Consider the following 60,948-nt stretch of genomic DNA (forward strand, 5'->3'; position numbering starts at 1 on the left):
CAAAAAACCAAAACACAAATATAAACTTTTTGGAAAGAATTTTATGTTAAGAAGAAAATAAAAATCAATTAAAATAAAACTGAACAATATTGCAACCTTGCGAAATGTTCAACTAAAAATTTAGTCGTTTTTTAACGTTTAACTGCATAAAACTTGTACTTAAAATATGAGTTATTTAGTCTGCATAAAGTTTAGACAAGGAATGCAGAAAATTACCCCCGAAAAAACTGAAATGGGAAAACGAGCAAAAAGGAAAAAAATAAATAATAGTCGTGTATAATTAAAATTTGGCAAAGTTTTTGTTCGTTCATAGTGGTTTTTTGCTTTCAAAATTTACTCGCTTATTATTAACGGAAATTCTACATAAATTATTTTATATAATTTTATTATTATTTTTGATTTTTTTTTATTTTCATTTTTTTCGTGGTGGGCAAAGCATAAAAAGTCTATCAGCAGAACCGAAACAAATATAACAAAAATACAATATCTTAATAATCCTAATATATGTACATACATAGTAATATTATTTGTAACTCTGTTTGTTTGTTTATTTGTTTGTTCCCCAATAACGCCAAAGGAGGTAAAATGGATGGAAAACGGGTAAAAGTAGTACTTTTGAGCGTAAATACCGATTAATGTCTTCTTTTTTTAATCACGCCTAAACAGCTGGAACGATTTTTGGAATATATTTATTTATATTTATATCTATACTTGGATGGTTTTATAGGCTATATTGTTTTTCAAAACGTGGAAAAGAAGGGGTAAATGGGTGAAAAAGAGGCAAAATTACTACCTTTGTCTATACTTAAGCAAAAACATTTTCGATTAAGCTTTTTAAAGTTAAAGCAAATCTAAAAAAAATAGGACAAAGGGAGAAAAACGGGCAAAATGAGTACTTCGGTATTTTAAGACTATTTTTTTTTTCTGTACTAAAGTATTTTTGGTACTTTTTAGGCACCTTTTATAAATGTTGTTCTAATTCAATGTAATATTATTTATAGCTCTATAAGATCAATTAACAAAAATTTATTTGTGAAGTATTTTTACCCCTCTGACTGACTAAATGTTATGCTGAAAGTATCCTTTAAAATTATTATTTTTTTTTTTTTTTGAGTATTTGAACTAGTAAAATCAATGGCAACATAGCTTAAAAGATCACTGGTAATAGTATGTAGTCCAATAAAACAGCGTACTGCTGGGATGTTTGCGAACAAATCTATGTATTTGCATATTTTTGTAAAGTAAATTAATTTATAAAATAAATTTATTTGATGTGATAAAAAATTAATACAAACATCGCTGGTAGATACATGTATGAACAATGTCTATGTACATATGTATGTGTATTTCAATTTTAATTTATATTTGCTTTCACATCAAAAGTTTTTAAAATATTTATTTTCAATTATTTGCAAAAACACCATAAGTAAAGACATATTCAAATATATACATACATATTTATGTACCTACATACATATGTAGATAACATTAAGGCGATCCCGTTGATAAAGATTTTTTCAAAGTTCTGCGTGATTAGCTAATAATAATATTTGTTTCAAATATCGACAACTAACTTGGATTTCATTCAAAGAAATTATGCATTTGTATGCATATACATATTTATGTATGTATATATGTAATTTTATATAAATAAAATAATTATATACGTTTGTATAATATATATTTTCCTGCAAATAAAAAGATATTGCTTCTATTCTTAGTAAAGTATTCCCTTTTAGATTTCCTTAAGTATTTGTTTTAAAATTGGTTTATTTGAAATAATATACCACAAACAGATGTGTTTATTTGTACGCTATCTCATTCACTAACTGACTCACTCTCTGCATCACTTACTAACTTATTTGCAATATACGTATGTGTTGTAAATACACACACTAATATATACAATTTATAAATGTAGGGGATTTGTAGTAAAAGTGTTGAATAAGTATGTTTTCAATATCAAAATATTTACTTAAGCAAATTGCATAGAAATCACTTTTAAATACAATCAGATACACACACACAGACACAAACATAGAAAACAATCTTATAAAAGTACAGTCTTATGCAATAAATACCCCCTCACATTCAGAAGATGGGAGAAAACTTTTCTACATTTTATATGATATTGTGGCCTGCGGTAGGTTAGTGTTCTAGTGTGGTAGACCCGAGGTAGCGTGCGCTCCTTAACCAGTGACTCAAACCCAATAGAGGCCTAGGTGTATTTCTTTGAATTTTATGTATATATGTACATCCTCCTTTCAACTAACTAACTAACTAACTAACTAACTAACTAACTAACTAACTAACTACTAACTACTAACTACTAACTAACTAACTAACTAACTAACTAACTAACTAACTAACTAACTAACTAACTACTAACTAACTACTACTAACTAACTAACTAACTAACTAACTAACTAACTAACTACTAACTAACTAACTAACTAACTAACTAACTAACTAACTAACTAACTAACTAACTAACTAACTAACTAACTAACTAACTACTAACTAACTAACTAACTAACTAACTAACTAACTAACTAACTAACTAAACTAACTAACTAACTAACTAACTAACTAACTAACTAACTAACTAACTAACTACTACTAACTAACTACTAACTACTAACTACTAACTAACTAACTAACTAACTACTAACTAACTACTAACTAACTAACTAACTAACTAACTAACTAACTAACTAACTAACTAACTAACTAACTAACTAACTAAACTAACTAACTAACTAACTAACTACTAACTAACTAACTACTAACTACTAACTAACTAACTACTAACTACTAACTAACTAACTAACTAACTACTACTAACTAACTAACTAACTAACTAACTAACTAACTACTAACTAACTAACTACTACTAACTAACTAACTAACTAACTAACTAACTAACTAACTAACTAACTAACTAACTAACTAACTAACTAACTAACTAACTAACTACTAACTAACTACTAACTAACTAACTAACTAACTAACTAACTAACTAACTAACTAACCTACTACTACTAACTAACTAACTACTAACTACTAACTAACTAACTAACTAACTAACTACTACTAACTAACTAACTAACTAACTAACTAAACTAACGACTACTACTAACTACTAACGACGAACTAACTAACTAACTACTAACTAACTAACTAACTACTAGCTACTAACGACTAACTAACTAACTAACACTAACTAACTAACTAACTAACTAACTAACTAACTTAACTAACGAAACTAACTAAACTAACAGAGAGACTGAACTAACTACCTAACTTAACTTAACTACAAACAACTACTAACTAACTAACTAACTACTAACTAACTCACTACTACTAACTAACTAACTAACTAAACTAACTACTACTAACTAACTACTAACTAACTAACTAACTACTAACTAACTAACTAACTACCTAATAACTAACTAACTACTAACTTAACTAACTAACTAACTAACTAACTAACTAACTAACTAACTAACTAACTAACTAACTAACTAACTAACTAACTAACTAACTAACTAACTAACTAACTAACTACTAACTAACTAACTAACTAACTAACTAACTAACTAACTAACTAACTAACTAACTACTAACTAACTAACTAACTAACTAACTAACTAACTAACTAACTAACTAACTAACTAACTAACTAACTAACTAACTAACTAACTAACTAACTAACTAACTAACTAACTAACTAACTAACTAACTAACTAACTAACTAACTAACTAACTAACTAACTAACTAACTAACTAACTAACTAACTAACTAACTAACTAACTAACTAACTACTAACTAACTAACTACTAACTAACTAACTAACTAACTAACTAACTAACTAACTAACTAACTAACTAACTAACTACTAACTAACTAACTAACTAACTAACTAACTAACTAACTAACTAACTAACTAACTAACTAACTAACTAACTAACTAACTAACTAACTAACTAACTAACTAACTAACTAACTAACTAACTAACTAACTAACTAACTAACTAACTAACTAACTAACTAACTAACTAACTAACTAACTAACTAACTAACTAACTAACTAACTAACTAACTAACTAACTAACTACTAACTAACTAACTAACTAACTACTAACTAACTAACTAACTAACTAACTAACTAACTAACTAACTAACTAACTAACTAACTAACTAACTAACTAACTAACTAACTAACTAACTAACTAACTAACTACTACTAACTAACTAACTAACTAACTAACTAACTAACTAACTAACTAACTAACTAACTAACTAACTACTAACTAACTAACTACTAACTAACTAACTAACTAACTAACTAACTAACTAACTAACTAACTAACTAACTACTAACTAACTAACTAACTAACTAACTAACTAACTAACTACTAACTAACTAACTAACTAACTAACTAACTAACTAACTAACTAACTAACTAACTAACTAACTAACTAACTAACTAACTAACTAACTAACTAACTAACTAACTAACTAACTAACTAACTAACTAACTAACTAACTAACTAACTAACTAACTAACTAACTAACTAACTAACTAACTAACTAACTAACTAACTAACTAAGTAACTAACTAACTAACTAACTAACGGCTCTTAGAAAAAACAGAAATTGCATTTACGAGTTGTTGGAGTTACTATATGTTCCTTAAAAACATGCTCGTTAATGAATATTCGTAATGAGTATCAGCATTTTATTATATGAAACTGTATCAAGTCGATTAATACTAGTTATAAAATACCCAAAAACACACATACATAAGTAATAATATCATATATATAATATCCCAGCAGTTCATTCAATGCATCCGAAAAAAATTGTGATTTCCACTAACGTCTAACCACCTGGTTGGCTCTAAATCGTATTTCGCCACGTAAACGAGGATAATCGAAGAAAATCGTCACTTTAGTGTTTCCTTTGTAAGTGAGACAGTGGACACTTAAAAAACAAACTTAAGCTTTTTGTCTGTCGCTTTGTAATCTATGGGGTGACGATTGACTTCATCGATGGACAAGCACATGTTAAAATAGCTAGTCACCTGGGTGGCTAGGAGTAACCCTAAGTGGTAGGTTAAATAGGTAGTTCGGTACTGTCCCACTGAACTGCTGGGATGTATATACCCATATATACCTACAAACTTTTGGGTATACAAAAGCTTAGAAAAATAAAAGCAATAAAAATCTTAAATATATGTAATTTTCTACTGCACGATGAACGAAAGAGTATTTACTTTTTGATGTCGAGAACTTGGAAAAGATAATCAAGAAGATGCGGATGGCGAGAGGGTCAGGAAGAAGAGTTAGAAGACTAGGAGGAAAGGAGGAAAAGGAAGAGCATTTTAATTGCTATTTATCGAATATTTAAAATACTAGAAAAATATTGCACTCAATATATACATAGTTAGTTAGTAGTAGTTCTTAAATAGCTTTGATTTAAATAAAATTTTAAAATTTGTTTCAAAGAAAAAAAATAAACTTTATTAATATTTGTTGCATTTAACAAAAAGTTTTATCCAACCCACACAAACATTCATAAAAAAGTGGCATTCATACATACATATGTATGTATGTAGTACATCTGTATATGGAAACTATTTCAATAAATGTGAATAATATTTTATTTCTTTGATTTTCTTTGGGTTTTTGTAAATAAAAATAAAATTGTCGTAATGTTTTAATTAAAAATTGTTTTTTTTTTTTCTATAGCTGAGTGGTTAAGATTATAACATAGTATATATGAAATTTATATATATTTGTACATACATATGTATGTATAAATGTATGTTTGATTGGACTATATAAACTTTTATACATACAATAAAGAATATATTTTTTTATTATTATTATAATCTCTCTAATGTAAAAGAATCCTTTATTATCTTATACTTGACTGGATTTTTAATATTTATGTCCTGTTTTATTATTATTATTTCTTTTTTTCATCTCTGTGATTGTTTGTGTGTGTTTCAGTATAGTGGTAATAAATATATTACGTAAATTTTTCTTTGTTGTTCACAAACACAAATAAACATTCATAATTTCTTAAAGTTATCTTCGTGCAGGACTTAATAAAAAAGAATCATTTTTGTTTCTTTAACCTCCCGTACAGCCAAACTCACATAAGCAGTTGCTTAACAATAAATTCAACAATTTTACAATTCATTAAATTTGATTAAGAAAATTTTGCCAATAAACTTTTACTCCGCTACAAATGCAAAGAAAGACCTTTAGCTTGGAAACGTTCTTGTCGAGTTAGTTTAAACGCCAAACAACAAATAAAATACGAGTTTCCTTCCAAAAATGAGAAATATTTAGAGTCTAGAAGATAAACTGAAACTGAATGTTGAACCTTATTTAAGAAAGTATTAACAACCATGAGTAACACCAAAATTTATGAATTTTTCATAAAATTAAAAAAATCAAAGAAAAAAGTTAATTTAGAGTTTTTTATGACAAGAATATGATTGGATATGTAGCTGCGTATGTAAGATAGTGTGTGTTACTTATTTGTATATATGTACACACAAACTTACAAATATAGTAGAATGAAATATTCATCGATTTTACTTTTTTTGTGTTTTTTCTGTTTACTGTAGTTTTAAGCCAAGAATCAGCAAATACCAATACCCACAATGAATGTGTGAGCGTTGGTGGTTGTATCTCTGTGTGTATTATAACAAATGACATTGATTGAGTCACATCCTGATTCTCGGTGTTTTTTTTATTATTTTTTCTCTTCGTTACTCCAGAGATTGTCACATTGTTAGACTTCAGAAGTTTGCAAAATAAATATATTCAATAAGTTTTATTTTTACTTTATTTGTTTTTTTTATATTTTTCATAAGTCTCAGGATTTATTGAAGAAGAAACCTGAGGATCGAATTGTGTTAATATATGTAATTATTAAAAAAAAAAAAAAAAATATATATATATATATATACCTATATTTCAATGACTGATTTATATTTCCTATCTGGAAACATAAAAATAATAATAAAATATTCACAGTGTGCCTTTGCATTTTTGTATATGCATAAAATCTATTCCATGCTAGTAATTGACGGAAAATTATTTAAATATTTTCTCAATTGTTATTAAAGTAATTATTAATAAATGCAACCTTTTTGTAGATATTTTTAATATCCTTTATATTGATATTTAGTGGATAATAACATATTCCAAGTCGAAATAAAAACGAAATAATTTAAAAAGATTATTTCATTACCCTTTTGTTGAGTGTTATACCCATATTTATTGGTGTGTTTGCTTTGTCCAATGAGAGGGTTTTCAACAACCCGTCTTAAATTGTTTCTTTATTAAACATCTTCGGCAATAAAGTAATTAATGAAAATAATTTGAAATAATTTCTTATTATTATTGTTTTTAACATTTAACCTGTCCTTCTTCAAATATTATTGTTTTTACCTTTAAGCAATAAATTTTCATTTTATCATGACAGAAAATCGTTATTATTTTGTTGTTCTTATTGCTGTTGCTTTCTTACACAAACAACTAAACGTTATGTTGAAAAGCCAATAAATGTTAATTAAATTTTAAATTTTATAAATTAAACAATGAAATAAAATAAGAAAATGAAAATAAAGTAATCGGATTATGTTTGTAAGTCAATGATAAGCTTCTAAATTGCACGCAAAACATGACTTTTTTGCAGCACAGAATATTATACAATTTTCTATTCACTGAGTAAATAAATATTTAACACAAGTATTTAATTTTTACTACAGACTACTGAGTAAGTTTTCAAGTAAGTTTCTGGTGTTAGAAAAGAAAATGCTTCTAACTTAAAAATCGTTTGGCGGTTTTTGATTTTTTGGTGTTTTGTGCATTGGACAAGAGATAAAGATACACACATCATCATAATCTAGTAGCAGCAAATTGCAAATACATTTAATCACATAAAAGATTTTTCAAGTTGAAATCTAACATTTTACAATTTTAATGGAAAAATGTCTGTACGTATTTGTTTTATGGAAAGTGTGCTAACATGGAAATAAAAAATGTTTAGTAAAAAAACAAAAACTTTTTCATTTCTATCTTTTAAACTCTTTTACGAGTAGTAAAACACTACATAAAATAAAATCGATTTACAGCCGCAACATTATCATTGTAAAACTATCTTTATCATCCTTTGTATGCGAAGGAAGGAACGTGTGCCAAAGAGAAAAAACAAAAAAAAAAAAAAAGAAATGCTTTTGGAAACTGATTTATTGTTGTTATATCACCTTAGTATGTGTTTGCAATACTTCAACACTTTATTACTTACTGCTCTTACCCGTACCGAACTTCCAAACGGTCCAAACATCGAACGAACTATAACTGTAACATTTCAACTATTCGATGTTACATTTGTTGATAGTAATACTTGGATGTTCTTGCAACAACAACAAGAACTGTATCATCGCCACCAACACTAACAACTGCAATCAAAACTAAAGCAAAAATGGTAAAAAGTAGAGGAACAAACATTCATACACACAAAAAACTTTTCACATTTACGTGAATTCATTTCGATTACAGACAACGACTATGAACGAAACCAAATGAAAAAGAGCATTTTTCGATTCATTTTCATTTTCAAAATAAATAAAATAATAAAAAAAAATGTGTAAGATGAAATTGTACCGTTAGCAAGAGTGGCAAGAGCCCAACAAACTTAAAGGCAATGAGTTCAAAAAATAATCCTTTCAGATTTAGGGTAATTAACTGTCTGTTTTTGTAATTCGAACAAACATAACCTATGAAATATTTTATTTTTATTTACTGTATATCTACAACAATAGTTTTTAATACTGTATATTCCGTAGACTAGTCAGCAGATTCGTCCATAGCCTAGCCAATAGTCTATCCAATAGACTTGTAAACTGAACTATGAACTGACCAATCAAAAGAGTCTACTGAATAGACTAGTTAATATAAAATTAAATAGCCTAGTTCCATTGAGTACTCAATTGGATAGTCCATAGACTATTCTATGAATAATAACAAAGTTTACTTACTAGTGGTAAACTTTGTTTTGAAAATTTTGATCCAAGAACCGGCTTGCATATACGTAGTCCAGTCGACCGGTCTATGGAATAATTTATTGACTAGTAAGTTAACTAATCTATAGACTAGTGTAATTATATGTAATATTGATTATACTAGATCATAGTAAATAATTAAGTTAAAGATCTAGAATTTTGGAAAAGATTAGTTGATATGATAGTCTATACAATAGACTTGAAATCTATGCCTAGTCTAAAAAGCGGAGAAAGCTTTTTCTTATGGTAAATTTCAATTCTCCATTTCTATCATATGTTTGTAATGAACATGTTTCATTAGATTTTGTAATTCGAGTTACTTAATATGATTTAGATAGATTATTTAACTTTATATTTCAATGTTTATTGGGATATTTGCACAAACTAGTGAGGCTTTATATGTGTGTTTTTGGTTTCAACAGACATAGGAAATTGTGATAGTTTTGGGTAAATGATGCAACAAATACAGAGATCTATAGTATACAAATAAATATTTTGTATATTGTGTTTGAAGTGGTAAAATTGTATAAAGAATATTGCAAAAGTTTTGCGAAATTATTTCGAATGCAATGAATAATGGCAGCTTGATGATGGTCCCTTCTGTACGACCAGGATAATCAAATTGAAATCATTCTCAAACGTGTCTTTTGGTTTATTTCAATATTTGATTGAATATGATATTTAGACCAAAAGGATATTGAACTTATTAGAAAGATTATTTGTTGTAAACAATGTAAAAACAAAAACATTAGCTTCAAAATCATGTTATGTAAGAAAAAATCACACACGTTCAAAAATTTATCTTTATATGAAAAAAGTGAACGCATATTTTCGATCCATATGACTCTAGAGATATTAAGCAGTTTGCAAGAAAATGGAAGTTTATGATTTCCATAAAAAAATATTCTTGGTAGGAAGTAAAAGTGTTCAGAAATTTATATCGCCTATATTTGTTTTGTTTTTCCTAAAACTGAGACAAAATATCCAATTTTTGTAGACAAGTCTTTTAACTATTGATTAGTCTAAGGACAATCGACTATGGGATAGTCTACCAACTATTTATTCTGTACAAGTCCATGCACCATTTTTTTGCCTGTAAACTACTATGTAAACTGGTCTAAGCACAAGACTATTCATGCACTATTCAACGGACTAGTCATAAGACTATTGCATGGACTAGTATATTAATTAAATCTTCCGTGAACTACTTTTAGGACTAGTGTATTTTCTAGTCAACCGAATAGTCTATTGGTCAATCAATGGACTACTTTTCAAAAGATTATAATTTAGAAAGAGTTCTTTATATGTACATATGTCGTGGGGTTTATTTATCAATATCAAAAAGTATAATTTAATTCTAATTTTACATCTCTGTGGTGAGTAATAAATATAAAATGAATTAATATTTTAACCCGTTCCATGGTAATGTATGTGCTTAGATTATAACTAAATTGATAAAACAGCTTTTGTTTTTATCAATTTACGAAACAAAATATTTATTATTCTGGTCCCAAATGTTGTATGTTATTAATATATTTATTTTTGCGTATCGCTCATTTATCGCATTAGTGACATAACTCAAACTGATAAATTTCGATTGTTATAATTTCTTAAAAGTCTTTTAGTTAATTTTGGTTCTCATTGCACTTGTATTTTACGCCAGTATTATACTAATATATGGTGAAGAATTTAAATATAGCGGATCCACGTTTCATTTTCTGAAGAGAAGATTATATAAGCGTGGGGTACGAACCTCATTTAATTTTAATGAAAGATTTCGGCTCCAACAAAAAAACTTGAAAAATTTCGCAAACGTGTTTTACGTACCCAGAATATACATATATGTATATTCTTGTGTGGGTCTTAAGCCAATATTTTGATTTGTTACAAACGGAATAAGAAAAAACTTTTTCTTTTTGAATGGTGGGTATAAAAAACCATAATGATATTATTCAAATATTGTTTCTATTATAATTTCACCAAAACCTGAATTTCGACTTAAGTCACTTGAGTAATAAATGAAAAAATATGTAAGTATACATATTAATTAATTTTATTTTCTATACATATTTATGCTGTCTTTGTAATTGAATACATAAATACTTATCAACATTATTTAAAACTGTACATATACATATGTATGTACATATAAAATGTAGTAGAAATATACATATTCATGTAAAATATTACAAAACATAATGAAATTGACATCTCAATCATATACAAATACAACGAATATAAATTTAAAATAATAATAACAATAAAACGAGATGCAATAACAAAAATAAAAATAATAAAATTACGCATGCAAATTAAATACGATCCAACATGAAGTATGAATGATTGATTGAATGAATGAGTGAATGAATGAAAGAATAAATGCGAATGAATGGGGGAAATGGAGAAATTAAATAAAATTACATACAGTGTCATATGTTTCATATTCAGTTTAATATGTATTTACATTATTCAATATTTTTATGGGGAAAGTTCATAAAGACACGAGCCACTGTAATAAAATTGAAATTGTTACATTGAACGATTTATTTAATTTTTACAACAACATTATAGTGTTTATTAAAAACTGACGGATATGCCGTTAATTAAAAATTGTCCACATACCTTCAAGAAGAATACTATTTATTTGGATCCACTTTGCATATGGACATTACTTCATAAACTAGTCACTGATTAGCTAATAAACTAAACTAAACCAGTAGGCTAGTTAGATTTGTCAATAGGCAAGTTAATAAGCTAGTCAATTGACTAGTCTAAGAAGATTAGTTTAACGACCAGTCATTTAGCGACTAGCTATGGACTATCATCATATAGATTATTATGTATATTTACTAAGTTCTTTAATTCTAAAAAAGTAGATAAAGTAAACTACGAACTCAGGTTCTAAGTTATAATCTTATAATGAAAATTTGAGTTTATTAAATATGATGAAAATGAACGCACATACATACATACATACATACATACATACATACATACATACATACATACATATATATACACTCAAAAGGGATTGAGTCTTTCAAAAATCTCTAATTTTTCCATATGCAATTGTAAGATATTGTAAAACAAATAAAAAAACATACACGTACAACATTTTATTGAATTTCATACTAGTATTAAGTGTTGTTTTTTTCTTTATTTTCCCCTTATTTACATACATTCTCAGATAAAAGAAAAGAACAAAAAAGGTATTAAAGCGAAAAATGAATTTAACGATATTTGCCGTTGTTGTTGTTATTATTATTATTATTGTGTGTATGAGTGTTTGCGCTCGAGTGTAATTAAAACAATTTGCAACCGAAATTTATACAACAATTGCAATTTAACTTTGTGAATGAATAAATGACTGCGTTAAAAAAAATGTATAAAAATATTTTTACTTCTTCTACAATTTCGAAAAAACAGAAAAAAAAAATGGAAAAAAAAACTTTGATGTGTTTTTTCATACTTTTTCTCTTTTAAAACCATTGTCTCTATCATCTGGCAGCTGTCAAACAAACAAACATTTTTTGCAGTTATTTTTTCGCTTTAGATATTTTCTCTACAAAACAAATTCCATACTCAGTTTATCAGTTGAGTTCTCCTCCATGCCCTGGTTTAATATTGAAATGTCAGTGACAAGTAACAAAATCATTTATTGAACAATTCAATGTCATTTTGTGGTTTTATGTGTGAATGAGTGATTGTGTGGAATTTGTTTCAATAAACATTTTTATATTAAAAATAAAAAGAATAACAAAAAACTGTTCATGTTTAAATTCACGTGTTTATTTATTTATAAATATGAATGTCAGTATGTATGTTGATATGTATTTACATGTATATTTAAATGTATGTATATAACTGTGTGTAAGTGTGTGAATTTTTTATATTTTATTTTTATTAATACGTTAAATGTGTCAATTTTATTTTTCTCCACGGGGCATGTCATAAAAAATTAAAATAAATACTTATATGTATTTATAATATTGTTTTTATTTTTATTTTGTATTTCGCATTTAAATGTAATATATGAATGTATTTGAATACATATTGTCATATGATTAATGCGGTTAAATAAAACAATTAAATATTCATGCATAACATATATTTATACGTTCATTCTTAATTACGTACATATGTGTATGCATTTATTTCCGTTTTTATTTGTTTTTTTCTTTCAATAAACCAGCAAAAACTATGCGTCAGTCAATGTCGGTACCTTCTGGCTAGAACTTAATTAAAATACAATAACAAATCTAAACTATTGTTTATTAATATTGCAAATGTCAAGATGAATAAATTTAGTATATGTTTGAATTAGAATGAACTCTGTAGCTTTGTTTGATGTACATTCGTTTTTAAACAATTATTTGCTGGGATATACTTATACACATTGCATAAGTGTATTAAACATTATGCAGTCAATCTGTGGTGGCTTCAGCCGGAAATAAAAATTAATAATCGTTATAAATACATACATACATACATACATGGCAAATTCAGTTTATTTTTTAAAAAGTTACTGTGGGTGTCTTTATATTAACTGCACTTAAAAAGGAATCAAAACATTGTATCTCATTTAAAAATAAATATAAATCATATGAAGAACTAGAACTGAACTAGAAAAGTTCTGTCTATAATTGGAAGAAATATACTTGAACTAGAACTTATCTAAAACTGAATTAATATTAATATTATTCTAGAAATAAACTAGAAAAGTTATGTCTATAAATTTTTGAACTGTAAATAAAACTAAAAACAAACTGTAGATTGGCTGGAATTCCAAAATCATCTTATACATTAATAAATATTTCAAAACGTGGTGATTTATTTATATTATATCAATTCATTCAAATAATTATAAACTTTAAGAATTATTTTTTTATATTAAAAAACTAAAAATTAAATCTAACACTTTAAAAAATATATGAACGACAAAATGGAAAAAACAAAAACATTCAAGGTAACCAACTAACTACTCGTCTAATCCTTTTGCTAACTAAGTGGATATTTCAGTTTTGTTTTATTTATTTTTCTATCGTGTTATCCTTCAGTTTGATATGAGCTTTTGACGTTTTATTTAAAAACAAAAACAAAATAAACCGAACAATGCAGAACAAAGCGAAACAAAAGTAGAGACAATTTCTTTTGTATTTTGCTTTGTTTCACTTTTATTTCTATTTTTAGTTTTTACGACCTGTCATTGTTTTCAAACTGCATTTGACGTTCAAGTTTATTGTTTTTATTGTTGTGGTTTCTATGTTCAGTTTGTACATTTAACTTGCAACATTTGTTGTTGTTAGTTTTGTTGTAATTGGAATTGTTTGCTGAATGTTGTCATTATTTGCTTTTATCAATTTCTTTTGTGTCTGTCTTATTCCACTTTAGAATGATTTTTATTGTGATGGCTCATTTTGTAATGCTCATTGTCGAGAGTTGGCGATGCTATTTGTATTACTAATTGATACACAAGAATTTTAAATTAGTTGTTTAAGATGGAAACCAATACGATATAGGTAAGTATGTGTGTGTGTCATCTCTCAAATATTTCAAGGATACTTCAAAGAAATTGTTGCTTTTAAAGTTTTAAAAATAAAAATTCTTAGAACTCATCAACCAACTAAGTAAATCCACATGTTGTAGAAAAGCATTTCGAATTGAAAAACGTTTTACACACACACACACACAAAATATGTTATAATTCCTAGAATAAAAATATTAAAAAAGAAAATTAATAACCAAGTATTAAAAATGTACAATCAAGCTTAATAAATAGTACAATTAATTAACAGAAAGAATAAACGTTATAACAACCAAAAATATATAGTCTTTTTTAATATTATTTTTTAATTATGGAATTAATCGACATTATTACAAAAATATCAATACATAGCTACATATTTAGTATATCTAAATAAATGAAATAATTAAAATAACAAAGGCGTATACGTAATAATAATTAATCAAACTATTAATAAAATATTGATCATACGCCATGTATGTATGCTAAAATCCTATTTTTTCATATTTACAATTTGTATTTCACAATTAAAAAATATTTAAACAGTAAAAAGTTTTTATTTAAATATTTATTAAGTGCGTGTATTAAAGTATTTCTCAGTTGAAATTTAAATGATTCAATAAATTCTAACATTGACTTGTCACAAACTGTTGTTTATTTATTTAACACTTAACATACGTTTTTAATTTAATTTTTTTTAACAAATTCAACGTACCTGATAAATTTCAATACATGTATAAACATACACACACTTGTACTACAATACAAAGGGAACCAATGTGACGGATACATTTGGCATTTTATACCCCCTTCAATATGAACAAATTTACATAACAAATGTTTATAATACTAGAGCAAAAATAGTTTTAATTATAAATTATAAACTTAATACCAATGAATATTGTTTGGTTTTAACAAACATTAGAACAAACTTATATACGGTTTTATAATTTTGTAGCGTAGAATAATCATTATGTAGATATATGTACATACATATGTAGACTATAATACATATACGTATACTACTCATTAAGTGAAAATTCGTCACAATTCAAATGTTTAAAAATCTGACCAAGATTCGTAAAATTTAATCAATGGCTTTCAAAATGAATTATATAATACATAAAATCAGTAAGATACTTTAGTATATATTGTGTAACACCTAAACATATACCTAATTTTGTGTTATGACACTCTTAAAGTAAATGAGCTTTATAATTTAAAGCATTTTAACACATTCACATTTTTCGCTGTCTAAACAAAAGGGTCATTGAAATTATTTTACTCTTTTGAAAACGAACACAAACATGCACTGAAATTTAAAAGCCGGTATAATTTTTGGGAATTGTTGAATAAATTAGATCCACAACATGCAGGCAACATCATTCGAGCAAGCGGCAATGGCAGGACCAACAGAAGTTGTTTACCTCATAATACTAGTGCAGTCTGTGTGAAACAAAAATTTACTCTGGGGGCTAGGGATGTTGAATTGCAAAAATATTTATTTAACAAAATACGAAAAATCACATGAAATTTATTTAGTGGTCAAGTGTGAAAATTTTCACAAAACGAACCTTTAAAAATACGGGCGAAAGAAAAACATTGTACCTATGTGTAGAGGTATGTATGTTATTGCAATGTTCCAAAATAGTTTTAATTAGTCAGCATGGAAATGGCTCTAATGACACATGATGTGTTTGGGTCATTAATTTAAATTAATAACAACGTGTGTGAAATATTTGTAAAACGCTTTAATACGGAGTGGCATAATTATCAATATTTCCTTTCTGCTTAAGGTTCATTAACAATTTTGCATTTTCTGTGGACAAGTAAAATTATTTTGTTTTTGGCAATTTAAAATATTTTAAACAATTTATTTGTTTATTTTTCTTTTCAATATTATTATAGAAGAGAAATGGGTAAATACCCGGTAAAATTAGAAAATTATATAAAAATGGCAAATTCTCGGGTATATTACTAAAAGGTAGGTGGGTGTAAACAAAAAATGTTGTACAAACCAATTTTGCATTAAAAATATGTATACATATTACATGTTATGAATATAATTTATATTGTTTTTTAAATTGCAAAATAAAATATTTCTTTAATAAAAATGGAAAGAAATAACAAATATATTGATTTTTTCTTCATTTATCGAATATTTATTGTGTGTGTGTTTAGTGTTTAGTTTATTTCGTTATTAATTACTTTAATTTATCTTATATTTAATTTTGCAAAGTAATCTAAAGATACAAAAATACAAGCAAACATAAACAACACCAGCAATAATATTAACAACAACAACAACAAATACCAACAAGTATTTCGTATCTAATCATTGTTATAAATGGTCATCAAAATCTTTTGTAATTACTCTTTGTGTAGGTGATTAAATACTGATTAATTGTTTTTGTATTGTGCGTTAATTTGTATAAAAGAAAAGTAAAAAACGACTGAGTGAGTGCACAACAAGTAGATGCCACAACATCTAAAGTATGTTAACAAAGTGGTCATTTATTTCATTCATTCATTCCTTCCCTTCCCTCCATCATCCATTAGTTTGTTTATTTATATATTCATTCATGCCTTACCTTCTCACCAACATACTTACACGTTTACAGCTGATGTCAGCGAATTAGGAACAATTCATAATAGATTATATAGAACACAATATTCCAAACATATCTAAAATATTAAGAAATATATTAGATATAAAGATAAATTTAAATTCCAAAAATAAAACGTTAAACAATTGAAGAAATGCGTATAAATGGGGAATTTCATGTCAAGTGACCCAACTCAAAAAATCAAGTTGGATCACATACTATTCTCTGGATCCAATGACGAAGGCTGTTGAAAATGATTGAAATAGGTCTTTTATTTCTCCTAGTCAGCATACAAGATTAACAGAAATGCTTCATTATTGAAATTAATCACATTTAATATTCGCAATTGGTGTAGGGTATCATATGGTCGGCCACGCCCGACTATAATTTCTTACTTGTTTTTAAATTTTTTTTTTCAAATGGGCCCTCTTCATTTTTTTGTTTTTTTTTTTTTTTTGTTAAAAGAAAGTTTATACAATTTCCTTAAAGGGCTTTATAGTCCCATAATGGGATGCGAGTGGGATATCCATCAAAAAAATTATTTTTTAACTCAAGAATAAAATGGTTTTCAATACTTAATTTTCCCCTATTTTTCTAAAATGTACGTTTTTGTTGTATTTTTTTGCTCAAAAGAAAGCTTGACCATTGCCTTTAAGAGCTTTGATTACCTTGGTGCAAAATCCAAAATCGATTTTAAAAGTTGGGTCACATGACATGAAATTCCCCATATGTATATAGCTCATTTAGTGCAAAACTGGTATAATAAAAAAAATTTTCGAGAATAATAGCTTTAAATTTTTACTGACCCTTTACAATTTTTTAAAGACATATTGACATATTTCAAACCTGATAAATCTATATAAAGACTTAAATATAATGCACGTTTTGTAGACCTTAATTAAAATAAGTAAGAGTGCTATATTTGGCTTTGCCGAATCTTATATACCCTTCACCATAGTGTATTTAATAAATGTAAATTTCATAAAATTTAAATGTATTTAATTTTCCCGACTATATCATTATTATAGCAATAGCAAAACAAAATGAACAACAACAACGCTAAACGAAATAACCACACAAAAATCAAAATACACAAGGCAGTAAAACCAACAGCATCCAAACATACGAAACGAAGTACATAAAAAAACAAAATACACAATGCAATGAAACCAACATACATCCAAACATACGAAACTGAATACGCCAAGAAACAAAAACAATATACACAAGGCAATGAAACACACAGCCATCCAAGCATACAAAACGAAATATTCAAAAAAACAAAATACACAACGCAATGAAACCAACTGACATCCAAACATACGAAACTGAATGCACCAAGAAACAAAAGCAATATACAGAAGGCAATGATACACACATCCATCCAAACATACAAAACGAAATACTCAAAAAAAAAAAACAAAATACACAATGCAACGAAACCAACAGACATCCAAATATTCGAAACTGAATACACCAAGAAACAAAAACAATATACACAAGACAATGAAACACAGAGCCATGCAAACATATGAAACGAAATACTCAATGAATAAGCAGTGTTGTTGTTTCTATACGTATATCAAAGCATGGAAAAATTTGTTTTTTTTATGAAATTTTCAGAGGTTGTCTCGGATTTTTGCTCATATCTCCGGTATTCATGGACCGATTTTGCTGATTTTAAATAGCGATCTTCTCGAAAGCATGTCTAACAGAATTATAGAAGATTCGGATCTCGCCGATATCTGGGGTCCTCTAAAAACTGATTTCAACAAACACACAGACGGACAGACAGACAGACGGAGATAGCTTAATCAACTCCGCTACCTATAAGAATCCAGAATATATATACTTTATTTATAAATATACCCTTCTCACGAAGGTGAAGAGTATAAAAACGAATTTTGGGTTATACTAGTCTTGTAGAAAATGAGCGATATGTATGTATGTATGTATGTATGTATGTATAACAGCTAATACTAGCCAAAACTAAAGGTACACAATCAATGAGTAAAGTAATTGCTTAAACAATTATAATTGTTTTATGTTGAACATGCATAATAAGTTTTTACAATAATTAGCTGGTACCCGCTTTGGTTTCCATTAATTTTTGTACTTTTTGTATGCTGATTTTTATGTCAATGAATTGAATTGTTTTTACATTCGGTATGAGACATTTTATGTCCTAAACGTCAAAGCTAAATCTCATTTTTACACGTATGTTTAATAAATAAAAATTGTATAGCATGATTTCTTAAAATGTTATTTAAAATTTATTAAAAATAAATTTTACATTGGACGATGAAAACATCACAAAACTTTTAAATTGTATATTTTCAGACTTTTTCTCTTAATTATCAATAGATATAGTTTATAGCTACCTCTGTGCAAAATTTTAATAAAGAATTCAAGTCACTTGTCAGAAGATCTGTTGAACCCTATTATGTCAAAAAACGCGTTTTGGCAAAAGTGGCATTCACTCAATATAACTATTAAATTCTCAAAAATGGTTTTATAGTTGAAAGTTTACTTTACACGTTTATTTAGCCAATCTGCTTACATACATATGTATGTATATGCAACATATACTGTTAAATTAGCGGTATCTCTTTCGAATTCCTAAAATTTATGAAAGTTGTTAAACAATCAAATCCCACTTTAAAGAATGTTTGTATATATATACATGCATATAAACATACGTATGCATACATTGCCAAATCCTCTTAATACTTCTCCTTCCAAATATAATAGAAATATGGATGTAATCTTTGAAATAGTAATCCATAACATTAATTTGCAACATCCCACAATTATTTACAAAATGTTTAATTTTTAAAATATTTTGTATTGTTATGAAACCATAATTTCGCCAAATTTAGTTATGAGTTTTTTGTAAACATCCTATTTTACCCTTCAAGAATTTATATTAATTTAATTTCTCATAAATGATTATAAATATCTTTTTTTAATTCCAACAAAACAGGAGTAATTTAAATTCCTATTAAGTATGATTACAAAACTTTGGTTGGTTAAAAGCCCATCTAACTTAGACTTATTGCTCAAACTTTTGTCTACTCCTAATGTGGTTTCATTAACCTTTAAGTAACTTTTAATTTAAACGGCATAAGAAAAACGTTAAAAAAAACTTATTTAATTAAATACACGAAACTCACTTACAATAAAACAAGTCAAAACTGAAAACAAAAAATGAGAAAAACAGCAACAACAACAACAGAAAACCAGCAAACAAAAACAAAATAACATCATCATAAAATTACAGAAAATGATATAATAAAGTATTGTTATTACTCCTGCTAGGGGTCTTCTTCAACTTTTTCTGCCTCTGCTGAATCTTCTTCTTCTTTATCTGCTGCTACCACATCACTTCTCTCATCTCAACTCAATTCAACTTGACAGAAGTCTATACATTTCTCGCCTTGCCTTTTTTTGTTCTCATCTCTGCCACCATACTGTCGTATACTCTTTAACTGATATACGACGAATGTATTTAAATATGAAAACCCCCCACCCACAGACACATAAACACAGATACAAACACAGCCACATTTATAGACATACCAACATTCATTCAAATATAAATACATAATAAGTAATGACAACAGATACAAGAACAACAACAGGAGCAGAAACGGAAAGTCAACCCTCCGTACTAGTGGCAAACAGTACCACAACACTACCACTACAACTACAAGTAGCAACAGGATTTTATACTTTTGTAGCAAAAAAAAAGATAGAAAAACATTATCATCAACAACAACAATAGTAGCAAGGAAAATGAAATAATAATAATGCAAAAGAGGTTAACAGTAAAAGCCAGTTTTGAGCCGAGTCGAGTTGCGTTGCGTTGAATAACAACAATAGTCATATTGTTAAATGTTCAGAAATACAAAATTAAAGTAAATAAATAAAAAAATATAATAATCATCAGCATCGTCATTATTATCTTCATCATCAACAGCTACAACAAAACGGCCAAAGGCATTTTATGGTCTCTTACTATTCAAGAAAAGGGTGTTGACAACAACAATAACTTTAATTGTTAAAATTATAATTATTTACGATTCCAGTCGACTCAACTCAATACAAGTCGACTTAACACAAATACAAATTTTCTAAAATTGAAAAAAAAAAAAAAAAAATACAAAAACAAACATCCAACCCGTACTCCTTCCAAATAATTATGATAATTAAATAAAGGTCTATGCTGCTGTTGTTTGTGTCACTATTTTGTAACTTTTTGTTGTCGTGGTGTTTCAATTTTATTAAATACAAAAAAAATTAACAAATAAAGAAGTGAGATGAAAAAAGTTGAAGTAAAATATAAAAAGTTATTGCAAATTGTAACAGCGCAATAATTTCACAGAATTAGACATTTCAGGCAAAATTTATGCGATTCGCATCGCTGCCATAAATGTTGCCAACTGGTGTGACTGTTTTTGTACAACCATCGAGAGGAATGCACGTATTTTTTCTTTTCTTTGTTTTTATTTGACATTTATTGTCTGTTGTAGTAATGTAGTAATAGTATTTTTAATACAGTTTAACATGGAGAATAATACGCATTCTACTGAAAAAAGCTATAAACGACGCAGTTGACCAACATTTTATTAATTCATATAATCTATCACTGTCAGCGATCTCTCTTTATAAAATTAGTGAATTTTAAAAGTTAACCCAAAAATATTAAATAAGTTTAATATTATTTTACCTGTAAAGCCAATATTATTAATGTTTATAAGTACATACATTATAAGCTAAAGGTGACAGTTAAAGTAATGGGATAATCGTCTTGCCTTCAAATTTTATACAAATAAGTAATGAATTATATTTAATTTTCCAAATAAAAAACAGATTATTATAAAAAGTAGTCAAAAGAAATTGAAATTAAATCAGTTCATTAACATCGTTTGAACGCCCATAAATTTATAAATAAATATTCTGTAAAGTATAAAAAATCGTGGCCTCCGGTAGGTTAGTGGTTAGAGTTCTTGTCTGGTAGACTGGAGGTGGTGGGTTTGATTCCCACCTGAGGCACTGGTTAATTAGCACACAACGCCCGATAGAGGCCTAGGTGTATTTCTTCGCATTTGATGTGTATACATCCTCCTTTCAAACTAAATAACTAACTATCTATCATAGTTCCCATTGTTGAGACTAGGTTCATAATGAATCCTAAATCTACTAAGGATCGGCCAATTATTAACTATCTATTAGAAGTGGTGGACAGAATATTTCACGATTACCAATTAGAGAACGAACATTTTCTATACATAAATATGTTGGTGATAAATTTTCCTTACACTTGAGTTCTTGATCTGAGGTTGAAATAACAAGACTGGATACAAATTTTCATTATTGTATTTTTTATATGTTCTAGTTAATATAGATCATACTTACTCACATACATATGTATGTATGTACCATATGTAAGTTAAACAATAAACCTCCCCTAAAGCAAATACAAAATATGTATGTTGAACAATCTGAACTACATACATACATACATACATGTAGTTCAGAATGTTCAAACTTGCCTTTATGAATAAAGTATACACATCCCACAACTAAACAATTGTTATTATTGAACACAAATAAATATTATGTAGTATCGAACTTATTCACACTCATGTAGTCATCTTTAGTGTATCGATGTCAATTTGGAGTGTTTTACAAGATTTTTCGTTCTTTTGTTTTCATTTTTTTATTACTATTCTGTAGAGTGTTTTGTTTTCTGTTGTTTATTTGTGTTTTGTTGTTTTGTCTTGATTTACAGATAACAAAACATGATATCGTGAGCTCAAAACTATTATAATATCATATCGATTTGTCATATTATAGGACACACGATTCACATACATACACTGCACAACAGACAACGAAAGGATGGAACGAAAAAATAACAACATCAATATCAAGGAAAATACCCTATTATAGATCATAAACTAAAGTGAGTGAATAAGAACTAATACGAGAGTACATGTCCTTATAGCAAAAAGCACATACATTTTCACTCTAAAAATACAAATGAATGTACATTGAATATACATATGTACATACATACATTCATACATACATACATAGAAATGTATGTACACATGCATTTATGAAGGAGTGTACACGTTTGTATTGAAAATGAAGTATTAGATTGCCATAGTTACAAATACACTGCGACTAAATCTACGACAACCGCTGCTATAACGGCAACAAAATCTTTCGGATTCCATCGGCCATTCACTACTGGTGTAGATGGTTACCACAGTTATCTGGATGTTTACTAACATTCTCGTATAATCCTTGTCCCCCATGGCGCCATTAGTCTAAAAAGTTAAACATGAAGACAGAGAGAAAGAAAAGAAACATGAAGAGTTCATGATATTACTCGAATACATTTATTGCACTATATGTGTCCATCTACTTATGTCTGTGTGGGTGTCAGTGCTTTTATTTGTATTTGTGTTGTCTGAATCTATGAGTATGAGTTTGTTTATGTTAACGGCAATATTGTTGTGTGCTGTCTCTAGTTTATCATCAATCTTGTTTATATTATAATGATTGGACAATTGAATTATGAATGAAAAAACATTTTTTCTTTATTTTCCTCACTCTCCCATTCATAATACTTTTCTTTTGTTTGGATATCAAAAATAAGAAGAAAACATTGTCTGAAAATAAAATCTAGTGATTGATTTCAAAGTAAGAATTTTATTTTAAATTGTGTTTAACAATAAATTTAATTTCGAGAGATGGAAATTAATTTTATGGAAAAACATTTCTTATTTCAGTTATTTTATAAGCTGTTAAAAATGTGTTGAAGTATATTCGCTAAACATTTTATCTTATATTTAACAAATTTATTTGAGATTTATAGAATACCCATTTTGATAAATCTTTAATAAATCTAAAAATTTAGTGAAAAATTATGAAAAAGTAAAAAAAATCTCCAAATGAAAGAAAACATTTGCACGGATCAACGCTTTTGTCTGTAAAGCAAAATGAGTATGAATAGAAAGTAATCTAACGTCCCTAAATTGGACTTATGAAATATTAACGTCAGGTTTACAGAAAAAATTAAAATATATTATAAACAAATAATAGGAAATTAAACCTAAATACTTAGTTCAGGTTAATATGTTTCTCATTTAAACTTGAAAAAATCAAAATACGAGATAACATGAGTTTTACTTTTGACGTTTACAACAAAAAATCTCCTTTACATCTAAACTAATAGTTGCTTGTCTATTAGTGGCTTGTAGTTCATGTAAGCCCGAAATTGTATCCATTACCAATTTTGTTTCCCTTTATATCTTTAATTTAATAACATTTAAAAAAGCCTCTTAAAAAATGAGCTAAATATTTTCTCATTACCTTAATTGAATCTCTTATTCGTTTGCCAAGTATTTTATTATATTTTTTTATTTCAATTTTCATGCAACCTTTTTAAAAACGCATAAAAGGGTAATGTGATCACATTTGACCCAAAATGTTATTGTTTTTCTTTTAATACACGTGTTTTTTTATTAATGAAATAAATATATTTTTAATATTTTTTATGAATTCAATTTACAGGATAAGGAATAAAAACATGATAAACTTGTCTGTGTGATTGGCATAAAAATCATAAACTCGTGATGATGCTGATGACTATGGCAGGGTTGGAAAAAAATTCTTCTGCCAATACATGTAATTTAGGTAATGCAATTGATTCCTTAATGGATTTTAAAATGAAGACAGCACCAATATAATATTTAAATATTTTATGATTTCCGCTTAGAATTTTATACTCAATAAACTGCTAAACGGTTGGAATATTATAAAAACGACACAAAAGCATTGGGATCCATCATGTGTAATTGCTTGCATGCCACCATATACAAACATGCACACATACACGTGTCAATAAATAATTCCTGATATGTTAAAGTCTTTCGAAGGAAGTGGGAAACGACTAAACAAGGAGTAACGGCAATACAACCTCTTTCTCGTAGTGATGCGAAGAAACTAACTGTTTGCAAACAAACAACCGTTATATGTTTCGATTTCAATACGTTTCGATAATAAAAACTTTCTGAACCCGAGTAGAAAAGTGAGAATAGACAAAAGAGAAACATTGTTAGAGAGAAAGTGAGAAAAGGCAAAAGAGAAACATTGTTAGAGAGAAATTCAAAGAGAGTACTTGTGTGAATGTGTTCGGTTGTGAAAGTCAAAATTGAGCATATTAAGTGCTTTGCCCGCTTAAAAAAGAGCATGTCAGCATATGTTTGTCTTCATTTGTTTGTTTGTTGTTTTAAAGATTCGTACATGAGTTTATTCATTATTTTTGTTATTGTTATGATTATTTGATTATGAGGTTAACTTAAATTGAAAGTTTAGCTTGATTATTATAAAAGAAGAAAATAAAACAATCATAAAATATATATGCATATGTTTCTATTCTGTATACAAACATATGTACCCAGCAAAACTTTCATTACCAGGTAAGGGGTTTAAATGTAATTTTAAGTAATTATTTTAACATGGTGATGTCATTGGAGACAAGTACTTACCACAATCGTTTACAAGTAATTACGAAAATAAGTCAATGTAAATGTGCGAAAAAACATATACAGCTGACTAATGAATTAGAAAGTATTTATACAACATATTGTTAATAAGAAGTTATTAAAGTATTTCTATATAATCAGAACGATATGTAGTACTTATTGAAAACTATGTAAATACTTACCTATTGTAAGTGTTTACAATTACAGGACATTACAAAGATTTTGCTGGGTATGTTTTATAAGTATCAAATAAATTGTTTCTTTAAATATTTGTTAAAATATATACATTAGGGTTATAAAATCAGTTTCTTGATATCTAAAACCATTCATAAACAAAATTAATCACAGATTAATTAAAATTAAAATTTTGTTTAGAGCTAATATCGAAAACTTTTAAACTTTTTAAAATTGAAATACTTTTTCGACGTACTTTTTTACTCTATGTGGAACGGGTAAGGCCGATTTGAATTTTTGAAAAATTGTTTTCTGAAGAGGACATTGTATGGAGACAAGAGTTAAATAAGGAACGATCATTACAGATATCAGCGGTACTATTTAAGCTTATATTAAACTTATGCCGATTTTTTGTAGAAATAGTTGTATATTTGCATTTTTTGTATAGGGATTAGATGTAATGAACCGATTTCAACCAAAATCAGCGAATTATCTTTAAAATATCGACTTGTATTTTAAGTACAAGGATAGGCGAATATGTCTTTGTCTACTCAGAAAATAATTCAAAGCCGAGGTTGGTATAAGACCAATATTTCTGTGCTTTTCAAAATCAGAACAAATTGATAATACCCTCCCTACTGTTGTGATGTAGAGTATAAATATCGTTGGTAATTGGTACCATCATAGCTTTTTCTGAAAAATATTCGGATCAGAAAACCTCTTTAGTGATATAAAGACACTCTTGTGATCTCTTTAGGTAAACATTATATTTAACTGAACTTCCCTACATAATATACAATAATACCGTGGCAACACCTCCTAACAACTTCTTATCTTCCGAAGGGAATAAGTACCCATTTTAAGTTTTATTAAGTTAAGTTTTAAATGAAATCAACATTTTACACTGCTTAGATAACTCTGGAAAATGGCTGCCCTTTTTAAAACGAAAATCGTTTAAGTTCAACTACAAAAAAATTTAGATCATTGACAGATAATATAAAATCCTTAACCGCATATAAACTTCAATGTATTCTACTAAAACACAGCAGATTTTTGGCTTAAAGTCATAACAATAATGTCGACAGCAAATGCAACATAAAAAATAAACAGACAAAATTCACAACAGCCGTTTTATCACCACTTCATGCAGCAAATCACAATGTAGCAACTATAAGAACTATAGAATTTCCAAAATGAAACACAAACAGAAAAAATGAACAGTTCAAACCACACGCTAAAAACTTAATCAAAAAGGTAATAAAAAACAAAAAGACGCTAAAAAAGAAGAGAGGGGATATTCGAAACATCAGAAGCTGTAAAAACAATAACAACATATGGACCACTACACGTAAGCTTTCAAATCAGCATCATCTGCAACTTGCACGTATGTACGTATGAATAAGTGTATGTATGTGTACTTACATTTAACTGTTAAACTATAATCTGTATATGTTGTGGGTATTTTACGTGAATTGTAAGTGACGGGAATGAATGACAATGGAGGGGAATTTTCACAACACTAATAAAGTCATAACAATTTGAACAAGTTGGTCAACACTAGACCTCCTGCATATATACATTCTAAATACTTGACAATAAACTACTTTTTTCTATGCCTCCACTTTCATCTAAACTTCTGACTAAACACTAAATAAAATGTCTATTTGACCAAATGACTGACTGACATACTGGCCATATAAAAGAACAAACTTGGGACAAACAACAAAAAATTGCTGCTGTAAAATGAATGGAGCAAAAAATGTTACACGGCCACTAATTTCAAAACAGACAGTCGTATGGATAATACAGGAGATGTGGTGACTGTGTATGAGTTTTATACAGGTAAACTGCCATTTTTATGTTCTCCTTTCACTAAACTGGAAATATCACTATTCTTAGTTGCAAAATTATTAGTAGAACCCAACCTCAGTACTAGTAATAGTAGTTGTAGGAAAAACACAAATTCAACCACGGCTTATTTTACTTCAATTAAAATGTAAAAAAGAAGTCCTTCACAACCAGAGGATGCTTTACAAAACAAAACAAAAAAACTGAAAAAGAACTCAAACTATTTGAACATTTTTTGTTGCAATTGTTGTTTTAGTAGCTGAAAGCAATATGGCCATGCTTAATATTTCATGCTTTATGAACCAGAGAACATGGCTTAAACAACTCTGTGAGTGAGTGTAAAAATAATACAACAGTAAAAAAATTATGCTGACTCCACAACATCGCAGCAAGCGCTGCTGGAAATGTAAAACATTGCCAGAATTTTCATTAAAAACAATAAAACAAAACACCAGCAACAAGAACAAAATTCAAGCGAAAAGTTGAAGAAAAAACAATGGAAAAACTGCAACTGTAAATATTCACCAAAAAAAACACAGGCTTTTGCCATGTTTGCAACGAACCTCACCTGGGCACAAGTAAACAAGTGCTTGTTGTACACATGAAATCACACAAGTGCCGTGTGAATGTTATTGTGCGCAGTCTACATACAATCAAAATGCTTAGAAACTTTTATCACAAACATCAGCAGCAACAACAGTAGTAACAGCAACAACAATTGTAGTTGCAAACAACTACTATGACATCGACTTCTATTAGTACTAGTACTACGACAGCAGCAACAACGACCACACAATAACAACTGCACCCATTACTTTGAGTTCAAATTCATATTACGCCACCACTACCAACCAAACTTTCTCTCCTCTTTCACTAACTACCGCTATTTGTAGAGTATGGACACTACTATATTACTCTACTTGTTGTTGCAGTTACAAATAACCACTGTTTTGGAAAAAGGACAAAAACGGAGGACAGTGAACAATTGCATATTAATGCATGCAAAATATTTCCAACTAACTTTACGTTGGATAGTAAGCGACCAGTCTGGTTAGTTAGTCCTTTTTTATGCTGGCATTGAAAATACAACCCACCGACACACACACTCACTCACACAATGAGTGTAAAAAAATTGAGGAAACAGTTGAAGAACGTCCCAAACGTAGTTTTTTAAACTAAATTTATATTTTATTTACTTTAAAGTGGAGTCGAATTGTCAATCCTACATGCTGTACACATAAAAAAAAAACATCAAGCTTATCAACTTAGTAGAGTATACTTGATGTAAAAATATTATATTCATCATACGCACAAGTGGTACTTAAATGATACATATTTAGTTAACAACACAAATCAATGTTGACAATCGGTGAAATGATAACAATATTTATGGTTTATTCCGATATAGGCTTATTAGCGGTAAAGACATTTAGTCTTATTTCAGTAACATTATTTTATAGGTACCGTATTGAACGATACTTTGGGTAGAATTAAAATTTTTAAAATTAAAAAATTTGTTTAAATTTGCTACGAAATTTGTATTTTAACTTAATAAAATTACATAATTGTTTAATAAAGTTGCTTTCAATGTGTGTTCAAATTTTCTTTCACAAGTTATTTTTAAGTTTCCTAAAACGCAAAATACAAAACGGATATGGATTACAAAATACTCCTGCATTTTTTACATACATACATCGAGGTTACAATAAAAATAAAGATACACAATTATTATTATATCCTTAAGTATTATTCATGCATTCACTCTGTCTACATCCACTTACACAGTGACCTTAATACCTTGTTTAAGCCCAGTTAATATTCAGCACTGACTACATGGTCGTTTAATTTTTTTTTATTGTTTGTTGTTGTCATCGCTGCTGCTGCATGCTGGTGGAACTGCTGAACCTGTCATTATTTTAAACACCATTTTGTGGTTAAGAACAATTTATTAAAAGTTCAAAAACCAACAAAAACACCTATACACTTTCATACATACATACATACATACATATGTATGTATATATACATATATATTTTCTTAATTAAAGCATGTTGTTAAGCTAGAGAAAATAATAATTTTGAGGTTTACACAATAAAACCACAAAACATAAATGAATAAATAAACGACGACAATAAAGTCAATCAGTCGGTGGTGTTACGAATTAAATAGCAAAATATCGAAAAAGTACAAGAGGAAATATTGGAAATTCTCTGATAAAAGAAAATTTCAAAATCTAGGTATTTAAGAGTTTCTACGTACTTTCATGTTTAATAAGAAATGTTAAAATATGTTATGGGAAACTGAATATGCAAGCTTTTCAGGAATAACAGAAAAAGGTTTGGTTTTCAAAAAATCCATGATCGTAAAATGTAAAACATATATGATGCCAGATGAATACACAAGTAATTTGATTTTAATACGTTACTGTCATCAGGAGGCAAGAACTTACTACTTTAACTTAAAAATAATCAAATCTGCTAAAAGTTGCCCTTAAAAACCTATTCTTCTTTTATTTTCTAGGAACGAAAATATTGGATTATAAACCATTAGTAAACTACTTCTCAGTCTCTGATAGGTAAGTTGTTTGGTAATTGCAAGTCATTAATATGTTTTTGCTACGAAGTTATTAAAAATAGGTAAATAATAAATTGAAAATTTTAGAAAATTAGAACAGAGTGAAAGATCAATATTATTTTTTTTTTAACTCCCGAAATGCTCGTATATTTCTATTACATTTTAATACCTATTTTCAAAAATAAATAATGTGAATAACTTCTAAAAGCTTCTTTATGAATTATGATGTATCTTTAATACATTTGTACGAATTTGTGGGATATTCATACATACATGCATACATAAATAAATACCAATAACATGCATATGTAAATTAATGAATACATATAGATTAGACATGCACTGAAAAATAACAATATGTAATTTATTATTTAATATCTAAATCGAAATTCTAAAATTTATAGCAGATACTTATAAGATATTATATTATTTTGAAATAAGAAATTATGTTTTTTTTTTTTTTTTTTTTGTAAAAAAAAAATTTTTTTTTCATTGGCATATCTAATGTATATTTACACATCTACATACATATATACATTGTGCTAAATACAATTATTATAGTTTGTCCAGACACTGCGAAGTAATTTTAAAATTTATAACCATTTTGCCAACTTGTACCCAATAACAATGCAAACAAGTAAATGTTGTAGTATGTTGTTTAGTGGTGCTGTCCTCTCTTTTGCTTGTGTCCATTCAATGATCCTGGTATCTTTATGTCTTTTAAAAATTCATTATAAGGCTTCACACCATGACTGTCTCTTAGCTATGGGAGTGCACACCGAACCATAGTTACTCAGTAGACAAAATATTCACACATACTAACTATGTATATACTCGCATTTGAATTGTGTTGCCCAAAAGAGATTCAGACATGAAACTGTAATAGTGTTATTTGTAAAATTTAAATATGTTATAGTTTGTTTAATCAAGCAGCATGTAATGCAGAAAAGACTGAAAATTGACCACAAATGCAAATGCATCATATAGTTTAAGCAAATAACAAAATGCATACATTCATACAAACATATGTATGTACATATTTATTTACATTATAGAAACTATAAGTATGCTTGGTCTTACATCCTACAAATGAATGCTGTATCATATTTGAATCAATTCATCCATGTACAAATGTGTGTTTTTGTTATAATGTAAATAACTGCATGTATTTTATATATGTATGTACATTAGAGGTGTCCAAAAATTATGAATTTTGCTTGGATGGGTCCTTTTTGTTTAGCCAAATCGGATAAGGGGAACTCGTGCCAGAAATCGACTGAATATATATATATATATATAGTATAGAGTATATATATATATACTCTGTGGGTAGCAGATCATGAGCATGATTACATATCTCCTCAGGAGGTTTTCGGAGTGTACAACCAATCCATTCATTTACTTCTACTCTTGCCCAAAGTTGTTCATTACGAATTATACGAGGCCAAAATATTCTAAGGATTCTTCGAAAACATCTTTTAACAAATACACGTAGTTTATTTCTAATACCCTGGGTAACGAACCAAGTTTCGCATCCATAAAGTAAAACAGCCAGGACGCATGCTTTAAATATATGTATTTTCGTCCTCTCGCTGTAAAAAGTAAAATTCCAAATATTATTATTTCTTATTCGGCTTTCGACATCCCTAGCTGTACCACCATCCACAGTTATGACGCTGCCCAAATATTGAAATTCTTCAGCACGATGGATATGTTCTTGGTAAAGAATTAGGGGTTCTACTAGTCCAGAGTTAATGAGGATCTCCTTCGTCTTCAAAACATTAATTTTAAGGCCAACCGTACTTAATGCATATGCGATATAAGACAACCTTGACGTACTCCTGATTCGGTGTTAAAAGGTTAATACATTAGGCCCTCATGCAGTACTGAACATTTAAATCCATCATAGCTGTTCCGTATAATAGAGATGATTTTTTCCGGCACACAAAAGTTTCGAAGTTCGGTCCATATACATTCTCTATGTATCGAATCAATAGTTAATGAACAGTAAATACAGCTGAGAGCGCATCTCAACAGCTTGTTCAATAATTAACCTTAGCGTGTTAATATGATCAACACACGATCTATTGCCTCGAAAACCGTCTTGTTTTCGCAATCTATCGCTTGTCGCAATCTATCGTCAACATGGGTGATCATCCTTTCTAGGATGATTTTCATAAATACTTTCATGACAACGCATAAAATGGTTATGCTCCTCCAGTTGTTGCAGTCAGTTGCGTCCCCTTTTTGGCAATTTCACTATAATACCCCGCAACCAATCATCAGGAAAACATTCCGCATTCCATATTTGTACTATGTTTCCATCTTCTCAGTTGGTTGGCTGCCTAACCTCCTAGTAACAAAATGCTATTTACAAAATAGTAGGTGGTGATCCGAACCTATGTCGGCACCAGGTCTGTTCCGAACATCACATAGACTATTACTCCATTTAGCACTGACGCATATGTGGTCTATCTGATTTTCAGTTCTTATGGTGGCGCTGTTTGTGTGGAAAATCATTCCGCCAATCTTAAATTCATTAATACCAAAGAGCGCAATAAGTCTTTCACCATTATCATTCATAGTTCCGATTCCATGAGCTCCCATGGTGTGTTGGAGGACGACATTATCGGAACCGACTTTTGGATTAAAGTCTTTGCATTAAAAAATTTTGTTTACATCACTGCTGCATGCAAAACAAAGGCCAAACAATCCAAAAAATGCATAATTTTTTAATATATGGCTTGGGAAATAACTTGTTTGCCCTCTAAAATAATTTATTTATACCTCGTTGGATAGATAATTTTCTCTAGAAGTAAGTTTTAGACACTAATGAACAAAATAAGACCCATCCAAACAAAATCGATTTTTTTGGGCACCTTTAATGTACATACATACATACATAAAAAAATAGTTTACTTCTAAATCGTGTTAAAGTTTGAATTTTAGATATTTAATTTTTATATATTTAAAAAAAAATTACAAATAGTTATTTATTTGTATCATAATTAATGCAAAGTGATTCAAACTCGTATTTCAAAATTGTAAAAATAAATTAAAGATTTTCGCTATTTCGATATAAAAAATTCAAATTTATATACATATAGTATATATGTATATTTCTGCAGATTTTAGAATTTTTTGTTATTTTTGATTTGAAATGACAACAAAAAAGTAAATTTTACAAAAATTATTATTTTTAGAACGATTAGTTTTTAACTGCTTTACATATGGCACTATCCAAATGTGTGTTTTACCATCATTGCAGCACCTGTGATAACCTTTGGTTGGTGGTCTTTAGCCTTACATTTTACTATTAAATATATGCATATATTTACATACACATCTGTTAATCGATATACCTACACTAGATACCAAAACAATAATATTTCTCTAAAGAATAAAAATATTTAATTAATATTAAAACACACATTTGTATAAACCATACTCTACTATACCGTATTTCCAAAACCTTAAAGTCCAATCGGCTCAGCATAATCATAAAATAAACAAAAGTGTATATATATTCAAGGTCTTTGTTAGATTCCAAGACGATAATCCATGTATGGCCATCTGTCGGTTGAGAACACGATAGGGCCTAATAAGGAGGAGCTAGAGTTCTTAAACTATTCTTTTAAAAAGTCACTTTTATAGCTTCTCATATACATACTTTGGACTCTATATATCGAAACAAAAATTGGGATTTTGAACATGACCCTCTCAGATTTTAACGAAATTCGGCACATACATCCTTTACATGCATACGAAATTTAAAGTTTTATAAAATTTCCAAGTTCAGTACAGTTTAGATTTGATCGAGGTTCAAAGTTCATATTTTTTATCTCTACACGGTAGCCAATAGTGTTCTAATAACAAGAACCTCTTTCTACGGTCATTTTGGTCATACCTAAACTATAGGCTTTTGTTAACTAAAATTGTAGTTTTGATAGAATCCTCAATAAAAAATCAATTTTCTATCTGTTTTATTTTTTACTGTATTCTTTTTTATAAAAATGTTTTTATATTTGTGTGTAGGTAGGTGTGTGTTTAAACATACTGTTTGGTTTTGTGTATTTGACACATTAATTATGTTGCATTAATATTATAAATTGTTGATTAATTCAAGAGGTAACTCACAAAACAAATAAGTACTCACACTAACTAAATAGTGCAAGTAGTACCTAGATATCTGATGATGATGTGGTCCATACGTACACATTAGTTTAATTCACATACATACGTACATGCATACATACATACGTACATGCATACATGTGTATGTACATATATACATATGTATTAAGTATTTGTGTGTGTAGTCAGTATCAAATGTATTTATGTATGAATGAATAAATGAATAAATGTTTAAACTTGTGTAGTTGCACACGATCGAAGCACACACTTAAACGGAAACGGAAATTCGAAACACTCAAGTTAAAGTGCCACTGGCCGGATATAAATTTTACGATAAAGTGTCACAAACGGCAAAATATTTTATGTAACAATGAATAGTATAAACAACTAAAACGCATAAATACGTAATTGTGAAAGTATATTATACTTACATACATACATACATACATGTATGGGCAATTCCATGAAATAGTAAATCACGACTGACAAAATAATCACTCCTGAAACTTTTGCAGTTTTTTAAGATAATTCAATAACGAATGTTGTTGGCAATTTTTCAAACTGGTCCATTAATATACCTAGCCACCATATAATATACCTAGCTCATAATTATGTTTATTTTATTTAATACTCAATACGAGCTTATTGGTCGCATAGTGGATATCGAGTGGGATGCCTAAATATGTATAAAAAAATAGTTTGTATCACTTGGCGAGAAGTTTCCCATATTTAAAAAGTACAAACATAAGTCTATATGTACATTAGAGTGTCTCGAGGAACAGCTTTTTTAAGAATTTCATATAGGAATACCTCTTAATCGATGCGTATTAATGTACTGAACGCGAGAAAAATATAAAATAATTTTTTTCGAATGGTCCTCAGTTCCCTACCAGCGATTGAAAATCCTGACCTCGGTATAATTTTTGAAAAATAAAATATATTCGATTTTTTCGAAATGTGTCTCAAAAATTCCGTCATTTTGAGCTGATTACGGGAAAAATAATTTCAAAATTTCAAATTGAGGGCCTTTTTAAAAAACAAAATAATTTTTATTTTTCTCGTATTTAGTACATTAATACGCATCGTTTGAGAGGTATTCCCCCAAAAAAGTTGTCCACGGGACATCCTAATGTACATATGTTATAACCTAAAAGACTGACATACAACGATTTACGTGATATATTCAATTATTTTCATTTATTCATTTCATTTGTTATGATCTTTTATTTAAAATCCATCATGGATTACAAATTACAAGAAAAAACTTCCTTTTTTGACGCATGATATCTGCTCATGTTACTCCATATTTTGGAAAACAAGGTTGGGAATAGAAAGAATTTTTTTGCATATAGTATTTTCTGAAGGGAAAATAATGACAGAATTATTTTTCAAGTACTACTACTATTATTAACAAATCTATACACCTCTATAGGCGTACAAATGTCACGAACGATGGTATGGAATTGTCCATATATGTATATGTACACACATACATATGTACATATCTACATACATATGTAGTTATGTATAAATACAGTCAAGGATAAAATAATATGAACATACATTTGTAATGGATAACTTAATTAAGCTATTTTAAAACCAATGCTTAATATTATTTTGAATACAAATATGTTTCCAAGTTTAATGCGTTAAGAAATAAACTGAAATATTCATTCCAATAAAGATATTTGTTATATGTAATAAAATTAAAACCAATCACTGAATACATTAAATTATGACAATTAACTACGGATTCATTCGTCCATCAAGTTTTGTAACACACACAGGCTGTACGTTCGCCAGTCTGTTGGAATCGCTATGGGTTCAAACGAGGACTCAGAAACTGTGCTAAAAAAATATGGCAGACATCACGCCGTTTTGATACTAAGATTTGTTAAAAATACATTAGTGCCTTCATTAATATGTCCACGACTGTATAGTACTTGTATTTGTTAAAAATTGTTGTTTAGGGTAAATGTAAAATAAACAAAGATATTTTATCGAAAAACTTTTTCTTTAATTTTCTTTTATTAGTTAGTTTGAATATGTTTTTTCATTCAAGAAATAATAAAACGAAAAGAAGACAGTTTAAATAAATATTTACATTAAGGGAAAGAACTACAGAAAACATGTTTGTATCCGTGTACATATAATTGTATGTATGTATGTATGTATGTATGTATGTATGTATGTATGTATGTATGTATGTATGTATGTATGTATGTATGTATGTATGTATGTATGTATGTATGTATGTATGTATGTATGTATGTATGTATGTATGTATGTATGTATGTATGTATGTATGTATGTATGTATGTATGTATGTATGTATGTATGTATGTATGTATGTATGTATGTATGTATGTATGTATGTATGTATGTATGTATGTATGTATGTATGTATGTACATATTATGAATAATTAAATGTTATTCATACGACACGAATGCCCAAACTTTATGACACCCCTTTAAATGTAAGTACATACATACATACTTTTTCTCATACATTAACTACATTAATAGTGGACCATTTAACTGATGGTAAACAGCACATTGCATTCCCACTCTAAATAAATAATGTCTAATGCCTAATCTTGAATCTTTTTAAACACGAAAAATATTTCTTTAGTTTAAAGTACACTGGCTATGACAAGGAGCTGAGTAAATATTGGACAAGTATTATTTTAATACCCTCCAATACCATGAGGGCACGTGCTTTGGGCTAAGGGGCCCCCAAGTCAGAATTAATATATTACTTTTTCTAATTTCTAAAATATTTTTAATAAAACAACATAAAAAAATATATATTTGTATTTTCAAATATTTATCTGAATTTTTAGGGGGCACCCCCTAAGATACTTCTTTCTGTCAGATTCTAGGATTGCCAAAGTTTAAGCACAATTGGAAGATGTTAACCCGTGCCACTGGGGCCTCAAAGTTCTGAAAATCTCGATTTTTTGGCGACTACAAAGAGCTTTTACAATTGGCAGTGATACATCTTGGCCATCTTGACGGAAAATATGTGCGCTTCAGGTCTCGAGGTCCAGTACACCATGCCCGGTGGATGGCGAAACCTATTTACTGTCTGAAAACACAATTCTTTCGTCACCAGTTTAAGCTGACTTCCCAAGAACAAGAGGCCCTAGAAGCACTTTTTGTCTAAAGAAACCCGACATTGATTTTGTAAAACCACCCTTTTGTATACGAACCTCCCATACAAAATGGGAGGTGCACTTCCAATGACGATATTAACATCTCAATGAAATGAGCAAACTGGGAAATTTAGAAAACTAAATAAAAGTTGATTCCGTATACGCTAAGCGCGGTCATATTTTTTTTTTTTCGTTTACATACATACATATACGTTTATTATACATCATACAAGCTTATAAGTTATTATAATTTTTGTATAGAATAAAATTTTCTATATCTTAGCTGAAGATAATTTTTGTGTATTATTAGCCATTTTCAACAAATTGTGCGTTTCTTTTTCTTGGTAGTGATATTTTCAAATGTCAATATGTAAATATGTATTAAATTTTCTTTCATTCACTAGTTGAGAACAGAGAGTACGAAATCTGTCTATTCAAAAATTACAATTTGGTCACTAGTCGTACTTATAAATTTAATTAGAAAAAAATGGTGGACATTCCTGCTAAATTTTATAAAACTCAAACTGTCTTTGATAAAAAATTTGAACATTTTTGTTTTCAAATGGAAAATTATAGCCTTTGCAAACAAAAAGGCAGTTATCAAAAGTGCAGTCGGGCATATATATGTATATGGGAACTAGGATTATATAAAACTTTCCTATGCCTAATTTTAATACTATAATAATTTGCTGAAAAAATACTTTGGTAAGGTCAAATAAGGTCCGATGATTACATGATGAACAAATATTTTGTAATTTATTTTAATCTTTGATTTTTAAAAGTGGTGCATTTCTACAATAAATATAGTAATTAGTTTTTGAGTACTCGTATTAACAAATACTTAAAATATCACTCATTATCTCCATATTCTGTGATCTTATGTTGAAGGTTACAAATCATTCATCACACACTTTTTGTGTTAATTTCATAAACACATAAATAAAAATATGAGTAAGTATTTAAGATTCTGGATATCGGCAATACGAATTGCTCTCAATCAATTCATGTGGTATCCATTCCTCATATAGAGGCAAACGATTCTTTAGGGTTTCAACTTCTCGTAATATACGCACAACATTACCACCAATCAATTTTTTAATGGCAGCATTTCCCCAAACGCGATCTCGAGCTAACTCAGCCAAAAGGAAAGCGTATCCCTTTGGAGCGCCACTTAAACCAATATGATCGACACCAGCTACCTTTCGCACGTAATTAATGGCATTAATGGCTTCGCGAACACTTATCAAGCGTTCTCCGCAACGTTCAAGATTAAGCATGATAACACCGCCATTGTCGGGAAGTAAACTGGAAATAAATAAAAATTACAATAAAAACTTAATCAAAAAATTTAATAATTTATAAAGAATTTACCAACCTAAGAACACGATCAGGAATGGCAGCTACATTTGTACTATTGCAAAATGATGAAGGTGCTGAGTTTATTAGCAATACGGGAGCTTTGGCTGTTCGTAGAGCAGCTACCATTGCAGTATCAGAAAGATGAGAGATTTCAATTAGCATTCCAATGCGATTCATTTCAAATAACATTGTCTAAAACAAAGAAATAAAGATATATAAGTAGTTTAGAAAACTACTTCATGGCTTTGAATAAAATCAAGGTTGGACACCGTTACGAATATCAGTTTTATACCTGTATATAACATGATTTCTGTACTTACAAATAATTTTGAATTGAACAATAAAGTCGTTAAAAAATAATAACATCAACAATATGTTATGTTTATGTAAATATGTAGATATATATTTAAAGGAAATCATAATGCCAATTTTTAAGGTTCATGTTATTTCGTCAAATATTTGGTGTCTTTGTATACTTATACCGGCATCAAAACTAAATACATCAAACTTAACTAAAAGTTAAAAGAAACATGAAAGAATTACTACTTTTAATACATTTAATAATAAAAAGGTCCTTTTGGAGGTTTTTATATATATTTTTTCATATTTCTTCCAAAGGAATGATATGAAATTTTGGTATCATAAGAATGGTCCTTGAGAGACACTTTCAGCGGCATATAAAAATTTTTTGAAATTTTTCAGATTTTTTCCATTTTAACACAGATGAATTTAATATAATCTGTTGAAATTAATGCATAATAATCCTCAATAAAATTTAAAATAATCCTCAAATAAATTAATTTCAGAATTCCAACATTATATTAAAAAATTACAAATTGAAATTGAGAAATTAATATATGATGAGAAATTTAAAATTTGTATGGAATTATTTGAAAATATTTTTCTTATAAATTTTTTAAATAGGATATGCATTTAAAATATTATAAATTTCAATACAAAATTATTATTTGCCAATATTAATTTAGTTTTTCTTAATATCATTTTGTATTTTATCAATTTCAATTTGTATTGTCCCAATATTAATTTCGATTTCTCAATATAAACTGGTTTTTTCTCAATATCATAATAAAACATGGTTGTATCATGCTCAATATTAAGTTGGAAATTCAAATTTCAATTTGTTTTTTCTTAATATCAATTTTGAATCCTAAATTTAATTTGGTATGTCTCAATTTTAAATTGGATTTCTGAAATTCATTTTGGTTTATCCCAATATAAGTTTCGTTTTTCTCAATTTAAACTTAAAATGGTGTAGTGTGTACATATTTAGTATAATTATGTTAATATTTTAGTTAAACTAAAAAATTTGTTTTATAATAGAATGAAATCATAAAGTGTATATACCAATGTAAAGCTAATAAAATTATGCTTATACTGATATACATATTAAGTACGTTAGATAAATTTAGCTAGCACAATACCGGGGAGAAAATAGGCTTTAAAATTTTCAAATAAAATACAAAACATATCGTTTACGTGAAATAATATGAGGTTTATAATGTAATTTTCGGTGGGAACATCAGCAACTTCAATTTTGGGTCCACTCTAATGTACATACTAATGTATGTATGTAATCAATGGTATTAGTAGTAAGTGTATTACATAAACATGGTTGAAATATTTAAAAATCATACCTTTCCGAAATCATTAATGGAATTGGTCGCATTTCCTTCGACTAAATAATCCAAGTTTTTAGTCGACGCCGCCCACGGAGTGGTACATTCCAAACTAGTGATCGAAACAAAACGAGCACCTAGTAAATACATAGAACGTAGAACTGCTAAACTTGTACCCAAGGCATGACCTCCACCAAGTCCCATTAATACAGCTACTTCACCACGAATGTGGGTTTGTTCCATTTCATCGGCAGATTCAACGATATGCATTGAATCAGTAACTGCTGTTATTCGTCTAGCCTCATCAATCCCTTCCAAGGCCAGTTGCACAGCATCCAAGTACTGAGCCCCACATGGCACCGCAATAGGCCACAACACTGCGCCCACATATTTCTGGCGCATTTCATTCATGCTATTGCTGTAATTCTGTTCGCGTGTTGGTGTCCAAGAGCCCTCAATTAGAGGAGCTTCACTCAGTAGTCGTCTGATGAAAGCCAATCTTGCTTCCAGCAGCGATGATTGCCTGAGTTGTAATGCAAGTGGAATTCCACCGGCCATGGCAATACATGCCAACATTACCCCCAACACAATGAGAATTCGTTTGCTTCGGGACTTTTTAATTTCAGATTCTGTTGGTGAATCCATGCCTCCCGAACTACCACAAGGATCCTTAGTATACGGAGATATTCCACCGTTTTGCATCTTTTCACTCCCAATTTTGGTTATTTCCGGTGGCAACTCGACAATGTCTGCAATTTCAGTGAATACAAAGCACTGTTGCTTGCAATGTGGCTGATGTTGATGTTGGTGATGAGGATGCAGGGAATGTACCTCAATAAATCCATGATTTGGCACCGTATTCATTTAAACCGTATAGTTTTGGTCAAGTTACCAAACAATTTGCAACGACAAATGAAGTTTTCTTTTAACTTTTAAATCAAAGAAATATATTCCAATTGACTATAAATTGGTGAAGAGGAGTAAATTTTATTAATTCTGTATGTGTTATTCCTCCTTTTCCTATGCTCCGTCAAGTTTGTCCTTTTATTATATGATTCGGCGCACTAGTGATAATCAGGTTAAGTAATTCTTTTTGAATCTGAGTTATTTTAATCAAAATTTAAACAAGATTATAATGAAATATTTAATTTCCTCTTAAAAATTTTGAAAATTACCGTAATAAAATAAATAATTGTTTAAAAGATTTTACAATACAAAATCCGTTCAGTTAAAAAATCGATATGGCTACTCTTCTCTTTTACATATTGTGATGTTTTTTGACGTTTTACTTTCCACCAACTTTCCTTACATTTTTAGTACACACAAATGCAACTGTCAAACAAAATCAACAACTAAAATATTGTAAACAAACTATTTAGAAATAGCACGTGTAATATAAATAAAAAATAACATAAGAACTATAAATGTTAAATAAAAATGGTTGAAATCGATGGTTATAAAGGTGAGAAAAATTACTGTAAATATACCTATTATATTATACTAAACTTTGAGTATTCTTAGTTGTTCCTCTGCGTTTAACACCTGAAGTAGAGCACTGCCATAGCATTTATATGAAAGAACATTTCATACGTCTAATGGATCCTAATAAACCCAAAGGACGAACGTTGTTTTTGTTAAATATACCTCCCTATGTAACGGAAAAAAGTCTGGAGGAATTTTTCAGCCGGACGAGCTCAGTGATGTCTGTCACATTTGCTGAAAAACCAGGCAGAGATGAAACAGATAAATGGCTACAAAATACCACCGAATTCAGCAATAAAGAAGCACCCTTTAAATTTAAAGTTGCTTACGTAGTGTTTAAAACAACCAATAGCGTGGGGAGAGCTTTACAAATTACCAGCATTGATTTATTTAATGATGCCACCGGAGAAACGATAATTGACAGTGGCATGCAGTTGTGGCATTCGCAATACCAACAGAAGCTTTTGGATGTTGCCAAGACTCAAAAATACATAGATGAATATATGGCCGACTACGACGAAAGGGAAAGAGAAGCTGCTGCAGCTGCTAAAAATACTGAAGCCGACGCCGACGGTTGGGTAACTGTTGGAAAACAAGGCAGAAATTCTGGATTTGAACAAAAGGATACAGTCATTGGCAAGTTGGAAGAAAAAATTGAGCGCGGAAGAAAAAAGAAGGAATTAGCTAATTTTTACACTTTCCAAATTAGAGAATCCAAAATGAAAAACATAATTGAATTGAGAAAAAAATTCGATGACGATAAAAAGAAGATCGAGTCATTAAAGCAGACTCGAAGATTTAGACCATTTTAAATGAAATGTAAACAAATAAATAAATAAATAACAAACAATAAATAATCATTATTTTTTAACGTTTTATAAGCTTTTATTCGCTGAAATTACAATTTTCATTAGACTATGAGGGGGTAAAGATTCGAGAGCACATAACAGTTGCGGCACATTACCATATACGCAATTTCCACTTAGACCTACTTGAACGGCCTGTGCGTAACGTTCCAAACATTTTTGAAAATCAAAGTTTTTAGATGGATCTATTTCGTCTGCCGTTAAACGAGCAGCATGATTCTTTAAAGGTACTGCGATCATAGCCAAATGTTGAGCACTTACTGCAGTTGGCGGTCCATTATTAACAATTTCTAAAAGTGTCTGCAGCAAGGATAAATGCAAATTACTATAAGTATTACGATTTGACACAAGCGGTGATAAAACCGACCACCTAATTAGGCCAGCGATAGGTGTTACTACCGGCATTGCTATGGCTCCTATGGGCAACGCTAAAGGCTGCTGCGATGCTAAACATAAGGAAGGATTTTCGGTAACCCATTCGCAAAAAACATCTAAAAGTGCATCAGGTGGTGCGGTCAAACCACCTCTTTGTTCATTCAAATACAAATCTGCTACTGCTGTCATTAAGTTGGCTGCAAAGTGGGGGGCCACCAAAGGCAATTGCTTTAATTGCTCCGACGTTTTACGAGAAAATATTATGAAATCACTAACTAAACTTTGTGCGACTTCTAAAGAAGGTGGAGTTGTGCAACCAACCTGTTGCATCCATGTACCTGCAGATGACAACAGTGGAGCTACAGATCCAGATACAGCTGTACTTATAAGTTTGCACAATATTTTAGAGCGTTGAGGAGTCAAATTGGTGCCAAACAGTGAAAGGAAAACTGCGTTTCTAGTCGAATCTGGACCGGGTTGTGAAAAAAATTCTATGAGTACTAGTATCAATTGAAACTCTTGTATTTTATTCATATGCATGTTTCCATATGATTGCGGCGACTGTCCTCTCCGTACGTCAATATCCTTGCTTCGTTCCAAAAACACAAATTCTGATATTAACTGCATAATAAAGTTTTGCTTTCCACGTCCAATAATAATACTTTCTGAAAATAAAGAAAAACCAAGTTAATGATTTTGTTTATTTGTTAGCTTCCTTTACTAACCAATACGTGGTAAAGCCTCCTTAACACATGCTGGAAATTCCAATTTTCTTAATGAATGTTTTATATCAGCTTGACTCATTGTTTCCAAATCGATTGAGTTTGCAATTAAATTTTAATTATTTTTCTTAACAGATTAATACATGTAATAAACAATAAACAATGCTTATTTATAAACACTGTAACTTGTATAGACGACCAGCTGATTTTTTGTTTATCGAATTGACAGTTGGGTAACAACAAGACGAATGTACACAAGGTGGTGCTAGTTCAGTTTCTGTCAAAATTTTGTATAGAATAGAAAGTATAGGATAGTCTGAAATCAACACACCTTGAGAGAAATATTTTACATAACTAATGTGAATTATTTTAAAAACTTTAAATTTTACTTTTTGTTAGTAAAAGTTTTTTACTTTTTTCCGGCTTTTTTCCACTTTCGATTTTAATTTGCAAAATCGATTCATCGACTTTTTTTCTTACAAGATAGTTGACTTATAGACTTTGTTTGGACAAAAAAGTCGACTTTTTCCGATAAAAAAGTCGATTATTCAATTATTTTAAAGTCATTCTATAAAAACCTTTTCATAAGCAAATCTTGTTCGAAAAAAATACATTTTTTTTAATAAAATGTTTTTTTTTAATAAAATCTAGTAGATCTTAAAAATATATGGGAAATCTATATGATTTCAACTCATTTTGCTCAGAACAACTAGATTTGCTCAAAACTACACTTTGGAAACACGTGATTACTTATTTAATATACGAGTGGAATTTTATTTGATTTCCATATGAAAAGACATACATATCATAAAATCTGATAGTCTCAAAAGCACTTTAATTGGTGATGGCAGCCATATCATTATCTAGTACTGATAGCTAGAACCTCCATATGTTTTTCGAGTTATCGAAATGTGTGTGGAGTAATCGTAAACACAAAAAAACAAGCCGATTATTACAAAATACATTGGAAGTAAAACAATTTCAGAAAATTATTATAGAAATAAAAAAAAATTATAAAATAAGAACATTTATTAACTTATATTAAAAAAACAATGAGTAAAGTTTTAGAAAATACTACTGATTTCTCCGGATTGCATGCTGCATTTACGGTATGTCAGCGTAACTTAAAACATTTCATATTTCACCACTTACAATGTTTTTGTCCATTCATTTAATAGGACGCTTTAAAGAAGGCTTTTGAAGACGATGATGTTAAGATTTTAAGAAAATCATATGATAGTTTCTCGTACAACTCTGATCACGATAAGAAGCCACCTATGGACCAAGCTTTTAGAGAACTATTGATATTCAAAATGAGCAATGACGTTCAGTTGATTGGGAAATTGGTTAAGCTTTCTGTAGCCGCTGTAAGGGCGGAAATTGTGTCTGTAACTATACCGGTAGTGTTATTGGGTGACATTTTTGAAACAGTCACGTTGGACAAGTGTGAGAAAATCTTTAATTACGTTGAAGAGATGGTGGAGGTGTGGAAGGAGGAAATATTTTTCTCCTCTTGTAAGAACAATATATTGCGAATGTGCAATGATCTTTTGAGACGTCTTAGTCGTGCTCAGAACACGGTCTTCTGTGGGCGAATTTTATTATTTTTGTCGAAATTCTTTCCATTTTCCGAAAGATCTGGTCTGAATATTGTTTCGGAATTCAATTTGGAAAATGTAACAGATTATGGTGTAGATGGAAAAGATTTAGACGACACATTGGAGGACATTGAGGATATTCCCATCAAAATAGATTACAATTTATATTGTAAATTTTGGTCTCTTCAAGATTTTTTCCGTAATCCAAACCAGTGCTACAGCAAAGCGTCTTGGAAAATGTTTCAAACTGTAAGAGAAGTTTGCAAGAATTGTAATTTAGCTTGTTAATTTATCTTATTTTCAGCATGCTACCACAGTCCTGGAATCTTTTTCCAGCTTTAAACTTGAAGATACTCGGTCCAATTCCTCGCAAGAAGATAGCGGCGATGATAGTGAGAAAATAGATTTGGATGATATATACAGTAATGATTTCAAAACCGGTATCGTCGAAGTTGTCCAAAAGGTCGACAATTTCTTTGCTAAATTTTTAACAAATCCAAAACTATTGGCTTTACAACTTTCTGATGCCAATTTTCGACGTGCAGTTTTAGTACAGTTTCTAATTCTATTTCAGTATTTGCAGCTTACAGTAAAATTTAAATCGTAAGCATTGTACATACATTCCTCTGTATCTTCATCCAGCTTTAAACTATGTCTAACAAATTCCAGAGAATCGAATACTTTAACTCCTGCCCAAACGGAATTTATCAAAGAAACGGAAACCAAAGTGTATCAGCTGTTAGAGGAAACACCTCCCAATGGTAAACGTTTTGCACGCACTGTTAAACATATGTTGACTCGTGAGGAGATGTGGAACAATTGGAAAAATGAAGGCTGTAAAGAATTTAAAAAACCAGAAGACTCATTAATGGAAGACAGCCCACCTCCGGCTAAAAAAGAACGTAAAACTTTGGGCGATTGCTTGAAAGAGGCCAACGGACAATCAAAGTTTTTCCTGGGCAAGTATGTAAAGTATAAGTATAAGTTTGTTTTTATAGATTAACCCTTAATAGCCTGATTTGTTTGTTTGAGCTGAAAAAAAATTAATGTTATAAAACTTTCCATTTTTCACACATTTCTAAGCAACTTTTGTTCTACAACTTTGTTCATATGTAGTATTTACCTGTGTTTTGTGAAAAATACCTGGTTGGTTCCTAAAGGATCCACCAGTCACCCGGACTTCCAAATTATAAATATTGTAAAACGTACTTTAAAGGCGAATAAGCAATTTCATTGTTAATGAAGACAATTATATTGGGATATAAATACAAAAATATATAATTAAAAAATGTCGGAGGTAATCACGAACAATTTAGTGCCAAATACTCATATTAAAAATCACATCTACTGAAGTAGAAAAGATGCATTTGCAACTTTAGAAGTGATTTAAATGTCATATGTAAAGATCCACTTCTAATATTTTTTGCTGGGATATAAAACAGCTCTTTTCTGATAAAAAATATGATTTTATGCGACTTTTTCGACATCGAACTTTCGTTAGGGATGAATAATTTGGATATTTTGATCGCGTTATGCCTTATAATATAAATTTTGGTAAGAGTATTATGTGATCTAGGTGAATATAGCTAGTTGGCAATAAACAGAGATTGTACGCCGACGTTTCAAATCAATTTCAACTCCAAAATTTTTTGGTCGATCTTTTCCCACTCGAATTTTAACACAAGATTTCACCAAGCAATCACAGACTACTGGCACAAATGCTATGCTTCATTTTGAAATAAATCAATCAAAAAACATCCCAAAAATATCGATTTATATAATCTGATATATGAAAAAATTTGAAGTCTGGGTGCCTGGTGGTACCTTAAAGAACCAACCAGAAATTTCTAAAAATCTCTTTAACTAAAGAAGTAAAATCACTTCAAATACCTATTAGTACAATAATATTAGGCGACGATCCGTAAAATATGTTTTTCTGTTTAAAATTTTGTCGATTTATACTAAAACTTTTTGTCAAAAGTACACAATATCACAAAATAATTTTTTTTGAGGTAATTGCATTCTTTTGAACCTGGACATGCCAAATGAAACTTTATTCAAATACCGATCAAAGAAATTAGTGCCGCTTTAAAAACATTTTAAAACTCAAAACATGAAGTTGACATATATTTAAATAACAAAAAACTTAATTTTTATTGGTTGGTTCCTGGCGGTACCACCAGGCTATTAAGGGTTAATAATACTATAGCTGTAGCCAGTCTTTATTAATGGTACTGGTACTATATAACCGTGTGTGGGTTCTTTGTTAATATGTTCTTGACTAGGAATCAATGATTATTATTTATTAAGTAAATTTGGTTTGGCTTTCCTTTATAGATTTATCGTTACAAATCTAAATAGGGACCCTCCACATTCCTATATTACAATTCTATATTTTGAATACATACATTACAAATATTTTCTTCAACTGTTTTAGTGAGGTCTTAACGCGTCTGTGGAACTATTCACCTGATAATTTGCAAGCATGTAAAAGTGAGGAACGAAACTTTCTTCCTCAAGTTGAAACATATTTAGAGAGTTCACGAGATAAAAATGACACATCTTTCGAATGGCGTGCACTACGCTTGCTTGCACGACAGTCCCCGCACTTCTTCACATTCATCAATTCGCCATCCTATAAAATTTCTGACTACTTAGAAGCAGTCCGTAAACGTCTGACTAAGGAAAGATTAGATGCTGCCAAACAAGCTGCAGCTAATGCTAATGGGTCGAACCCAGAGAGTACGCCAACTTTGTCGGAATCACATGAACAAGAAACCGTTGCCTTACAGGAACAAGAAAATGATCACGATGGTAACGATGAAGGCGTTCTGGGAGAGGAGGAAGAAACAAATGATCTGGACAAGCCAGAAGAGGACAACAACGGACATTCCAATTTAGTTACAGCATCGAAAGAACAAATAGAGGAATTAGCACCATTAATTGGTGACGATTGGAAAAAATTGGGCAAGAAATTGGGTTATACAGCTGACGAACTCTTATATTTCGAAACAGAACACACTGAACGAGATGGCGGCTGTGTAGCAATGCTTGTTAATTGGTTTGCTGATGATGACGATGCAAGTCTAGATAATTTAGCATACACCATGGAGGGTCTCGAAATAAATACTGCTGCCAAAGCTGTAAAAGCACTAATTGAACGTTTATCTAGTAAGGTACCTTCTATTAAAGATGACGGAGATGATATGGACATAAAAATGGAAACAACAGATTAATTAATAATATTTAATTTCATTTATTCAAATTAATTCATTTTTGAAACGAAAATGAGAAATCGTTTTACAAAAATAATTTATCACATGTTTAGGAGTAAATTACGCATTATTTTTTACGCATAAGCATTAATTATTAGTAAAATAAAAAACAAACTAATATTATTGTTATAAGAATATAAAAGTAGAAAATGATTAAATCCTCAACGACATTTTGTCAAGGATTGATAAAAACTTTTTATTAGTTTGGACCAAACATCATTCAACATTGCAAGTCCAAAACTTTACATATCCCTTTATCTTATTTTGCCTATTAATATGTTAAACACGCTTTCTTACGGGTTTCGGCTTATTATGCTGCATATTGGCGCACTTGGGGATGTGACGTTCTGCTGCCGCTTGATTAAAACGTCTACTACAGTGAGGACATTGTATGTAATCGGGATTTTCAGACGGCGGAGGCGGTGGTAAATCACTTAATTTTCCTCCTTTGGCTAGGTAAGCTTGAACCTTCTTGGCTTCTCTTATGGCTGCTATAAACTCTTCATGCTTTTTTCGCCAACTGCTCTTCTTTTCTCCAGAGTTGGTTGGTTCTTGAGTCTTTTTAATTGCAGCCGTTACAGTTTTTGGACCGCTCGTGCTTGAAACTTTACCTTTTTTTATATATTTCTCTGCTTCGGTACCCTTGACCCGATGTTTGGAAGCATCAAATATTTTACGTTTTTTAGTCGTCATCTTTTTACAAACATCCTCATGTTTAGCCAAACGATCCTCATTGAAGTTACGTTGACAATACTGACAGGCCGCCATACCTGGTGGAGGAGTACTTATTCTGGGTGGCGGTTTAACCGACTATAATAAAAAAGCTAATTTTTAACGAAAATCCAGGGAATTTGATTTTGTTTAACTTACCAATATGAATGTTGCTGGTTTAGTGCTGTTCGTTTTGTTTACCGTTGTCTAAAAAGAAAAGTGATGTCGAAAATATATTTAATTCATTAGAAATCAATTAACATTATTTTAAGATATAAAATTCTTGAATTGAATATTGTAAAATCTAGAATAAATTGGATCTGAATAAATGTGATTTGAGTATCACAGCGAAGTCCCAGATTTTGTAAAAAACACTTCTGTTTTTCAAAAATTGCCTATCGAATATGAAAGTTATCAACCGAAATATCGGTGAAAGGTAAACTTAACGAGAAAAATATGTACATATGTATTATTTATTTAATATATTATTTACCTTAATACTTTTAGCTGTTGATGATGGTGTTGTTGGTGATTTCACTAATGGCGATTTTAAAGAGTTGGGTGTAGTTTTGGAAAGTGTTGATACTCTACTGCTAGTACTCGGTGTTCTGCTTGTCGTTTTAGTAGCCGTTGTAATCGGTGATTTCTTGGTAATCACAGGATTCAGTTTAATACCATTTGTCGTTGGATTTGTTCTCTTACTGATTACAACAGTACCGCCTAAAACATTGTTTTCTTCATTACTATTATTATCAAAATCTCGATCACTTGCAACATGTGAACCCATTATATGCGTGTTATTTAAACTCAGCGATGAAAATTCCTTAGGAAATGTTTCGTTGTCAATGTTGTCAAGTTCATCGAGATTGTTATTGAATATATTGCTATTGCCATTGGACACATTTTTTTCGCCGTATGTAGAAGATGTTGTACTTTGCATCAATGTGCTATTCGTTATTACACGTCTGGAAACATTTGCTCCACCAACTGGACGTTTATTGGTAGCTGGCTGTTGTGTTAGATTTCTAGTTGTTAAAGACGAAGTAGTGGATGTCGCAATTGGTCGCAGAGGATGACTACGATCTATACCAACACCACGTCGACGGTCATCAAACATTTGACGAACCTAAAAAATAATAAAAATTAATTTTAAACCGTTATAGTGTTGTTATAAAACTCTTACCTTCCCGTTACCAATGGTTGTTTTCGATGCTTGAGAAATGTCACCGACCGTCAATGCCAGTTTCTTTTGCTCGCGTTCCAACATTTGTTTCTTTTGGAATTTCATCTGCAAATTTAAAGTAAATTAAGTTATTCATAATAAAGCCAACTACTAACTAATTAGCAGCTCGATTTTTCATTATGAATAAGACCATAAGAGTTTGAATATTAATGTAGTTCATTAGTTATAAATTTTATTGTACCTATTCTACTCGCTTTGAGTTTAATATTAAAAACACAAATACATGTTCCACTTACATCTAGAGACGAACTAAAATTACTTGGTGGTAATTGACTTAATGCCTCTACAAGTCGTCTACCAGCCCACGATTCATTCAATTGAAGTGGTAAAAAGTCCGAATATGAATAATTTTGGCTTTGTTTTTGGTGTATTTGACCATCATCAAAATTTTCATACTTATACATATTTTTACATTGGATAATATGTGAATATGCATTAAATACTTTGGATAATTTCTTCATATGAAGATAGTTGAATTTATTTTATTGGAAGCAAGTAAATTAGAGTATATAATTGGCAAGAAATGCCTCAATAACCAACTTTAACGTCATGACGTCTTGTATTTAACTGAATATCGGGCTGTTGAAATGTCTATTCACTACTCACTAGTTGGGACACAACGACAAAGGACTCAAATGTGAAAAAGGGAAAAGAAAAGGGATAAGTAAATAAACAAACACCTATAGTACAGACAGCAACAATAGACGAACTTACTAAATATAATATTGCATACATACGCGATATGTATGTATGTACTAAAGGCCTGCACAAGACAACAATTTGTTAAAAAATGTCGTGTGCTTTTATATTTGTGCGAACAAATTGTTGTCTTATTGTTGTATTGTGCAGGCCTTTAGTAGTTACATATGTATGTACACTGAAAATAACCCATGCTTAACTTTACGAAAAAAAATTTACTTTTTTCTACTAAAAACTACTTTTTTTCGTAATATATACGAAAATTTCGTGTATAATACGAAATAGTGTTTAATCAACCCCTTTTCTAATTTTACGAAAGTACGAAAACCTGTCGTAATATCTTTTTTCGTATATATTAAGAAACTTTGTTTTCTTTTACAAAAATAATACAATAATTATTTTAAAAGAACTAACATATTTATGTCTTAAAAAAAATGTAAAATGAAAAAATTTGTTTTCTAAAATTATATAAAATTATTTTGCATTTCACTAAAATATTTCGTACAATTTCGTATATATTACGAAAGAATTTCGTGGTGCAAAACCACGAAGCATTTCGTACAATGTAGAACATTTTTCGTGTATATTGGGCATGGGTTATTTTCAGTGTATGTACTAATATAGTGTTTTTAATGTTCAAATATGTACATATGTATTATATATGTAGATTATTATCATACTAATACTTACTAACTAACACACAAAGATACATATTTTAATGCACACAGGTATGCATATGAACTTTATTTATGACTGTTCAAAAAGAGTTGAAAGTTTTCCTAAAAACGCCCAGCAGTTCGGACTAACATTTCGAACTAGGTACCGTTTAGCATTGACTACACAGTTGACTAGCTATTCTAACATGTGTTTGTCGTTGGTGGAAGTCAATCGAAAGTTAGAATTAGAGTCATCTAGATGGTTAGACGTCAGTGGTAATTACTGTCTTTTTCGGATGCATTGACTCTTTGTCGAACTGCTGGGCAGATTTCTTAATTAACATAAATATTTTTTTTAAAGAAGACTATTATTTTCAATTGTTTAGAATATCGATCTTAATCGTTTGAAAACAAACATTAATATTTTAAGGTATCAACCTAATACAAACGCATTTCTTCTGTATTTCCGCATACACCTAACAACCAATCTGGTTTAATAAAAATAATAATTATGTTTCTCGATAAACTTGTTCAGTATAAAAGAAATTATATTTTTAAATTTATTTTAAAGTTTACCTGAACGTTACAAAAAGGCTATTTAGTTAGAAGTGTGCACAGTTCAGTGAACTTGTACAGAAAAAATTAAAAAGCCTATGTGATCGAAAAAGCCTTCGAAAATCTTTTTATTTGAGCAATAAAAACTGCCTTAAGTTTTGTTACAAATTTCCTTACTTTATTATATTTAAAATAACTTACGCAATTTTGGGTTTCAGAAAAAAATAATTCTCAAGGGCACAATTTTCATATCTCCGTAAATAAAACAAAAACTCCAAAATTTTCTTCAAATGCTAATTTGTTAATAAAAAATAACATAACTTGAGAAAATGTTGAAAATTTTTTGTTTATTTACAATTTTAAAAGTTTTTTTTTTTGCTTCTCCTGAAAAATCGGTTTAATGTAAGTTAGGGCTTTTTGGATTTTATATGACGATATGTACGTATATAAAGTTTTATTTTGATCCCTTTATAATCAGTTTTTTATGCGCATACTGTACTTTTTTTTATAAAAAAGGGTAAATTTCTGTGACCAATTACACCTTTGTTGTACATACATATACCAACATTTGTTATTAAGTATTAGTATTCTACGCCACATACATACATTTGTATATATGTAAGCACATATCGTTAACTAGAATGCAAAACAACGTAACATCAAAAATTCATGATTAATTCTTCAAATGTTATTGAAAACAAAAAAATTCTCTTAATTTTCCGATTTACATCAAATATCATTATTTCGTTATGTACATACATATGCATACATATGTATGTATATTATTTGTATGTACATATTTGTATACATAAGTTCTTCAGTGGTATACGGTTACAACGAATTTAAAATTAAATTCATTGCACTCCCATCGGTTCGTTAAAAATTTCGTAAGAATAGAGTTCGACCGTACATCTGTTTGTATCCGTTTAAAAGGCCTCTTGTTGATACTTTTTATACCTAAGTATACTGTCACATATAATTTTCTGTACAATTTTTGCATTTTATTCGGTTAACAACAATTACAGAAATAGATAATTAAAACATATTACCAATAACACTTTGTTCCCACGTAACCTTCAAATGTATGTAACCTGTATGTAAGTGTAGGTGTTTCAATATAAAGCCACTTACGTTAAGTTATTGTTTTATTAAAATTTAAACAAATCAATTTTAAATCCTTATTTCAATCTAGAAAACTACTAACAAAATGAGTTTGTTTGATGAGTATGTTTATGTTTATTTATATTCATTAATGGATTGCACCTTTCGACATTTATCGTTGTCATGGTTGTGGTTATAATAATATCGGGGTACTAGCTTTGACATTAACATACACCTAAACACATTGAAGATAACCCAACAAATATTAAGTGAAAACCAGCAAAAATATAACGAAGTACTTCCAAAAGAATAACATTTATGACCGTTTCAAAAGTAGAACTAAGTAAATTACTTCTTGAGAATGACTTCAGAAGTTGTGGATTGGGAATCAAATTAGTTAATCCAACTTCTTTTTCGCTTCTTTAATGTCCTTCATCAATATGCGTAAAAAAATTTGGTTGAACTTTAAAGAAAAGTGTAAATTTGTATTAGAAGTTAGTGTCTTATTACTAATCATTAACCATCCTCGGTTAATCAATTAAGTAACTTCTATCGAATTTTCAATTACTAATTTGTTAAAATTATAATCGGAAGTGAAGTTCTATACAAAGAAGTTCAAAGAAATTAAAATTATTTCAATTGAATTTGTATTAAAAGAATTATCAATTCTTCAAACGCATTCACTTTTTGGTATTGAAAAGCAGTGTTGGCTAACGGTTTCATCCATTCATAATACAGTTTAAACAGACTTAACTAACTGCTAATTCCGGTATAGCGACTAAAACTAGTTTTATAGGAACTTAAAACTCTCAACCAAATTTTATGAGGAACGGTACATAATTGATCCCTCCCTCCATATAAGTATGATCTACTTCAGAAAATGACTTTTACGATCATTTCTGACGTAAAAATTTCCCTGAATTGATAAATTGGAAATAGTGTAATAAGCAAAATCTCTCTACCAAATTGGATCGTTCTATTGACCCTACCCCTCATATGAGGTCCCTAAATTGATAAATTGGAAATAGTGTAATAAGCAAAATCTCTCTACCAAATTGGATCGTTCTATTGACCCTACCCCTCATATGAGGTCCCATTCAGAAAATTACTTCAAAGCTCATTACTAGCTTAGAAATGCTGCCACGTTTTTTTAATTAGGAATATTTTCCTAATAAAAAATTTAAGTGGTGCTATTATTTTGACAGTAACTGCATATACATACATATGTATGTATGTATGTATGTATTTATGTGTGTGCGTTCTTAGATTTTTTTCTATGCTAAATTGACTTTAACTAAACTGTGTTTAATAATATTTTCTCTTAATGCGGCCTAGACAGTCGCTTGACTTACCTGCATTTCAGCCAGTCGTGAGTTGGCTGTTACACCTTGTGACGCCATCGCCAAATTTGTATGTAAATGATTACTGCTTTACTGACGACGAAGTTTATAAGAGTATTGTTTATTTTCTGCTGTTTCTGCTCTATCTCGTACTTGTAGTTTGACACTTGAGATGGGAGGAAGTCTTGAGCTGATGTAGTAGATGGCAAAAATCAAATCAACTGTTTGTGTGATTGGAGAATGAGTGACTAATTGTATTGAGTACGATTGTAGGTAGCGGTAGTTATGCAAAATTATTCTGGGAGAGTGAGTTCGAACTAACGTTATTATTTTTTTAAAGACTTGTGTGGGTCTTAGCTTACGCGTCAATACATATATAAAAATGTATTTACGTGAGATCGGCCAATATCAAATCGTGTTTTTTCTTTTGTTTTTTGGCTTGTTTGTTCGTTTGTTTTCTTCCAAATTTTTATTTATTATACATCTATATTTTTGCAATGATGACTCACTTTATTTCTGTTTTTATTACGAGTTTCTTTAAAAAATTAACAAATCCAATAAATACAGCAGATGACAACACTTATAATTATACTATTCAGAGCTTGTTTTATTTTAAATAGTTGTTATTTATTTCGTTGGTTTCAATTCAAAACATGGTTTAATATTTTATGTAAACTTTGAAATCTTCTTCCTTCTTTTATTTTTTGTAGCTATAAGATAATTAAAAATTTAAGAAATTATAAACAGTAATTTATAAATAATAATTCTATATATTTTTTAAAATGTAATAAAATCCTTTGAAACCATATTAGCGATAAACATACATATGTATGTATTTATTCATATATACATAGTATGTATATCGATGTAAACCCTAGAGGAAAACATTGTGTGTAGTATATACTACATAATGTAACTTGTTTCCTTTTAAATGTAAAATGATATTTCTTTCAGTCATTCTTATATTGTTCATTTCATTCGGAATTTCTTACTTAAAATTTCACGGATAACACAAGAAGACCCATTTAATAAACATTGTACAACTTTCACCTAAAGAATTTTACATACAATTAAATTTGTCCATAATTATATACAACTACATACTACATATGTGTACATATGTATGTATAACAAATTGGCTAATTCAACGTTGAGGTTTTAGGCTTAAAATTCACTGACCAAAATCAAGATTCCACTTTTAAAATGGTATGAAACAAAAGTTTGACCAAATAAATCTAATACAATAATGTGTATGGATTTAGCAAACGTTTGGTAATAATATTAGTTTAGCTTTTGGTTATATATTTGCCAAATTTAGCAGCCCAAACTTAATGCACATACATATGTATTTACATACATATGTATTGTACATACATAGGTATTTAGCTAAATAATTTAGTACTAATTTCAAAATGTTATTTAAGATTTTAAAAAATCTGATATTTGTATATGAAGGCGTTAAGTGAGAAATGGAGGAAATAAATTGTACATACATATGTATAATAATTCAATGTAATTGCGCGACAATTAATAGTTTATTTACGTGTGGGTCGAATTGTCTCCCATTCGATTAGTCAGCATCGTATACATTTTAATTATAACCGACGATTTAAGATGACATTGATCTTACCATAAAAGGTGAAATGGAAACTGTAGCAGCTGTTGCGGTAAAAAAAATTTTTTATGTATTTATAAACGCGGTTTGTTATTTAATTATATTTGGCTTCTTTTTCTATAAAACCATACAAATATAAACAGGGAAAATGTAGACACGGCAAATTTATTTATGACTTCAATTAAATTCAATATTTGTTTATAATAAATGGAAAGCAATTGACAAAAAATCAATTTCAAAATTAGTTGACACAATTTTTTAATGAAGAAAAACTTTTTAAAAATTAAATAGAAAAAATCATTAGGGCGTTCTTAAAAAAGCTCAAGTTTTACTTGCCTCTCTCATAATATAACAATATACATACATATATGTATAATGGTTGTATCATGAGTAATAATAATAATAATAGATACAAACGTATGTATGTATGTACATGCATATTAGAGGTGTCTCATTTTGATCATTAGTGTTTAAAACTAACTGGTGTAAAATTTTAGACAAACCGGATAGCGGGAAACCGTTCCGGAAATTTAATTTCAATAGAACAATTTTTTAATGAATCAAAAAAAGTTCCCGTTATCCGATTTGGCAAAAATGTAACACCAGTTAAAAAAAAAATTAGATCCATCCAAATAAAATCGATATTTTTGGATACCTTTAATGCATATGCATGTTTTTTGACAAAAATAAAACTATCGAAAAAATTAATACGACAGACCTTCATTTGGTACTTATTTAAAAAAAAAACAACTGATTTTGGGTTTTGACTCTTTAGTTGCATTTTAGGCAGCGATATAGGGCAGTAGTCACAAACAAACATACATTGTACATATGTATGTACGTTGGATGGGTCTTATTTTATTCCTTAGTGTCTAAAACTAACTGGTGTTAAATTTTTGCCAGAAATCGATTGAAAGAAAAAATTGCTAATTAATTGGACTTTTTTAAATTTGGTCGAAAATTGTTCTATTAAAAATATATTTTCTTAACATTTCGAGCAATTTTTTTCCTAGAGAAACCTTTTAAACAAGATATAGGCGTTTCCATTTGACAAATATGTAGGAAAAACGACTAATTAATTCATAATTCAAAACGCATGATTTTTTGAAAATGTTGCTTGAAAAATTAATAATAACTTTTTGTTTGTCCTTTGATATATGTAAATGTTTTATACCTCTTTAGATAGAAATAAAAAAAAAAAAAAAAAATAAAAATTTCATATTATTTACCCACTTTTCAATTTATTAATACTAATTAATAAAATAAGTTCCATCCAAACAAAAACGATATTTTTTGAGCCCCTCTAATGACATACATATACATACATATATGTATGTATGTTTTTACATTAATATATAAACAGTTTTGATCCATTGAAGATAATCTGAAGACATTGTCGATTTATAGTTTGGTGCCACAACATTTCAATTTTGAAATTGTATATTATTTTTGCTTGAACTAATCTGCAAAAATTATTGTAGTACATGATCCATTTAGGTAATCCCAAAACTATTCCCTTGTAAACATTATTGGAGTACACGAGCCGTTAAGTAGTCCTATGCAATGCAGATTTGAAACAAAATGGTCCATACCCCCATATTTTTAGCAAGGGAGTAGTTTTGGGATTACTCCGATGTAATGTATGTATGGATTCACCTAGGACATCACAATGTTAAATGGAGTATGTTTTTCCATATATTTGGATTAGTTTTGGACGAGTTCTAGTACTTTGGGGAGTAGTCTCAATTTTTGTAGGGTAGTAAATATACATACATGTATTAGAGGTGTTCAAATAATATGGTGTTAATGTAGTCCAATGGGATAAGGGGAACCCCTGGCGGAAATCGATTGAAATGTGTAAAATTGGGTAATTAAAGTTAATTTATTTTTAATTTCTTCATAAATTGTGCCATTAAAATTATATTTTCTTTACCAAATCTTATCTTCTAGAAAATTGGGTAAATAATAGGATTTTCTTTTCTTAATATACAAACCAAATTTTATCTTCTAGAGAAAATTGTCTATCCAACGAGGTATAAAACATTTATATCAAAGATCAACAACAAAGTTATACACAATTTCTCTAGCCATATAGGTATTAAAACATAATGAAATTTTTGCATTGTTTAGTCTTTGTTTTGCATGCAGAAGTGATGTAAACAAAAATATATAAAACGATAAAATATGAATTATTTAGTTGTTTTTGCTACATATTTGAGAAAAGAAAATATCATTTTAATGGCACCATTTATGAAGAAATTGAAAAAAGTCATATTAATTACCCAATTTTACATATTTCAATCAATTTCAATTTAACACCTGTTAGTTTTAAACACTAAAGAAATAAATAAGATCTATCCAAACAAAATCAATATTTTTTGGACACCTCTAATGTGTATTGCACTTAATTTCTTTATTATAATATTTAAGTAAATAGAATAAAGATAAATTCAAGTAGAGCTGCGCCTTTGAATACTGAAGAGGGTGTGCATTGAAAAATTCCAAAATCTACATTAACAATAATAAATACATATGTATGTATATAAATAGTATGTTCTTTAAACTGACAAACGTCCAACCAGCAAAAACACTTGTAAGTTTATTGACTTCTTGATTCTTTAAAAAAATGTTATGATATTTTTGTTTCTAACTCGTTAATTGTATTTAAGTAAATCCATTTACACTAATTAATGATATATTCTTGCTATTTTTTTAAATACATACATACATATGTATGTATGTAATAGGTATTGTATGTAGTCTGTGTTATGTACATACATAGGTATTTATTTATCCTTTATTTTGTGACACTTAACAAATGTTGTGTTTGACCAACATACCGTCCGTCAAAAACAGCTGACCATTTACTAGATGAAGGTTTTTGTAAGTATTTCTGTTTTTTTATTGGATTTATTATCACGCGAAGTATGAGTGTTTCTGTGCCGTTTACTTAGAAGTTTATACAAAGACTAACTGTGGAGCTAAAAAGCATTCCGACAAAGTCTCCAACCACAACTTTTTTTCCATTTAAGTTTACACATACATTTATTTTATATTTTTTGAATTAAAAACGTACAGAACACAGAAGTGAACTTGTATCTCATTTCGTTTTCTTTTTCAGTTAGCTTTACTGCTGTCTGTCTATTAGTTAGTATTGGATAAATTTGTTGAGAGAAATTCACCACACATTTTTTACATTGTCTGGCTCTTTATTTTAAAATTTAACACTCATTCGTATACGAGGAATTTCCTCAAACGGTGCTTTACGAGTTAAAAGACAACAAACAAAGCAAAAAAAGCTACATTTGAATCTTTTTATTATTGACTAACGTACTAGAACTCACGAGTTTATAATAATTTTTTAAGATTATTGCATACTTACGTACATACATACATACATTTTTTAAATCTTCTCTGTATTAAATCTATTCACAAACCGATGTATTGAAGTAAAACATTTACATATAATATTGTGCAAAATAATAGCAACAAGTTGCTGATAAATACATACATATCGCACACCTAGTACAAAAGTGACACAACTCAAAATTTTATTTTTGCGTTTTTATATTCTTTAAGCCTTAAACTATACACAAGATACTTGTTTAACTCTACAAAAATATTAGTGTATTTTGTTGTTGTTAACTGTTCAAGAAAAAACGTTATGTCTTTCTTTATCTTTCAGAATTTGTAAAAAATTTATTTCCTTTTCTTTAAAAAATTTTTTTGAGTTGTGTCACTTTTGTACTGGGTGTGCGATATATATGTTAGGGTGGCCCCGATTGTATGGGGGAAAAATAAGGTGTCAATGTTCCCACTAAAATTAAAGTTTAATTGATTCTAAGATACAATTTCTCAAAATTTTTGTCCTGGTGTCAAAAAAGGTCCTTTTTGAGGTTTTTATGATTTTTTTATATTTCTTCCAATGGAAGGATATGAAATATTGGTATCATTAAAAGGTTCTTGTGATACGATATAAATTCCATATCAGAAATTTTTCTGTAACAGCAACAGTAATCTTTCTAATTTTTCGGGAAACTAGA

At 29.1% G+C, this 60,948-nt stretch overlaps 5 protein-coding genes across 10 annotated transcripts; 2 read left to right on the plus strand and 3 right to left on the minus strand.

The window, feature by feature from the left end:
* Positions 1–38,369: 38,369 nt before the first annotated feature.
* On the minus strand, positions 38,370–41,946 carry LOC119615977 (dipeptidase 3). 2 transcript variants are annotated; one of them, XM_037972072.1, is made up of 4 exons: positions 41,843–41,946; positions 40,686–41,766; positions 39,047–39,222; positions 38,370–38,976 (listed from the first exon to the last, which is right to left on the minus strand). In XM_037972072.1, exons 2-4 carry the CDS (start codon positions 41,529–41,531, stop codon positions 38,631–38,633), a joined length of 1,368 nt encoding a protein of 455 aa, XP_037828000.1. In that variant the 5' UTR covers positions 41,532–41,766; positions 41,843–41,946; the 3' UTR covers positions 38,370–38,630. The 2 variants fall into 2 exon arrangements, with proteins under 2 accessions (XP_037828000.1, XP_037828001.1); XM_037972073.1 differs by having other exon boundaries at positions 40,686–41,731; positions 41,843–41,929.
* A 23-nt stretch (positions 41,947–41,969) lies between these two features.
* Positions 41,970–43,020, plus strand: LOC119615979 (ribosomal RNA-processing protein 7 homolog A). Its single transcript, XM_037972075.1, has 2 exons — positions 41,970–42,129; positions 42,189–43,020. Exons 1-2 carry the CDS (start codon positions 42,105–42,107, stop codon positions 42,959–42,961), a joined length of 798 nt encoding a protein of 265 aa, XP_037828003.1. The 5' UTR covers positions 41,970–42,104; the 3' UTR covers positions 42,962–43,020.
* On the minus strand, positions 43,010–44,334 carry LOC119615978 (uncharacterized protein C7orf26 homolog). Its single transcript, XM_037972074.1, has 2 exons — positions 44,116–44,334; positions 43,010–44,055 (listed from the first exon to the last, which is right to left on the minus strand). Exons 1-2 carry the CDS (start codon positions 44,192–44,194, stop codon positions 43,025–43,027), a joined length of 1,110 nt encoding a protein of 369 aa, XP_037828002.1. The 5' UTR covers positions 44,195–44,334; the 3' UTR covers positions 43,010–43,024.
* A 691-nt stretch (positions 44,335–45,025) lies between these two features.
* Positions 45,026–48,979, plus strand: LOC119615962 (THO complex subunit 1). Its single transcript, XM_037972029.1, has 5 exons — positions 45,026–45,221; positions 45,291–45,959; positions 46,015–46,313; positions 46,380–46,673; positions 48,148–48,979. Exons 1-5 carry the CDS (start codon positions 45,165–45,167, stop codon positions 48,944–48,946), a joined length of 2,118 nt encoding a protein of 705 aa, XP_037827957.1. The 5' UTR covers positions 45,026–45,164; the 3' UTR covers positions 48,947–48,979.
* LOC119615963 (bromodomain-containing protein DDB_G0270170) lies at positions 48,943–59,901 on the minus strand. 5 transcript variants are annotated; one of them, XM_037972030.1, is made up of 6 exons: positions 59,746–59,901; positions 55,303–56,000; positions 50,880–50,984; positions 50,190–50,822; positions 49,856–49,903; positions 48,943–49,795 (listed from the first exon to the last, which is right to left on the minus strand). In XM_037972030.1, exons 2-6 carry the CDS (start codon positions 55,348–55,350, stop codon positions 49,265–49,267), a joined length of 1,365 nt encoding a protein of 454 aa, XP_037827958.1. In that variant the 5' UTR covers positions 55,351–56,000; positions 59,746–59,901; the 3' UTR covers positions 48,943–49,264. The 5 variants fall into 5 exon arrangements, with proteins under 5 accessions (XP_037827958.1, XP_037827960.1, XP_037827961.1 ...); XM_037972032.1 differs by having other exon boundaries at positions 59,684–59,891; XM_037972033.1 differs by lacking the exon at positions 59,746–59,901 and adding an exon at positions 56,784–56,802.
* Between the last annotated feature and the right edge of the window lie 1,047 nt (positions 59,902–60,948).

Source organism: Lucilia sericata, unplaced genomic scaffold, assembly GCF_015586225.1.
Source record: "Lucilia sericata isolate MDLA Ls3-8-SP2 unplaced genomic scaffold, ASM1558622v1 Contig000051F_arrow, whole genome shotgun sequence".
NCBI classification, from domain to species: Eukaryota; Metazoa; Arthropoda; class Insecta; order Diptera; family Calliphoridae; genus Lucilia; species Lucilia sericata.

Coding starts and splice junctions, on each gene's coding strand:
- LOC119615979 (XM_037972075.1), top strand. CDS start 42,105: ATGGTTGAAATCGATGGTTATAAAG. Junction 42,130..42,188: donor TGAAATCGATGGTTATAAAG/GTGAGAAAAATT, acceptor GAGTATTCTTAG/TTGTTCCTCTGCGTTTAACA.
- LOC119615962 (XM_037972029.1), top strand. CDS start 45,165: ATGAGTAAAGTTTTAGAAAATACTACTGATTTCTCCGGATTGCATGCT. Junction 45,222..45,290: donor GATTGCATGCTGCATTTACG/GTATGTCAGCGT, acceptor TTCATTTAATAG/GACGCTTTAAAGAAGGCTTT. Junction 45,960..46,014: donor CTTGGAAAATGTTTCAAACT/GTAAGAGAAGTT, acceptor TCTTATTTTCAG/CATGCTACCACAGTCCTGGA.
- LOC119615963 (XM_037972035.1), bottom strand. CDS start 51,343: ATGTATAAGTATGAAAATTTTGATGATGGTCAAATACACCAAAAACAA. Junction 50,985..51,175: donor ATTTTAGTTCGTCTCTAGAT/GTAAGTGGAACA, acceptor TTAAATTTGCAG/ATGAAATTCCAAAAGAAACA. Junction 49,796..49,855: donor AACCAGCAACATTCATATTG/GTAAGTTAAACA, acceptor TTTTTATTATAG/TCGGTTAAACCGCCACCCAG.
- LOC119615977 (XM_037972072.1), bottom strand. CDS start 41,531: ATGAATACGGTGCCAAATCATGGATTTATTGAGGTACATTCCCTGCAT. Junction 39,223..40,685: donor CCATTAATGATTTCGGAAAG/GTATGATTTTTA, acceptor TCTTTGTTTTAG/ACAATGTTATTTGAAATGAA. Junction 38,977..39,046: donor ATTCCTGATCGTGTTCTTAG/GTTGGTAAATTC, acceptor ATTTATTTCCAG/TTTACTTCCCGACAATGGCG.
- LOC119615978 (XM_037972074.1), bottom strand. CDS start 44,194: ATGAGTCAAGCTGATATAAAACATTCATTAAGAAAATTGGAATTTCCA. Junction 44,056..44,115: donor GGAGGCTTTACCACGTATTG/GTTAGTAAAGGA, acceptor CTTTATTTTCAG/AAAGTATTATTATTGGACGT.